This window comes from Petaurus breviceps, unplaced genomic scaffold, assembly GCF_028583685.1.
Source record: "Petaurus breviceps papuanus isolate PSGF00001 unplaced genomic scaffold, PetGlider_PUasm1.0 38, whole genome shotgun sequence".
NCBI lineage: Eukaryota > Metazoa > Chordata > Mammalia > Diprotodontia > Petauridae > Petaurus > Petaurus breviceps.
The window spans coordinates 66,209,220-66,278,818 of NW_027186304.1; the positions used below are offsets into that span (position 1 = coordinate 66,209,220).

Below are 69,599 nucleotides of genomic sequence, written 5' to 3' on the forward strand. Positions count from 1 at the left end.
TTGCTTCTTGTATCTGAGTGTCAAATTTTCTACTCAACTCTGGTTTTTTCAGCAAGAATTCTTGAAAGTCCTCTATTCCACTGAATGACCATATTTTCCACTGAAACATGATACTCAGTTTTGCTGGGTAGGTGACTCTTGGTTTTAATCCCAGCTCCTTTGACCTCCGGAATATCATATTCCAAGCCCTTCGATCCCTCAGTGTAGAAGCTGCCAGATCCTGTGTTATCCTGATTGTGTTTTCACAATATTCAAATTGTTTCTTCATGGCTGCTTGTAACATTCTATCCTTAATCTGGGAATTCCAGAACCTGGCTATAATATTCCTAGGAGTTTTCTTTTTGGGATCTTTTTCAGGAGGTGATCAGTGGATTCTTTCAACCTCTATTTTGCCCTCTGGTTCTAAAACATCAGGGCAGTTTTCTTTGAAAACTTCCTGGAGGATGATTTCTATGTTCTTACTTTGGTCGTGGCTTTCAGGTAGTCCAAAAATTTTTAAATTATCTCTCCTAGATCTATTTTCCAGGTCAGTGGTTTTTCCCAAGAGATATTTCACATTGCCTTCTATTCTTTCATTTGTTTGGATCTGTTTAACAGCATCTTGATTTCTCATAAAGTCAGTAGCTTCCGTTTGCTCCAATCTAATTTTGAAGCAATGATTCTCCTCATTAAGCTTTTGAGATTCTTTTTCCATCTAGCAAATTTGGCTTTTTTTAAGGCATTCTTCTCCTCATTGCCTTTTTGAGCCTCCTATGCCATTTGAGTCAGTCTGTTTTATAAGGTATTATTTTCCTCACTCATGCTGTTGACTCTCATTTCATAATTTTCTTGCATTGTTCTCATTTCTCTTCCCAATTTTTCCTCCACTTCTCTTATCTGCTTCTTAAGGTCCTCTATGGCCTGTAACCAGCTTGTATTTTCCTTTGAAGCTTTTGGTGCAGGAGTTCTGACTTCACTGTTTTCCTCCTGTTCCATGCTTTGATCCTTTTCCTGCTCATTTTGCCACTCAATTACTTGACTTTTGGGCTTTTTGCCACAGTAGGACTCTGCCACCAGACAGGGGAGCTTTCATACCAAACGCTGGCCTTTTCTCAGTTGCCAGAGGTATATGCCCTCTCTGAGGTCTCCACATGCTCTGGCAAGCTGGACACATACCCCAGGACCTCCACCCTAGACTGCAATCCATATCCAAGCAGCTTAAAGCAAGAGTGATTATCCCTCAGACTGGTGCTTGGTTCCCCTACACTCTGCAGGCCAGGAACTGAAGCCACGTGGCACTGGCAGGCTGTGCCAGGGTCTCAGCGGCTTCTCGCCCCGGGGGTAAAAGCCACGCACTCCCACTTACTTTGGTCCCAAAGTCCAGACTGTACTGACCTCTCAATTTGTCCTTTGCATCTGTGTGTTGATAAATCTGGAAACGGCCACAGCTGCTGCTGATCTGGAGTCCCTCTGGCCTGTGGCTGGTCAGGCCTGCTCTGGGGCTAAAGCCTCGGTGTGGGGCTGGGCTCGGATCCCAGAGCGCTTTGCTGGCCAATTCTTGCCAGCCTGCCGGGCTGTCCTCAGTGGGAGGTTAGCTTCTCTGTGGGTTTTCTGGGTTTTGCAGCTCCAAAGTTTGTTTAGAGTCCCCTTTTTACATGGATTGGGGAAGGTGGAAGATGGGAACTGGAGCCTGGGGAGGTCCTGCTTCTACTCTGCCATCTTGGCTTCTGGAGTAAAGATTTTGTTAAAATGAGTTTTGCAATTCTATTCCAAATTAAAATTTATTAATTATTTTCTACTCTGTACATTCATTCACAATCTATCAGGTGAGGTAACTACTATAAGAATTATTATTCCATCTTAACAGTTGAAACCAAGGTCCAGGGAGAATAAAATAACACCAAATAATTACCTATGCCCACATGGTAAATGTCAGAAGCAGAATTTGAACTCATAGAGTTTTCATTTTCTATTATTTTTACTATGCCACCTCGCATCCACATATTAGGTAGATCTCCCTATGAAGTATTTAAATAAAATTGTATACAAAAGTTTCACAGTGCATATGCATTCATATTCACACATATATGTTATATATGTATACACACACACATATATATGTACATTCATACATATGAAATCTAGGGCAGCTAGGTGGTACAGTGAAGTCAGGAAGACCTGAGTTCAAATTTGACCTCTAACACTGTGTGACCTTGTGCAAGTCACTTAACCCTGTTTGCCTAAGTTTCCTCATCTTTAAAATAAGTTAGAGAAGGAAATGGCAAACCAATCCAGGATCTTTGCTAAGAAAATCCCAAATGGGGTCATGAAAAGTAGGACATGACTAAAAATGACTGAACATATTATGTAAAGATATAATTTTATATAAGATTCATTACTTTGTTGATGTTTATTTTTGTATCAACTCTGTTTCCTAATACATCCTCCTTATAACAAATATTTTTAAAAGGATAAAAACAAATTTAGCAAAATAAACCAATAAATCAATTGAACCTGACTATATATGTATATATACACATATATTATATACCATATAGTACAGTTATAAAATGTTATAGAATACAGTTATAGAAATGTGTCTGTATATATGTACATATGTATATATACAGACACATTTCTATAACTGTATTCCCATGTATCATCAAAGAAGAAAGAGGAACATTTTTTCATCTCTTTTCTGAGACCAAGTTTGGTCTTTTAAATTTTACAGTCTTTAATTATATCTTCTTTGTTCTTTCCATTTACACTGTGGCTGTCAGTGGGTACATTGTTTTCCTGGTTCTACTTCCTTTAATCTATATCAGTTCATATAAATAAGTCTCCTCATGCTTCTCTGAATTCTTCATATATATTCTTTCTTATCATATTTTACTATTCCATTACATTCAAGGTCCACAATTTGTCTCTCAATTTCCCTACAGATGGATATATGTCTTTTTTCTATTTTTTGCTACCCCTGAAGTACCATTGTGAACATTTTGGTGATTATGATATTGCTACATATATATTTATACATATTTGTGTATATAGAAATATATCTATGTTTATATGCACATTCGCTATATATAATATGTAACATTTCATATAAAATAAACGCACATATAAACATATGTGTGTATATGTGCATTGAAGAATTGCTCTTAATCTTGCACATTTGTAATAGCTCCATACATCTCTCAAATCAATGCAAATAGATCATAGATTATCAGAAAACAAAATATGCCATGAACCTGAGGGAAAACAAAGGCAGAAGAAAGACCATTATTGTTCAGACATATACAGGACCTAAGTATGTTTCCAATTAAATCCTATTTCTTATTTTTAATTAAAATGTCTGAGTCAAGAACTTGGCATACTGTAGTTGGTATTTTCTTTTGGAAATGAAATATTCTCATTTTGGTATTATATGAATACTCAGTAAGTATCAGCATTACACCTTATCTGGCTCTAATAAAGAAAAAAAATCATCATGTTTCTCCCAATATAGAACATTGTTGTTGTTGTTGTCTGAAATTGTGAAAATTATCATTTTATTAGTGTCATTCAAATAGCTATAAGGATGTGCAAATTTTACCCAAAAAATCATTTAGAAATTCATGTTAGTACTTACTTAGAGGAGAGAGAGAAACAGAAACAGAGAGACAGATACAGAGAGAGACAGAGAGAGAGACAGAGAGACAGAGAGAGAGACAGAGAGAGACAGAGAGAGAGAGAAACAGAGACAGACAGACAGACAGAGACAGAGAGAACTGTATTAAAAAGGTTGCTTGGAAACCTAATGCATCACAAAATCAAAAATATTCTCTTTCTACATTATCATAATACAAGGGCAGTGTAGTATAGTGGGTAGAGAGCTGGTTTCAGAATTAGAAGTACAAGTTCTACCCTTAACATATGTTGCCTATGCCACCATGGGCAATTCACTTTATCTCTTAATGTATCAGGCAACTATATAAGACTTGAAGCAGAATGATTGTTAATTTTCATTAATAGAGATAGTTTCTTCACACCGAATGACATCAGGACCCAGACCAAAAATCCATTAAAAAAATACATTAGTCTCTACCCAATTTCGTCTCATGTTCCATTGTATCACGTAAGTGACTCAAAGTTCTAAAAGACTTTGCTAGCAACATGCTAGCTCTGGGAGGTCCTATCAAGGACAAATAGGCCAAGCTTAACTAAGCAGAGAACCTTACCAGAAGTTGGCCATAAAATGCTAAGGTTTAATTTTTTTTTTTTGCTACAGTAATTCAGACTGTTATCTGAGTAAAGGAAGTTTGTGATCTAAATGGATTGACAGCACGCCCTATCACCATCAAAAATCTCAGATCCATGAAGTAAGCATTGACATCTGTATTTCATGGCTATAACAGTGCTAAAAACAAGCTATTCTATTCTTATGAAATGCTTTGAAAACAGAATACATAAATAATTTTCTTTCTGAGCCTATATTTTGCTTTTCTCTTTTCTCAAAACACGTAAAAGATTTAGACCGTAAACCCATTAGGTATGGATCACATCACCTCTAAATTTGTCAACCTAGAAAACTGATTGAGTACAACACAATAATTCTTGGTTATTGCCATTAGAGTGGAGACCAAAACTCAGATCATAAATGATATTTGCAGTTTGTTGGAAAGTCATTTGTCAGCATAAACAAAAAAAGGAACAACAGAAGCCAAAGTGTCCAAGGTTTATAATCATCTAAACTCTTGGGTTTTTAAAAGATTCTCTGAGAGAATCTTTGAGTATTTCTTTTTTTTTATCAGTTATATTTAAATACTCAAATCCAGAATTCAGCAAACTTTCCATTTATTTTTTTCTACAGGGAACTGTAGGTAATGTATATCCTGAGGAATAAATTGAATTAACAGTAAATGAATGAAAATATTATAACAATTAGAAATTTTGCATAAAAGAAAAATGATCAAGTGTCAGGGGCCCTTCAGCCCTGTTCTCACCAGGACCCATTGTCAACCTGTCCAAGTATACAGTCTACCACTATACCACACCACTCAAAGAATCAACTTAACAGATGCTAAGTAGCCTCATACATATGGTCAAAATCAAATTGTTTGCTTTCTCAAGGAGTGGGGAGAGTCAGAAGAGAGGAAAATAATTTAGAATTCAAAATTTAAGAAAAAAACCATGTAATTGGGAAATATTTATTGAAATAAATACTTTTTTTTTAAAATAAAGATGTGAAGAATTGGAATGTTAACAATGCTGGCTAGCAGACTTATTACCTATCATCACTTCACTGCATCTCTAGTCAAGCCAAAAACCTGAAACATAAAATCACACATATTTCCAGAGACCCAAATTATTTGCTTCTTCATTCTATTCCTGGATATTAATTATGGGTGTCTGTCTGGGTCTTTATGCCAGGTCTCACCCCTTCTGGCAGACTAGAGAAGACTAGAGAAGGTCCCTGGTCTTCTTAAGGTTGATGACCTCTTCTGGTCCCCTGAACTACTACTGCATCCCCTCCCCAAACGACTCTGTTCACGTTGTATATACTTTATGTGTGTCTCTATGTATCATGGGGATCAGAGTGCTTCTGATGCTACTCTACAGAGTGTGAAGCCTGCTTCCAAGAGAATTGTGATAAAGGAAAATAGAAATGTCTTACAGAGACAGTGGAGGGTGTGAAGAAAGTCTGTGGCTGTCTCTGGTTCTGGCCATGTGGTTAGAATAATCCTTTCCAGGTGGTTGCATAGTTGGAACTGAGAATGTCTTCAAAGGGAACTAACTGACCAGACCCTTCTGCTTCTCTAGGGTCCTCCAAGAAAGGGCAGAGACTGATGAATGTCTTTGTAATATTTCTCCAGTTAATCAAAGAACCTCCCATCTACTAATGGCCATTTGGGATTGTGGGCGGGTGGGCAGGCAGCCTTCCTGAGACAGAAGATTGGTTTTCTTTTTCCTTGGATTTGCTCAGTGATTGAACATGTCCTGTTAATATGGGTCCAGAACAGAGAAGTTTCCCCTAGTAGAAAAGGGAGAGGCTAAAACCCTTGAGCACCAAGAACTGGTTTCCAAGCACCAAGGAAAATAAATCTGATTTCTCACCAAGAACAAAGATACACCAAAAGAGATCAGACAAAGAACATGACTAGGATTATGATTGGCCTTTTGAAGGCATTCATAATTCCAAATGTACAGCCATTTCTAACCTACAGTCAGAAGAACAGGATGTCTAAGAAAGCTCTAAAGCCCTCCACAGTATTTCCATTACATGACATTACAGCTCTCCTGGAAACGAATGCCTGTTGCTTTTTTTTTTTGCTTTTTTTTTCCACATGTGGAGTAATATGAAAGGCACTTAGCACATGTGCTAGCCTCCATTATGTATGTGTTCAGATTGTCTCTCCCATTAGAAGGTAAGTTCCTTGAGGGAGTTCAGGATCATTTCACTTTGATCACAGTATTTCCAATACCCAACACATTGCCTGGCCTTTTGAAAGAGCTTAATAAGCGCTTGTAGATTGATTGGTGGATTATAGCCAAGTTTTTTGGTGTTTCTCTGTGGCTGAGCATGACATTCCTCAGGGATACATGACACAGGGTAACAAACATCAGTACACAAGGGAAATCCTCCAACAGATTCTCCAGAGGTGCCCTGAGCATCATCTGGACATTGGTCCCTTCCATTGCACTTGTACAGTTGATCTTTAAAATCCAGAGTCAGGCTTTAAATCTATTATTTTATCTTGTTGTATTTGATCCTTTGTTCTAGCCAGAGAAGAGACAACATGAAAACTTATAACATCGCTAATCTTAAAGGTGATAACCCTTATAGAGCTGCAGAAGAATTGTAACAACATGACAAGTTTGTGAAAGAGAAAAAATGTTTATTCCATTTTATGAAAAATACAAAGGTATCAAACAAATGACCCCTATCACACTGACCACATTAGTGGGAAGAATCAGAAATCAAAATTTAAGCCATACAGTTCTTACTTGTTATACCTGAGATTATCCTATCTTATTTTAAAGGACAGGCTAATTCAGTTTTGTGGGATGAAATGGAGTAAAGGGATTATGTATATACCTCTATTTTGACATTTTTTGTGTGTCAAAATGATTAGCTGTGGGTTGGACAATACAGGAGAACCTGAGGTTCAGAGTTTCCTTCTAACTCTGAGATTTGGGGCACACTATTGGTAAGATTACCCCATTCTGATGGTTAACAAACATGTTAACTGTACAAAACCTCATATGTGACTTTGCATGTTCTTCAAAATAGGCATGTCATTCAAAATTGTAGAGAATTAGATTCTTCTCTAAATTCAAGTGTGATGGAGTTTGAAAGAGAACAGCTGTGTGCCTAAGTCAAAAAGAATTTTCATCTTCCAGGATTTAACTATTTCTTAGGCAATAACCAGTCAGGGTATTCTCTTCTCTTGATGTTAGTGGGATAGGCATAGCTAGGAAAGAGAAAGATGTGCCTGGAGGCAGGAAGACTTTAGTTTAAATCCAGCCTAAGACAATACTAGCTTTATAACTTTGGGCAAATCATTGAGTCTCTGCCTCAGTTTCCTCACTGTAAAATGGGGACAATTATAGCATATATCTCCCAGGGTTTTTCAAAGGATCAAATTATATAATATTTGTAATCCATTTTATTATGAAGCCAAGAGGCAGCAATATCTTGCTATGGAAATGATGTTGATAATTTATATTTTTTACTCTGAATTAATTGGGTAAATGAGACAGAGAGACAGAGAGAATATGAAGTAGATTAGTCTATTAATATTGCTTCAAGTCATATCTGTGATCTAATATTTTTTTGTCATACTTCTCGGTTTCTTTTCTTGTTTTCTTCCAAACTCCTTCCTCTCATTTCCAATTCCTTATCAGACAAAGAATTTCACTGAACTAGGAGTGATCATTACTTCATATGACTATTCATGTGAACTTAAAAATTAGACTCCTGATTTATAAAACTTGGTTTTAAGTCCTGCACCTGACCTTCCCTGCCTCCATATTGCTTTTGAAGAATAACAGGTATGTCTCTTCATTGGACATATAGCACATTTAAGCTTTGGGATTCCTTATTCCAACTCCCATTCCCACTGATGATTTCAGTGCTCAGAATTTGTATGCATCTCCCCTTCAGACTTCTAGTGGTATCCCTGAGGAGTCAGAGGTAATTTCTGATACTACTAGCTTGAGCTCCTGCTGGTCCACACCCCAACCTAACCAAGGTTATCAGTTAAGAATCATTTTAGTCAAGTACACTTAAATAGTTTTTAGAAGAGGTTTTTTGTTTTAGTTTAGTTTTTTTCTGAGAAGGTACACAAAAATGGAAGCACAAACGTTTTTCCCAATACCTGGGACAAATTCTCCCCTGAGGATAGTGGGCTCAAACTTGAAACAGTTCAAACTTAGTAATTTGAATGAGTTCCCTTCCAAATGTGACCTTGCTAATGGATAAAAAGTCCATACTTATTCCAGACTGGGACAGGCAGATCACACAGGACCTCTCTCTTCCCTGTCTGGTTTCTGGCTCATTCTGCTGACCCTTCAAAGTACATAAGATCATAGCCATCTCCACTCTCCATCTAAAAGCAGAAACTAATACACACAAGAGAGGCAGAAGCAACAACAGGGCCAGTATCATTATCATTATTATTATTATTTTGCCTCATGTTCCCTCTGGGTGAGTGAGTTACAAGGCCCCTTCCCTACCCAGGGCCCCACAGCAACTTGCCTTCCTTCTCCAATGCCTGCCAGACTGGTATATTAGCAAGTACCCTAGCATACCCAGGATGGCCGGCTAGCATAGGTCCTTTGATCTGCGTTTAAAAGAAAGACTGCTCAAAAACAGGTTAACAATCTTACCTTTTATTACATTCACTAGTTCAAGGGAAATGTCAGTACCCTGAACGTGGAGAAAATACAAACAGAGAAATTAGCACAAAAACCAACAGACAGGGCTCCAGCTGTCTGAGTAAAGCATAATAAGAATAATATCCATAAAATATTTCCCTCACAGATCTGGGGTGTGTTCTTGGAAATACACATAGTATCAGTGGGAACAGTGAGCGCAAACTTAAAATACAATGGTAGAGAGGTAAACACATGGAGAATATATGGCTGAAGAAACTCCCGCCTCCAGCGCTGAAGGACTCAGATGTCTTGCCTCTTCTTGAAATAGCCTCAGGCCACTCCCACTGGGCACAGTATTTTCACAGGTCAGGTAATTCAGCTGTGTTTCCTGGGCCTAGTCCTCTTTACACCTTTACAGCTGACAGCCAGAGCTTGTTGTCTTGATTCTTCTCCTTTCTGGAGGTACCATCACTTAGGATATCACCTGCTGGACAAGTAACTTTTTCTAGGAAAAATAGTTGCCAATGAAGGGAGTTAGGGACAGAAGAGGAATTCTGGCCCTGTAACGCTAGCACCATTCTTTATAGAAGTAGACCAAATAATAATGATAATACATCCCCTCTCAAAAGCTGGGTTCTTCCATAACTGCTTCTCCTCTAGATTGCTATAGGTTACCCTTCAAGTTGCTTTTCTTGCTTCTACTGTCTCTCTTGAGAGTGTGTCTAAATTTTTAAAGTCCAGTGGGGTGTAGTAACTATCCTCAAGCAGCCAAAAGCTCGATGTTCTCTAATTCTATCAAGGGGGTAATAGATGGAAGACAGATATTTGTAGTTGATTTTACACTGTAACATCATGTTGTTTCTGTTACCTGCTCCTTGATTTTATCAACTAGGATGGCGTAATAGTGGTGGAAATCAACCAATTAGTGGTTTTTGACCAATTCCCCTGCTATAGAAGGATGGACTTTTGATAGTGTCTGAGAAATTCTGAGAAATTTTGACCATTTAACTTTTCTACTCTGAAATAAAATTCATCTACACAAATCACCTCTCCATCTTGGAAGACACTTTATACTGGGTTACTTCTAATGATTCTAAAGATGATAACTTGTTTTTCCATACTATAGACCATTGGTATATGTTAACTCTGTTCTTTCAGCTTGTTTTTTCTGTGTCATATTCATGTGGGAATTTTAAAAGTATCATGCAGTTCGTGTTACTGATTTATGCAATCATTTACCTTTCCCTATTGTCTCAGAAATATCACTACTACTAATTGCAACCAATCATTCTACCATCTGTCTAAATTCCATTTTGTGCCTAACTCATCTAGAACTTTTCTCCAGCAATTGTGTCATTTCACTTATGTATCTTCAGCATCTCCCTTCCATTTATTCTTTTTTATTGTCTGCCAGAAAGCTCTAGTCTTCCAAGTCCTGAAAAAACCTTCCAATTACCTTTCTACCATATCCATTGGCTTCTCTTTCCCATTATTGCAGAAGTTCATTACTCTAAATCTGGGCCCTTATTGCCATCCTCCTGGACTATTGTATTAGCCTACTCATGAATCTTCTTGCTTCCATATTCTTCTTTCCTCCAAATCATCCTTTATGCTATGGCCAAAATCAACTCCTTTGTAAGGAAACCTTGTTATTTCTGAGCTCTTGCTTAAAACTCTTTGGCATTTCCTTATTTCCCACTCCAAAGTTTTCTAAAGTGACTCCATTGCCTGGCATTCAAAGCTTTTCACAGTTTAGCATCTCTCGAACTTTCTAGTCTTATTTCATATTGTACCTTTTTGCGGTCTATATTCCTGTCAAATTTGTCTACTCATCATCCCTTATGTGACCCAAGGTTTCCCTTCTTTATTCCTTTTGTGAATGCTATTCTGCTAGAAGTGTGAGAAAAGTCATTGCCTCCCCACTGTCTTTCATCTGTTGAATTTCAATTTATCATAACAATCTTAGAGAACACCCCAATGCTACTTCCTCAAGGAAGCCTTTTCTCCTCCCTTTCACCTCCAGTTAGATTACCTTCCTCTTAAACTTTATGTAGCTTTTTACATCTTCTTAGTATCCTTTCCTGACTCATCATTAGCTTTTCCCTAATTATGGATGAAATGCAAGATTTTGTCCTGGTTACTCTTATCTCCTCTTTCTATATCCTCTTTTGGTCATACAGTTCCAGCTGTCTTAATTTTCCTCTGTCTGCAAATGACTCTCAATCTATAAATAGACCCCAAATCTTTCCCTTCCTTCCTTCCTTCCTTCCTTCCTTCCTTCCTTCCTTCCTTTCTTTCTTTCTTTCTTTCTTTCTTTCTTTCTTTCTTTCTTTCTTTCTTTCTTTCTTTCTTTCTTTCTTTCTTTCTTTCTTTCTTTCTTTCTTTCTTTCTTTCTCCCTTCCTTCCTTTTTACTCTAATACATCACCAGTTGCCTGTTGGAGTCTCTATCCCATGCTCAAATCTTCCCCCTGAAACCTATCTTTTTTTCAAAGTTCCCTGTTTCTTTTAAATATAATCCCAGTCACCCCAGTTTGAAACCTTAGGGTCATCTTTGAATATTCATTCTCTCTCATCTCCTACGTTCAATCAGTTGCCAAGTCTTGTCAATCAGCCTCTACAATGCTACTCACACCTATCCCCTTCTCACTATTCACAAGGCCACAGTCTTAGTTCAAACTCTGAACACCTCTCTTCTATATTGCTTCAGTGGGAGAACTTTGTTTCCTGGGGTAGAAATGATGGGAAGCTTGTGAGTGACATATCCATTTTATCTTAGAGTTTGTGAAAGAAAGGAAGCCAGTCATAAACCCTGGTTTCTGGGAAAACAGATTTTAATAGTTAGCATCCCAGAAAGGATGCCCCCAAGAAAGAAAAGTTGGCATCATAAAGAGAAAAATTTCCAATACAGAGGTAATAAGGGAGCTGCCTAAACAGAACTTGCCAAATAACTGAGATTTTTAAAAGATATACAAAACAAGGACAGGAAATGGAAATGAATTCAAAAGTGTGGATTAGACTTGTCCAGTTTGACCTCAAAGTGGAAAAAGTAGAACTAGTGGATAGAAACTTCAAAAAGACATTTTGGGGGCAAGCAGGTGGCGCAGTGAGTAAGAGCTCCGGACCCAGCGTAGGGAGACCTGGGATCGGTTCTGGCCTCAGATACTCAGCACCCACACAAAAATAATAACTGGCTGTGTAATCTCTAGAAAGTTACTTAACCCCAATTGCTTATTAAAAAAAAGACATTTTGGTTTGATGAAAGGAAACAACTCCCTAACAACTGCAGCTGTGCAAAGTACAATAGACTGGTATAGAGAAAAAGTAAAGATTTCTGCTTCATTGGAGGTCTTAATTAGAGAATCCTAACTGGTCCCTCTCTACATCCAATCTCTCACTTTTTCAGCCCTTCATCCATACAGGTGTCAAGATAATCTGAAGGCACAAGTGCTATACCCTTCTCAAAGTCCTTCATTTACATGCCTTCTACCATTGCCTATGGGTACAGCTTCTTCAGTCTAGATTTTAAGGAGTTTAATACTTTCCTCTACATTTTAAGACTTAATTCCTATTACTTCCCTTCATAGACACTATGTTCCAGCTGAACTGGACAACTAGCCTCTTCCCAAACTCGGCATTCCAGCTTGTACCTCTATTCATTTACCCAAGTCATTCCCCATGTCTGTATTCACTCCTCATCCCAAATTTGCAGGATCTCGGTCTTCTTTTAAGACAGTGAATATGTTGTTCCTTTTAGGAAGTCTTCCTTGATGATCCAAGTGATTAGCACCCTTGCCCCTCTTGATGGTCTTTCTTGTATTTTACTATTTATAGGTTGTATCTCTTTGGTGAAATATAAGCTCACTGAAGGCAAGACCATTTTAATTTTTATCTTTGCATTCCCAACATTTAGAATAATACTTTTCACATAATAATCAATACATTCTTCTGTAGTTGAACCTCAGGTATTTGTCACATATTATCATGTGTTATAGTTTTATGTGTATGAGTTCCATAATGCTTCTTGTATGAAGGTGGAGGTGGCATCTTCTTTAAACATTGTATCTCCCTCACAGTTCAGTGCTCTGAACAAAATAAGGGCTTAATTGTTATTGCTTAGAGTGAACCTTTCTGAATCTTTATAGGTTTACTCTTACCAAATTCTGACCCATTTATTTTTCAAGTTCTCCTCATTACTTGTAGTAACATACATTCTCTTTCCAAGAACATGCAGCAATTCAACTCTGCAAAGGAATAAATTGAAATTGAAATAGTTGTACTCAGAGAGATGGCATTTCCAAGTCACCATCTGATATTTGTATTGCATTTGTGCATACCCAGGCTTGCTAGGATTGTTCTAATGCCAAAGAAGAGTTGGAACAAATTATTTATCACTTAATGGAATGACATGGAGTAATTGAGGTGGTGCTCTGCTCAAATTGTTTAGGTCCAATCTTTGAAGGCTTACAAGGAAGACTGAAAAAGTCAGTTTATTAATGTGAGTTAAGGTTACACTGTAGTCATCAAAAAATAAAGGCCAATTTCCACTTCTGAATTTCCCAGGGAAAGCCAAATGCACTTTGTGTCTACTTGAAACTTTCATATCAATATTCTCCCTATTGCTGAAATGTGTGGTAGCTCTATTTTCATCTGATACTTAAAGCTTAGGGATTTTTAAAAATAATCAATACTGCTACAAGTCTTTGTTCTTTACTAATCTGAACTTGCTTTTATAATTTTTTTGAACTTCAAGTTCATGCAACCTTTTCACAGTGAGTGACATTGATTAGAAATATAAAAATCTTGAGGATTCTGGCCTCTTAGAAAGAAAAGGGGGAGTCAAAACAAGTTAAGGACAGTACCCACATGGTCTATGACCACACAAATGTTGGACTGAAAGAAACTGATGATTTATTATAAGGTTTCTAAAGCAGGCTCCATTTAGTTAAGGAGGGAGATATCTCTTCAGGATTTGACATAAGAAACTAGGACAATTCTCTTCTTCCTTACTCCCCTTTCCAAATGCCCTTATTTTAAAGAATGCATCTCTTGTTTGTTTAAATTGAGCATGTTAGTCCCTTAGATATACTGGAGCATATGTTGAAAATCTTTGTTTTAGGATTATTTACTCACATGTTGAAAGAGAGAAAGCATAACATAGAGGATCGAAAAATGACCTCAGAATTCAAGTTAGGAAGATGGACTTTCCCTGAAACTTAGAGAAGCTGCCAATATGCATTGGTATAGGAAGTTCCTAACCAGGATCTCCCTATAATAATAGTTAACATTTATATAGCACTTACTATGTACCAGGCACTATGATAAGGGCCTTATAGTCTTTACCTCATTTGATCTTCACAACAACACTAAGATGTAGGTGCTATTATTTTCCCCTTTTTACAAATGAGGAAACTGAGGCAAGTAGTTAAGGGACTAGCTCGGTAAATGTCCATGACTGGATTTGAACTCAGGTCTTTCTGACTTCAGATCTGGAAATCTACCCCCTGTGCCACCTATCTGCCTATCCTGACTATCAGAGGTTCTCTGGAATGATCCAGTGGGGCAATAGTAGCCTCAGGTGTGATTGGGGGCAGGGCGGTGTTGAATAAAATTAAGGGGGCAATAGAAACAAGGAAAGAAGAGAAGTTTTGAAAAACGATACATATAAGTTTCATCTCTTGTATACCAGAGTAAAAGACATAGTAATTACATTATTATACAAATAAACACACAAAATATGAGTTATAAACAATTAGTGGTCAAGTTCACCAACAGGTCTTCACCTATTGGCAGGTGAATATATTGGGAAATCCAGCATGCATCAGAAGGAATATATGTATGATAATGACTTGTTTGCATAATCAAAATTTCAACACAGGAAAACCCCCCACAAATTTACAATAAATTATTCAATTTAAGATTCATCATTAAAAAATATTATAGATATATTTTGAAATGATACAAACTTTTTAAAAAAACTGTTAAAGGGTTAAAGAAAATAGATTTCCAAGGCAGTGATGAATAATTTTATTTTTTGAAAAGGGGGCAGCAAGCTAAAAAAGTTTAGGAACCTCTGGACTAAGTGGTGATTTTCTCCTCCTTAGAGAGCTTTAGGCAGAGTCTGGACAACCAGTAGTTTGGGTTGCTAAAAGTGGAAATTCCCCTGGCCTAAGGGTGGACTAGAGGACCATTTTATTTAGGTCCACTCCAACTCTCAAATTATGTGATTCTATGAAATCAAAATCCACTTTAAAAAAAAAAGAATCATCAATCTAGAAAATTGTTCCAATCTACATTTCATTATTCAGTTCGTTATTCAGATGAGTTTATATTCTGCTATGGGGGCATAGGCTGTGACTTATATGTAATCAAAACTAAGGACTACTTGACCAGCCCGCAGGGAGAATTTAGTATACCATGGAATAGTGGAAAGAACACTGACCCTGGGTCAAAGAACTCTGGTTTAAATGTCAACTCTGGCATTTACTATCTGTTGGACCTTGATCGATTCAATGAACCTTGGTGAATCTCAGTTTCCCCATCTGAAAAGCAGACACAGACTATATTTACTCTTAGGTCCCTTCCAACTTTAATTCTATAATGCTATAATCCTATGATTAGGACCCATCTTTATTTCATAGGCACGGAAAATGTAGCTTGTAATTCGTCCATTCCTTCTCTTTTGCAATTCTTAACCATGGCTTTCCATAAAGTTTCCAGAGTGGATCCACTGAGGGATCTTAATGACTTCAAAGAGCTCACATTGTATTGGGAATACAACATACACACAGACAGAGAGACATCAAATATATGTTTTCAAGCAGCAGAGAGAAATAATAACTGGGGCCAGGGGCAGCCTCATATAAGAGGTAACACTTGAGCAATGAGTTGCTGTTGTGTTTGTCTTTCATTCATAAAAGAGGACCATAACATCAGGGAAATGATGACATGACTTGCACTTGACTTTGATTTGAGTGAGGGAGGGCTGTGCAAGATCACCAGCCTCACTCTCTCCTCCAGAGCCATCTGGGTCCAGTGGCCAGATATTCTTCAGGATAAATGGAGATGGCCCAGGATGCAATGGGGGAGCCTGGCCCTTTTAGGTTAAGTCCTTTACAGGTTTTCACTTTGTGAAGCAACACATTCTAATGGTCGAAAGCTGTCCAGTTAACTTGGGGTTTACTGGCTAGAATTCTCTCCTTTCTTTCTTTTTCTTTTTCTTTCTTTTTCCTTCTTTCTTTCTTTCTTTCTTTCTTTCTTTCTTTCTTTCTTTCTTTCTTTCTTTCTTTCTTTCTTTCCTTCCTTCCTTCTCTCTTTCTCTCTCTCTTTCTCCCTCCCTCCCTTTCTTCCTTCCTTTCTTTCTTTCTTTCTTTCTTTCTTTCTTTCTTTCTTTCTTTCTTTCTTTCTTTCTTTCTTTCTTTCTTTCTTTCTTTCTTTCTCTCATACATTGGACAATAGGTCTTTGCCCAAGCACCACTTAATGAACTAATTTTTGGGTGCTCCTGACTTAGAGTGAATATAAATATTAACTGTATCTCTTTTCACAGCAACCCTGAGGTCTTCACCTCCCATTTTGATTTTTTTTTAATTAAAGGGTCCATCTCTTGACTGTCTTCTTAAGGAAGCCTATTCACTGAATGGGTGCTTTGCAGGAAGCTACAGATGGAGGTGAGGAGAGAGCATTCTGATGTAAAGAATGGCCTTTGACAAGGTGAAGAGGCAAGAGAAGAGGTGTCATATATAGAGAACAGAGAGTAGGCCAATTTGATTAAAATGGAGTGTGTGAAAGGAAATAAGAAGAAACAAGAATGGATAGGAGCTAGCTGATTGTGGGGCACATTAAGTGCTAGGCTGAGTAGTTTGAATTTGTATTCTAGAGGCAACAGGGAGCCACTGGAGATTTTGGAGCATAAAAGTGACAATTGTCAGATCTGTTTTATGAAGATCAGTTTAATAGTTATGTAGATAATAGTTATGTAGATATACAATTATGTAGGATTGGAGAGAAAAGAGATGGAAAGCAAGAAAACTATTGCAGTAATCCAAATGAAAGGTGATGAGGGTCTGAATCAGAGTGCTGACTGTGTTAGTGGAGAGAAAGGGATGTGTGTGAGAGATCTTGGAGATGTAGGACCAATTGAACTTAGAAACTGATTACATATAGAGGGAAGAGAGTGAAGACTCAGGGATGATTCTAAGGTTATGAACCTTGGTGACTAGAAAGATGAACAAAAACATAGGAATTTAGAGGAGACAGAGCTTGGGGATACAGGGATGTGGAGCAAGTTGTTTCGTACATGCTGCATTTAAAATAGCTGCAAAACATCAAGGTCAAAAAGTCAATGTGATACAGTAATTCAAGAGATTTAGGGTACAGATCTAGATTTGAAAGTAATTGTCATAGAGATGATAATTGACCCCAAGAAAACTGATGAAAGCATTGAGAGAGTACGTAGATAGAAAAGAATGTTCAAGATTCCCACAGTTAGAAAGTTAAAAGGAGATTGTGAAGGAATGGTCAGACAGATAGGAAGAGAACAAAAAGTGAGCAGTATCAAAAGTTAAGAAAAGGAAGAATATCTAACAGGGATGGGGACCCTGCAGCCTTGAGGCTGCATGTGGACTTCTAGGTCCTCAAGGGTGGCCCTCTGACTGAATACAAACTTCACAGAGCAAATTCTTTTATTACTAGAATTTCTAGAAGGAGCTGGTTGATAGTGTCATTAGTATTGTATACTACACTAAATTTTGGAGTATCTGAAGCAATTCTTTAATGATGCCTAAAAATGCTGCAACTTGCCATATACCCAATGCAAAATGATTATAATATTATAATAAGAAAAATAAAATTTTAAAGACACTTTGAGATCTATGAGCACAGACTTTATTATGTCTTATACAAATTTCTTATTTCACCCCGTGCTCTGCACAGGGCTATGAACATAGCGGGCACTTAAGAAATACCTATTAAACTTGCTTGAAGGTAAATGTTATACAGTTAAATTGTATCACATAGAATCATAAACCATATATGAATGGTGTTTAGATTATCTGCATGACCAATCATTTCAATTAGTGTGGATAATTGAATTACTACATAACGATACTTTGAGTTTTTCTCACCCCTAATATAATGTTCATTCTAACTCGGGAGGACTGATCTTTCCATTTTATCAGCAATGCTATTTCTAACTTGAATGGATACTTATAGCTTAATTGGGGATAAATATAAGGGGTATTGTATTTCAGAGAAATTTTACTTTAAGAAGGACATAGACTATTTTACACAATACAATTTCTATGTGAATGCTGCCTGGTCTATCTACTAGGCACATGTTTCCTGAACAAGTGAATATATGTATCTGATGAGGTAAATTTCTTCTGCAGGAACTTTTCCTAAGTATGGTTGATACTTTTAGAAACCAATCCAGCCAGAGTCATTTTTTCTCACAGAAATGGAACTAGTGACTGAATTATTTATTATTTATTTGCGATGATTTGTAGATACATTTACTGTCAGAGTAAAATATGAAATTGACATCCCAAATGGTGTTACTCAAAATTTAACTTTGTTTTTATACCATTAGGCATATTTTCCTATATATTAACAAAGAATCTATTTGAATTGTGTATGTCCTATTTTTTTTACCTTATTGTTTAGGTTTTTAAAGAAGAAAAAAAAATATCTCCATATGATTGACCTAAAAGACTTCATTTATCTCAGAAAAACAAATGCAAGAGTGTGTCAAGGCCTACAATCATCCTCTTCTAGCTACAAATGCCCACATCTAGAGTAGTCACTGCATTCCTACTCCTTCCCTTGTGGACCTCTTTCATAAAGCAGTCTTCTTCTTGTTGTCATTCAGTCATGTCCAACTTTTCATAACCCCATCAACCACAGCACAGCAGTCCCTCTATCCTCCACTATCTCTTGAAGTCTAAGTTCAAGTTCATTGTCTCCATAACACCTCATATCCACCTAATTTTTTGCCATCCCCTTTTCCTTCTGCCTTCAATTTTTTCCAACATCCAAGTTCTTTTCCATTGAGTCCTGGTTTCTTGTTATGTGGCCGAAGTATTTAAGCTGTGAAGAGCCTAAATTAATCTCTTATTGTATTGATATTATTTTGACTGATTTGATCTCCTTTGTGTTCAAGGGACTCTCAAATCTTCTCCAGCACCGCAATTCAAAAGTGCAGATTCTGTGGTGCTCAGCTTTTCTCATAGTCCAGCTCTCACAGCCATACATTGCTACTGGAAATAAAAAAAAGCTACAGCTTTGATTATATGGAACTTTGTTGGCAAGGTGATGTCTCTCCTTTTTAGTATGCTATTTAGATTTGCTATAGCTCTCTTCCCAAGGAGCAAGTGTCTTTTAATTTCATGACTGTAGTCATCATTTGCAGTGATCTTTGAGCCCAAGAATATAAAATCTGACATTGCTTCCATTTCTTCTCGCTCTATTTGCCAGGAAGTTATGGTACCACTTGCCAAGATCTTAGCTGTCTTTCTTTTTAACTTAAGTTTTAAGCTAGCTTTTACACTCTCATCAAGAGATTTCTTAATTTCTCTTCATTTTCTGCCATTAGAGTGGCATCATTTACATATTTGAGGTTTTTGGAATTTCTTAATTCCAACTTTTGATTCATCCAGCCTGACATTTCACTTGATGTACTCTATGTTTAACTTAAATAAATAAGGTGACAATATACCATTTTGTCATACTTCTTTTCCAGTCTTAAACTAATCAATTGTTCTGTGTTCTGTTCTATCTGTTTCTTCTAAGCCCATATACAGGCTCCTCAGGAGACAAGTAAGATGGTCTGGTCCTTGGGGTAGTTCCAGGAAGGCCAGGGTTTTAGTAAAGTAAGATAAGCAAGAGCTTCCCCACAGCTATATTCCTGTGCATTGTCGGTTTTGTTGTTCAATCATGTCTGACTCTTCATGATGCCACTTGGGGTTTTTTAGCAAAGATACTGGAGTGGTTTGCTGTTTCCTTTTCCAGCTCATTTTACAGATGAAGATATTGAAGCTAGCAAGGTTAAATGACTTGCCCAGGGTCACAACTGTTAAGTATCTGAGACCAAACTTGAACTCAGGTCTTCCTGACTCTAGGCTTTAGTGCTCTATTCCTTGTGCTATCATATCTTGATATATTTCAGAGTTCAGTTCTGAAAAGAAATTTCAATACACATCACCTACAAATTTCCTTCAGATATGTCTCTTGACCCTGCAATAACTCACCATAGCAGGCAATATCCTCACCTCACCTCTCCAAACACCTCTCCAAACTCCAAACATGAGGGAATTGAGGGGCAGCAAGTGCTGTTGGGGTTTGAGTGAACCACATCTTGTGACTCAACTATGGAGCTAGCTCAGTTCCCTTTCTATTTAGTTATGGGTCTAGTCCAATCTCTGTCCTGTAACAAAGCTTTATTCAATTATGGAAATTATGAGAAAACCATTACACTGTTTGAACCTAGCCCTGCATGGCTTATGAAGTTGGACCACCTCTATTTGCTGCTTAGACCCAGGTTATGCTGACCCGAAACCTGGTCAGACCCACAGACTGAAACAAAAAGTTTTCTCACAATTGTACATCTCAAACACCCATATGACTGTAGCAGCAAGCACCCCAGCGTCCCCAGAGTGTCTGCCAACACAGGTTCTTGGATCTGCTTTGGTAAAGGAAAGCAACTCAAAATGGGTTAACAAGCTTACTTTAATCAGTCAAACATGTATCATTTACCTAGTTCAGGGGAAAGAGGTCAGCACCCCGAACTTCAGAATATACAGACAGAATATCAAGACAGAAACAGATCAAGTAGACAGATTTCCAAACTGTCCAACCATTACATCCATACCAAACAACATCTGGGTTTCAAAGCCGAGGGGGGGCTCTCAACAATGGCTTCCCAGAATCCATATCAAATCACAGAACACTTCTCAAAGTGAGCCCCAAAACAAAGCTACACATCAGGGCTTATATAGCCTTCTCCTGGCTCAGAGAATGTAACAACCTTATTGACTCACTGGCCAATCAAGAAGTATCTCCTGAAAAACAAGCCTCCCACCCCAGGCTCCAGGTGCATGTTAGCCTAGGGGCAGGGAACATCTTCAAATTTACATTCCCATTACAGTGACTTAGCTGAAAAATGGCCCTGTAGTGATTGATCAGTAATTATCTCTGTGTCCCTTTGATTGTACACAGACACTTGGGGGGCTTGGAGCACCTTTTTTTTGCAACTCAGGAAACTGCCCTTGTTTGCTGTCCCGCTCCCATCTTGGAAAGTCCCCAGTCTTTCCTCCAGTTGGAAATCAGATTCACTAATTTTGTATCCTGGTTAATTGTTTTCTTTAAACTGATTAGTCTTAGTTCATTAATTGTTTTCAATGTATAAAAATCTGTCTTTCCCTATATTCAGGATCCAGTGACAAAGATGAGGAAGGCTACTAGTCTCAATTTGTTGGGGGAATTGACATGCATTGCTAAATAAATTGATAGGGTTAGAAGCTCAAACCTTTATTTCCCCAGTCACTTCATCTTTCACTGGCCACACATATATATGTATATATTTTTGTTCCCAGTCTATGATTTAGTCAATGTAGAGAACTTCCCAGCAAGGTAACCCCTTCTACTAATGCATATCAGTGTCTTCCCTGCAGCTTATTGTCATAGTGAGCTGTCTGGGGATATTAAGAGGCTAAAAGACTTGTCCAGGGGCATGCATCCATTGTGGGATTTGAACCCAACTTTTCTGACATCAAGTTTCAGACTTTTAGTCAACTACTAAAGGCTAATGTCATTGTAAGAGTGGATATAATGGAATCTTGTTTTGCAACCACAAAAGTCATTAGAAGACAATCAATAGCTGTGAGGAAGCTCTCGCTTATCTTACTTTACTAAAACCTTGGCCTTCCTGGAACTACTAAATCAATGGCCAGAGGGAACTAGAAAGGTGCGGGTGTGGCACACAGCTCGGACCTTAGAAAAGGACAGGTCCCAGTCAGGTCTCAAGTATCCTCACCACCAGGCCTCTGTCATCTACATATAATCTACATATATTAAGGGAACGTAGAATATATAGAAGGAAACAAAGTGAGGAATATGAGGAGTTTTACTGACCTTTGAGAAATTTGATTATATATATATATATATATATATATATATATATATATATGGAATATAGAATACACATAGAGAGGGAAATGAAGTAAGGAATTTCAGGAATTTAACTCACCCCAAGTCTACCAGGAAGGACAGAATTTGTAGACTCTCACTCCTGCTTTTATATAAGTGGAGGTGTGTCCCTAGTGAGCACCATACCTGCTTACTTGGTGAAAGCTAAAAAAATACCTTCCTGTGCACACTGTGTCTAAGTTTTTTCCATGAGATGGGGTCTGTTGTTTTAAGGGATACATCATGTGGATCTTCCTAAGGATCCCCCCAGAAAGGGAAGCAGTGAGCAGTGGAAGGTTGTCTCAGGCTAACTCCCTGACCCTACCTGCAAGTCCTGTGATCCCCATAGCCACACTGAGGGGGTATCTCACATGGAACTTCTTGAGGAGCCCCAGGGAAGTGGTGGGCAGCAGAAGCTTTGGGCTCCCTCCCTGACCCTACCTGGGAGGTCCTGTGAATCCAAAAAGTGTGTTTCTCATGTCATCAACCTCTTGAATGTTACTTAACCCTCAATTAGTGCTTCTTCAATGCTGACAGATTAAGTAAATCCAACAGGCCCAGGTCTTTGAGATCTTTGAGATCCCTCACAGACCCTAAGAGCACCCAAATGGAAGTGGGAACAAAGGCAGTGACTCTAATGAAAGTCAGGCTTCAGAGCCCAGGTGATCTGATGAATCCCTCAGTGAGTTCTGCCTGAGTCAGCAAGAAATAGCCTCAGGAAATTGTTTGCATTTCAGTTATTTTTCTGTATTCAGCAATGAATGAAGTGCTGAGTTTAAATGCCATGACTCTGGGGAGTAATACGAGTGGGCCACAAAATATACCAGTTTTTTTGGATATTTTTTCCAGTGTTGCTGGATTCCAGGGCACCTACGAGTATAACATTCCCTAAGGTTGTTATTCACACTTCCTTTTCAGTATAGCATGACTCTGTGAAAAAGTGCCCCTGAATTAGAAATTGAGAGAACTCTCTTCTATTCTTGGCCTTACTATGTGACCTTGAGCTAGGCTTTAACCTCTGTGGTTGTCAATTTGCTTCTGTATCAGATGGGGATAGTAGTTCATGCTTTTCTCAAAGACATCTTAAGAAGCCTTTCAAGAACATCTCTGAAGTTCATCAAATTTCTCAGACAGATATTGTTGACATAGGTGATGATGAGGTACAGGCTCTGGGAACCCCCTTGAACTCTGATTGAATCTTCCCATCTGGCCTGTGGCGCCATAAGCCTTTCTGGACCCAAACCTAGGTTACTAGCCTAGCCCTCCTTTGTCCAGCTAGCTCCCACCCTTGATCCTCCCAAACCCTCCCTTGTCTAGGCTCCAGGTAGCTTCCAGCTACCTCCTACCCTTAATCTCTCATCACTGGAGTCTGACCTCATTTGACTCCTCCTGAAGATCCCCCCAAAACTCTTCCCCTAGACCACCCCTAAAATCCTCCCACAACCTTTCTGTACATAAGACCCCATCTTGCCTCCATGAGGTGTGAGAACTCCGGAGAATGATCTAGGGCAGACTCATTCTGTGTCAGATTATTCTGGCCACTTGTCCAGTACAAGTGTCACAGATACTGAGGCTCCTTAAGAGTCTACCCATTATGGCAAATCTTTAATGAACTTTGCTGTATTTTGGCTTACAGAAGACTTGAGTCGAATTCAGGACCCGCCATGCTGATATTGTGGGGTCTCAAGCACCCCTAACCCTATACCTCAACCTTTTATGGTGATCTCATCATGTGAGACCCTCTTCTCTTTACAGCCTGCAATGACTTTGCTATGCTCAGTCCCCACAAGCACAACCATCTGTCCATTTTGACATGTGGATGAATTGTTTCCCCAGGTAACCCTAGAAAAGCTATGGTAGATGGGGACATGATCTGAGTACAGACTGGAAGGTAGGTCAGGTTACCCCTCCATAGGTAACAAAGGCAGATTCTATTTGCCAAAGGACCTGCTCTGTGGCATTCTTTGGTTTCTAGGAGAGCTGCTGCCAGGTTTGCAATTAGAAGAAAATATAAAAACAAACAAAAAGAAACTTTCTGTGAGTGTCCTACAAATACCTGATTGAATGTACTGCTTTCTTAATGTATTAGACACATGACTGAATTCCCATCAGCCTGAGCTAGATAAGAATGTATGTAAATTCCTTGAGGGCAGGGATTATACTATCTTTGCAACACTTCTATAGCATCCTGGGCCATCTCCAGTTGTCCTGATGAATATCTGGCCACTGGACCCAGATGACTCTGGAGGAGAAAGTGAGACTGGTGACCTTGCACAGCCCTTCCTCACTCAAATGAAAGTCAACCGCAAGTCATGACATCATTTCCCTGATGTCACGGTCCTCTTTGAGAATGAAAGACAAATACAACCTATGCTTTAGTAGCCTGTTTTTCTTCTGACTTAACACCACTGATTTGGACACCATGTTGGAGAGGCATGGGAGGGAGTCCGTTATTGCTTTGTAGAGCAAATGCCAGAAAATTCTACTCTCTATGACAAGTACACATTTGTTTTCTGAAGTCTCACATAGTTTCAGCGAAGGTTCAAAATCACTGGTAGCCAATGGCACCCAAGGGTCACAATGTGCAAAATGTGCCTATGTCATCTAAATGCCTTTTCCTGGCTCTGGGTTCTTGCCTCTCTGTTTCTAAGAAAGGAAATCCAAAAGTAGGGGTCTTGTGCATCACTGCTAATCATCATGGTACTGGGAAAATGTGCTACAAGTGGAGTCTGAGTTTAGAGCCTAGCTCTTGCCACTTGATAACTGGATGACTTTGGGAAAGTCACATCCTCTCCCGGCCTTAGTTCTCCACATGTAAAAAGCAGAGCAGGTGACCTCCAAGGCCCCTTCAAACTCTAAAGATATATTCTTAGGTCTACAGTGTCTCTCTTTTTATTTTTTTCATTACATTAATACATATTTATGGAACAAAACAAGCATTTCCATAACAAAGCACAGAAAAAAAGACGATTGTACATGAAACTGTATATCTACTATACACAAACTGCTATTCCTTTCAAAAATACAACAAAATTATCCTGTAAATTTTTTTCTTTCTTTTTTTTCTACCCTTTCCCCTTTTGCCCCAGATACACCTCTTCTTTCTGAGAAATCCAAGTTGTATTCTTCTATTAGAAGCTAGGTGGCACAGTGAGACTTGAGTTAGGAAAACCTTGGTCTTCAGACACTAGGTAACAGTGTGACCCTGGGCAAGTCCCTTATCCTCAGTTTACCTCAGTTTCCTTATCTGTAAAATGGAGATAATAATAACACTTACCTCCCAGGGTTGTGGTGAGGGTCAAATGAAATAATCATTGTAAAGTGATGAGTGCAGTGCCTGGAACAAAGTAGTAAGTACTATTTTAAAAAGTTATTACTGTCACCATTAATTATCATCAGTATTATTATTATTCTACTTTAAGCTAGAGGCAGTGTTGGTTGGTGAGCTGGCCCCAGAGTCAAGAAGATCTAGCATAGGTAGTCCCACTTTTGGTGTATCCTGTCTATGCGACCCCGGGCAAGTCACTCAACACCTCAGTGTTCCAGACAACTATGAATACATTGCCCAATAGTAGTGGTACTGATCTGTTCTAGTGGAAATAGTTTCCTCCTTTGGAGTTCCCTGCCTTCACGATGAAACCACAGATCTGGACCACAAACAAAACATCATTAAAGAGTCAAAAACAACACATTCAACTTCTATGCTGTATTCTAGAGTTCTAAATGAAAATCCCCAAAAGTCCACCCTCTGTCCTGCTGGTAAATCTCTACTTAGAAAAAAGCTGAGAGGGGTGGCTTTCCCATCAGTTCACGTAAATTGTTTAAGAGGCCATCAAGATAGAGGACTCATTGAATTCTGTCAAAGAGAGCTATGGATTAATCTTCTTTCAAAGTTTTCTTTTTTGTGTAAATGAAATATGGCATGGGAAATGACATAGACTCTAAGCACAGAGAACCTTTAAATGGATTGTTAATATTTGGGTATCAGGAAATGTAAGCAATTCCCATGTGCTAGCTATTAACAGGGCCTGTTGGTAAGCTAAGTATAGTACCTGGGGATTTGCCAATTAAAAGACAGCTCTGCTAGGTTTTATTGATCTTTCCATCCAGTGACGGATGCAGCTCTGTGTATGTGTGTGTTTGTGTGTGTGGTATGTGTGTGTGTGTACCTTCTTTCAGGACTGAGGCTTATGAACATGCTGCTTGTTTACACTTTGGACTAATAGGCCCAGCTGGGAACCCAGAGGACAGGAGATAGATAGTCTTCAATGTCAAAATTCACTTTGCTAGCCATGTTTAGAGAAGTGTGATACCCCAGCAAGCAAAACCAAACAGATTCTTCACAGGGATGTTTCACATGAAGCTCTGGTGGATTATAAAAAAAGGTGATGTGAGCCAGTTCAGCATCTGAGACAGGAAAATCATGGCGCTATTGCAAAGCAAGTCAATGTAACCTTTTGGGTAGTATATAGCATAAATGTAGGTGAAAAAATAAAAACTACTCTTGGAATGTTTCAGAATTAAATAGCTCCATTTAGGAAAGACTTCAAGCATGATTTCTTAACCTAGAATCTGTGTTCTTGCTTTTAAAGGGATAGATGGATGGATGGATGGATAGATGGATGACAGATTGATAGACAGATAGATAGATACATACATACATAGGTAGGTTGGTTGGTTGTCATTTGCTCTTCAAGAGGAACAAAATGACAGCATTGGGTGATGTTTTGGGATGTGCCTAAATTGGATTTAAGTGAGGCAGAGTTACATGAAGTCACTGGCCTCACTCTTTCTTCCAGAGTCATTGAAGTCCAGACTTCTGTCTGAAGTCCAAGACAAAAATCAAGGCAACTGGTGATGGCTCAGGATGCAGTGGATGACTTTGGCATCTTGGATGTCTAACCAAGCTCTAAGCACTCCAAAGCACCTGCTTCAGTTGCCTTCATAGCCATCGGAACAAATTATTCTCATCTGCTCATTCCACCAGGGTAAATCTTGACATGCTTGGGGTAGACACCCACTTAACTCACATATGGGCTTGAGACCCTTTGGTTCCCCTCAACCTGGTTTAGCCCTTCTTCTGAAACCATTTACTGGGATGTGACGGCTGCACATACTACAATTTCCTGGAGCTGTAGCTGAGAGTTAAATGTGGCAGGTGGAGACCAAAACAACCACGAAAAGCAGCCTTCACACCAGAGGCACTAGTTTTCGCTGAATACTCTAGGAATACCTTATGACCCATAACTAGATAAGAGAGATTTATATCCCCAAGTACTACTATTACTTTATAGTAGGTACATTACAATAGCTAGCATATGAGAGTTGCTGATGTTTCCTGATACCCAAGTTTTATTTCATATATATATATATATACACACATATATATGTATGCACCCACACATATTGTACATACAATTGTTTTTCAATATAATTGCTTTCCTTTGTAATGATATATATTTCATTTTATGCATAAAAAACATTATTTTGAGGAGTTCATATGCTTCACCAAACTGCCCAAAGCAGTCCTTCACACACACACACACACACACACATTGAGAACTGGAACTTGGAGGAAAAGCTATGCTGTTCTACAGTGGCAATGTTTCATAATGGATAAAGAGCTGATCTTGGATCCAGAAAGAACAAAGTTCAAAGCCTGCCTCTGACATATATTGACTGTGTGAGCTTGGGAAAATCCCTTAACATCTCAGTGTTTCAAATAACACTCTAAGACTGTAAGTTATAGAGCAAATACTTATTATGCACTGGTTGAGGGGGGTTTCCTCACTAGAAACTGTTGATACTAATGGAATAAGTCCAAAATAAAAATAAATGGAGCTCTTTTTTCTGAACTTCCAATCTTTTCATGTCATAGGGGTTATCCTGGCTTCTTGAAGGTCAGGCCTGCAGAACATAAGCTGTGATAGTTTACAAAACAAAGAAGGTTTTGTGCACTGGACCAGGGAAAAGCTCTGTATCTACAGTTGAGGATCAACTAGGATAAGTTTAAAGAGACTTATCACTGTCAAAAGGTGATGAATTTTGGTCATGGAAATGCATGAAGAATATAGAGAGGACCTTTGATCATCATCAGTGGAGGAACTACCCACAACAAAATCAGGGAGCCTTGAAGTGTCTAATGTAACCCTCGTATCAGAGATTCCTTGGTGATACGTGATCCAGAGACATTTTGTAGGAGCTCCTTACCCACAACCCTCTAGGTCACTAAGACTAATTCCCACTTAGAAGCACACCATTCACAATATTAGCTGAGAACATTTTTATTAAAATAAGGAAACAGGATCAATGCAACACAAAAACATATTTTTTAAAAAGAGAAACAACATAAAAATGATAGTTTGAACAACCATCAGTTCCAAAAGTGTATATAAAAGCCAGAGGCACTTGTCCCCAAAGTGAAGACTCCTCTGGTGGGTGGCCTTCTCCTGTTGGATTGTAAACTCTGTGCTAACAGTGTGACCCCTGGGCAAGTTGCTTCACTTCAATACTAGCACCTACCTCCCAGGGTTGTTGTGAGGCTCCAATGAGAAAATTTTGCAAAGAGTTTAGCACAGTACCTGGCACACATTAGTCACTGAATAAAGACTAATTTCTTTCCTTTCACTTTCTCTCTCCCTTCCAACTTTCCTTTCTTCCTTCCACTCTTCCCTCCTTCCTTTCTTTTTTCCTCTTCCTTCCCTCCCTCTCTCTTTCCTTCGTTGCTTCTTTCCTTCCTTCTTTCCTCCTTTATTCCTTCCTCCCTCCATTCCTCTCTCTTTCCAACCTTCCCTCTCTCCCTCCTTTCCTCCATTCTTTCCTCCCTTCCTTTTTACCCCTCCTTTCCTTCTTCCCACCTCCTTTAGACTGTGAGCTCCCTGAGGACAAGGATCACATTTTCACCTTTCTTTTGTATCCTTAGTGTTCAGCACAGTGCCAGTTACACATTAAGTATTTCATAAATGCTTGTTGACTGACTATCTTGAGGGCAGTAAATGTTTCTTTTTTAATTTTTTATCCCCATTGTTTAGCATGGTGCTTAGCAAATAAGAGGGCAATGTGTGTGTGTGTGTGTGTGTGTGTGTGTATGTGTGTGTGTTGGGGCAAATATGATCAGGGAGTTCTCTAATTAATTTAATGAGCTTGCCTGGAAGTGAGCCTCTGGAACCTTTGATTTTCCCATGGAAGATGAATCTGTGTCCAGTGGTAGCTTATTAAGAGGATAAATGACAACTTTTAATTAAACTTCCATGACTAGGGCTGGCCAAAAAGCAATTGGTTGGGTTGGTGCCATTTCTTGGCACCTACTTGGGCATGACTTTTAATGATTGGGGATGAGTCCAAGATGGATGTTTTAGTTTAGATTCATGGAATGATGGACTCCTTTGGGAGGAAGCACCCTTTGTGCTAACCTATAAAGGGAGATGGACAAATGTTTTGATTTCTTGTTAGCTTTGCCTTCCTGATTTTCTTCTGGAGAAAATAGGAGAGAAACTCTCCCCAACTCCTAGATCCATCTATGATGAGGTAAAAGCATATAGAAACTTTCTGCATTCATCCACATGGCATTAAAAGACTTCCTGGCTGACTGCTGTCTCTCTCTTTTACCCACTCATGAGCACAGCACAGAGATCAGAGACATGAGAGTGAACTTTTCCAGCTCAAGAGATAGCAGTAACTAGGTCAAGGATAGATCATTGTCTAAAAGGATATGAAAGTTATAGGTGCTAAACAATTTGGCTCTAGAGGCAAGTTCATGGTCTTCCTGAACCCATATTTCCTAGTCAGATTGGGTAGGAAATTTTCTGGGAACATAATCCCATAATCCATCTCTCTGGTCAAAGAAGGGACATTTCTTGAGTCTTGTCAGCTTTGATAACTGCCTCATGAGGAATCTAAAGTTTGAAAGTTAAGAGACCCAGCCTTCTATCCACAGAAGAGGGATTTTCTGAGCAGAGAACTTCTTGGAAAGAAAAGATGTTCTCTACATCCATAGACTCAGTGAAGGCCATGGCATGAAGAAACAAAAGTTATTGACCTTGCTCCTTACTATTATAGTGATTATGCAGTCCATGCTTGATGGGAATGAGGTTATCTATCCCATAGTTCCAAATTTTGTTTTCCTTTCAGTGGAACTCAGACTACAAAATGTCAATATATGTCTGGAGGAGACTGTGTAGGAAGGACTGTGTGGGAAAAAGGTCATTGGGATATCAGTGTATTGTCCCAGTGGCAATACTAATTTCAGTTCCCATTCAAATAGAGTCCAAAACATTGAGTAACATTGAGTTGGATGGACTTTATGATGCTTGTAGAAAGCATAGAATTTAGTGGAATAGGGACTAGATCTCTCATTGCATTGGTAGAAGATGAGGAAATTCACTCTATTAGTGTAGGTCTGTACCTTATCTGCAACTTACAACCTTAGAGAAATACCTAGAGAGGTCAAGTAAATTGCCCAGGATTATAAGGCTAGTATGCTTCAGAGGTAGGACTTTAACCTGGGTCTTCTTTGCTCTAAGATCAGATCTGTCTCAACTATACTATACTTCCTATCAGGATTCACTAAAAAGAGAAGAAAATTGTATCAATTTCTAATAAGCTATTGAAAGTTTACTTATGTATCTTCTGTATTTCTTATATGTTCTTGCATTTTATACAATTTTTGTGTGGTGAAATAGACTGTCCTAAGCCTGACATCACTGTTACCATAAGTGCTTTTATAGGATCTGTTACTTATTTTTTGAAAATGTAGACATTACCTACAAAGCAGTTATAATTTAAGATTTCCCAGAGTTAAATTGTAGCTGGTAGCATAATAAGACAAATAAAAACTTACTTTTTAAGGTGGTCTCTCAAGATATGACCTGTGTAAGCCCAGAATTTTAAGAGTGTTGGATCCTACATTATATGCCCTAGTGCTGTTTTGACCCACTGTTCCTTACTGTTTTATTAGGGAGATGAATATGTATGTTGTGATTGAATAGTTATGTAGAGACAGCTGGTAGTGCAGTGGATAGAATTCTGGGCTGGGAGTAAGGAAGGCTTGAGTTCAAATCTGTTTTCAGACACTTGCTAGTTATGTGACATTTGGCAAGTCATGTAACTTTTGGTAAGTCATGTAACCTTTGTTTTTCTCAGTTTCCTCAACTATAACATGGGGGTGAGAATAACACCTCCCAGGAGCTGTTATAAGGATCAAATTAGAAAATATTTCTAAAGCATTTAGTATAGTATATAGTATGTAGTAGATGACATATCAAAACTAGCTATTGTAATCATAATTATGATAATTAATATTATTTTGGACAGCTAGGTGGTACAGTAGATAGAGTCTCGAGCCTGGAATCAGGAAGACTTAACTTCCTGAATTCAAATTAGGCTTCAGACACTTGCTGTGTGACCCTATACAACTTAACTCTGTTTGCCTCATTTTCCTCATCTGTAAAACAAGCTAGAAAAAAATGGCAAACCATTCTAGTATTTATGCCAAGAAAACCCCAAATGGCATCACAAAGGGTTGGACACAACTGAAAATGACTGAAAAATAACAACAGCAACATTATTATTTTCCTCAACTACAAATTGGGGGTAATCATTAAAACTACTTTACAGGATTGTTGTGAGAATCAAATGAGGTATATGTAAAAAACGAAACAAACACTCAGCATAGTACCTGGAACATAGTAGGCACTATATAAATGCTTACTCCTTTATTCCCTTCCCTGGCAGGAGATTTCATTTTCTTCCACCCCTTCCTTCTGCCCCTCATGGCTAAGGCATATAAGCAACAGGTGCCTATTTTCTCAAGGCAGGTAAAAACAATTATCTATAGACCTCCAATATTTTGGCACCCACTTGCTGATACAAAGTGAGGGTAAGAAACTGGTTTCTTCCCTCCTTTCCCAGTTATTCTTTCCCTCTTAGACTTCTTTAGTTTCTTCCAGATACTAGCACCACTTATCCCTCCACTCTCAGGGTGGATAGAATAGTGTTTTCTTCTGTTACTCAGATGGAAAAAGGAAGAAGTAAATATCCTGGCATCTACTCCTTGAATTATAGATGTAGCCAAAAACTACTCTTCCCCAGCTGACAAATTTGGATAAGCTACTTGCTTTAGAAGGCTACATTTGCTTAGTGAGCTTCTTAACCAATTACCCATTTTATTAAAATTGGAATTTGTAGAAGCTAATGTATATTTAAAAATAATTTTTTCTAAAGTCCAGTGTCAGCCCTGGTTTATCTATAATCTTGCCTCTCGTCGTTTCTCAGAGATAAACAGATATAACACAGTGCCATTTTTTTCTACCTAAGGGCTATTGAAAGATGACTCCCTCTTTGCCCTGGATCCTAACAATCCAGCTGTGCCCTGACAGAGGTGATTCTATCCAGAAGACTGCATACATTCCACAACTGGAATAGGACTTTGGGACTCCAGCTGCCAGTTGCTATGGGATGAGAATTCTGATTGGGGCTGACAGAGAGCCACTACTAGCTGCTGATTCATAAACAGTGCTGCATTAAAATAGCCAGTTCTGTCTTACTGCCTCTGCTGAACATCTTACATGCATGCATCTGCCAAGGTCATTTTCTTAATGAAAAAAATATGTGTGCTTTTCTGAACTCGGCTCATCTCAGAACCTTGAGGAAGGGTCACCCTAAATATTTATCCTCCTCCAACTCAGTTCCCACCGGGGATCAGCAGCAGTTCACATTAAATGATTTAGGAGAGGATATCCTTATGTGACACGGTGATAAGCAGCTTTAAGAAATTCAGGATAAAGATTACCATCATCTTGTTATTTAAAGGATCCATTGGTTTGGGAACAGGAATCTTGGCCTTGAGAGCGCAATAGCAACCACAGGGCTTGCATTTCTCTAGTTTGGGTAGAAATGATCTAAGAGAGAAAGAAGCTGAGAAGTGTCACTGACTTTAGCTCCAAGCCACAGAACAAACCCACAGGCATTGGAACTGGATTTGTTTTCATGGAAACTCTTCAAGATTTACAAACAATCTCAAACTGAAGCTGCATACAAATAAATTATTTATGTTTCAGCTACTCCTCCTCATTGTCAATCTTTTTTTTGAGGGTGTGTGTGTGTTTGAATAATGATAAAGGAGGAAAGGCATTAAGTATATCGATTCCAATATTTCCCATTGCCTTTTGTACCCAGGAACCAAACATCAGGAAAGTACATTAGCTTAAATGGGCAGAAAATCCAGAGGGAATGTAAACACACCTTGGAAAGCAGCAAGTTCATGATGGTCCAAAAAGGGCATATCCCCAGCCGGTGGGTGAAGGGCTAGAAAAGCTGTGGAATTTGGCCTCCTGGTTTGAGGAAAAGACCTTTTCCATGTTGAAGACTGTGAAACTCCTGATGCTGGTTAATGAACAAGTCAAGCCCATGCTGAGAGGTCTATGAGAACATGATTGGATTTCACTTTTCCTGCTCTCCTGCCTTGATAGTACAGTGGCCTGTGGATCTGGGTAATAAATCACAATTCTTATTATTATTCCCTGTTAGAATGGTCATGCTCTCAGCCTTCTCTACCACCATTCAGACAATTTAGCCTTTCAAAAAATCTCTCTTTATAAAACTAAAGTGCAATCTCCACTATAGTGATTTACATATTGTTTGATTTGTTTGGGAGTACATTCAGAGTTTTCTGACTTTCATCAGCTGAAATGAAAAGGTCTTCACCACAGATGTAGTACAGTCTGCAAAGTATCATAATTAATACAAAACTGTTTTTCAGTGTTCAATACAACTGGTAATTTTTTTTACCATCTCTCTTCAACCATCAACCTGTACCATCTCACCAAAAACAAAGGTGGCCATGATTATATCTGTAGGAGCACCCTTTTATTGGTGGATAATCATTTTGATAGCTCAACTTAAAGTGAAGACTAGTTTCAGTTCATAGCTCTTTATGAATATGCATGCTAGGTAATTATTCAATTTGTGCGGAACAGTTAACATTTTACAAACCCCATCAGTTTGTCAGAGCTTGTTTACTGAGGAAGATTAAAATGAAATCTTTCTTCTCATAAGCAAAGGCTGAAGCATCCAGTGATATCTCTCCAAATGAGGAAGGTTTCTAATATAACTTTTCCCCCACATGCAAGGAAAACTCTGTCTTCCCACTTTTTGTTCCTCTGCAGGAGAAAATAAATAAAATTTTGATGGAAACCAATAGAAAACAGTACCTTGGATGCACCATTAAACTTTACATCTTAAATCCATAGAAATAGACCATACAGATGCTTGATGCTGTAGTCTTAGAAGGTCATTAGCTTTTTGTAGAGGATACAGTATAATCACTGTTTTTTGTTTTTTCCCTTGACTCACATCACTCCATAAAGGAATATTTTCTAGAGTAAGAGAAAGGAACAATGGCAATTGATCCTAAAAATCTGATTATAATCATGTAAGAAAAGGTAAATAAGAATGAATGAACAAAGAATCCTAAGGAAGACTTAACTCAAAGGAAATAAAAGTGTGATGCATTGAATATAATTAATCTTTATGTAATTAGTTTCTAAGAAAAATTGATTGCTTCTATTTCTTTTTAATCTGATCTGTGATATCATTGATTAGGGGATTCCCAGAGGGGAAATTCAGTACTGGTCAATATTTGCTTTGCAACTTCTGTTCTTAGAAGGTTGCCTGAGGCACAGAGAGGGGAAGAGACATACAGTCTAACATAGAAAATATGTGTCTAAGATAAGATCTGAGTTCAGGTCTTCCCAATTGCAAAGTTTCCTCTCTATGCATTATTTTATGCTTCTGTATTTAATTTAAAAATATTGGAATAGATAAGGTCAAAACGTGTACATGATTTAGACATAAAGGGTGATACCATAAGCACATTAGGAGAGCAACAGATAGTTTACCAGTTAGGTCTATGGAGAAGAGAAAAATTTATGAACAAACAAGAGGTAGAGAACATTATGAAATGCAAAATGGATATTTTTTATTGCATTAAATTAAAAGGGTTTGTGAAACAAAACCAATGCAACCAACATTAGAAGGAAAGCAGAAAACTGGGAAACAATTTTTACAGCAAATGTTTCTGATAAAGAACTCATTTCTAAAATATATAAAGAACTGAGTCAAATTTATAAGAATACAAGTCATCCCTCAATTGACAAATGGTCTAAGGATAGGAACAGGAAGTTTTCAGGTGAAGAAATTAAAGTTATCTATAGCCAGATTAAAAAAAAAAAAGCTCTAAATCTCTATTGATTAGAGAAATGCAAATCAAAACAACTCTGAGGGACCACTCACACCTATCAGGTTGGCAAACATGACAAAACAGGAAAATGATAAATATTGGAGAAGATGGGGGAAAATTGTGACACCAATGCATTGTTGATGGAGTTGTGAACTGATCCAACTGCTCTGGAGAGTAATTTGGAACCTGCCCAAAGGGCAACCAAACTTTGATCCAGGGTTACTACTACTAGTTCTGTACCCAAAGAGTTCATAAAAAAGGGGAAAAAGGACCTATATGTACAAAAATATTTATAGAAGCTCTTTTAGTGGTAGTAAAGAATTGGAAATTGAGGGAATGCCCATCAGTTGGGGAATGGCTGAACAAGATGTAGTATATGAATGTAATGGAATACTATTGTGCTATAAGAAATGATGAGCAGGCAGATTACAGAAATACCTAGAAAGACTTATATGAACTGATGCTATGCTGAGTGAAGTGAGCAGAATCAGAAGAAAGTTGTACACAGTAACAGCAACATTGTGTGAAGATCAATTATGATAGGCTTAGCTCTTCTCAGCAATACAATGATCTGAGACAATTCCAAAAGATTCATGATAAAAATGCTATCCACATCCAGAAAAAGAACTATGGAGTCTGAATGCATATTGAACATATTTTTTCATTTTCTTTGGCATTTTTTTCATGTTTTTTTTTCCTTTTGCTCTGTTTCTTCTTTCACAACATATCTAATGTGAAAACAAGTTTAACATGATTGTACATGTATACCCTATATCAGATTACTTGCCATTATTTGCCATCTTGGGAAGGGAGAAGAGGAAGGAGAAAAATTTGGAACTCAAAATCTTATAAAATTATTGTTGAAAACTAGTTTTATATGTAATTGAAAAAAATAAAATACTATTTGTATTTAAAAATATTGGAAAAAAATATTGTAACTGTTGAACGATAAAGGAAAATAAAATGTGCAAGTGTTAATCATGGGTCCATGATTCCCTAATCATTTCCTAAGTACTTTTCAAATCTATGTTATCACTTGTTCTCAGGTCATAAAACCAGTATTCCCATTAAAATTCTATTTTGTAAAATATGGCATTTTAAGCTTAGCAAAAATCTCAGTTCCTTCTATTTAATCCTCCCCACTCCCCTTTTTCTATCCTGCATCATAGCACATCATAATTGAAGACAGGTTACAGGCTAGATGCCTAAGTGTGGCCATACAGCAGGGACCATTATTTCCCACTTAGCAAGATAAAGCAACTACCTGGGAGGAAGCTAATTCAGCTGATTTGCTTTGTTTTTTAGTTATCTAATCAGTTACTTAATCAAACAGACACAGCTTACCTACTATGTGTAATAAAAGAGTATATGTAGTGTTAAAAAAAAAGAAAGAAAACATTCTCAAGCCTACTTGTTTTACAGCACATGGATTTTATTAGTTATTAGTTAACTAATTTTACTTAAGGCAAAGCAGCCTGGCTCTTAGGAGGCTAGAACTATTTTCTTAATTTGTATATTTATTTTTTGCCTTTGTATCCTCAGTACATCATAGTTTTGTACACATAGTAGGTGAATAATAATTGCTAGTCAAATTGAATGACTTAAAATACACAACTGGCATTTGTAATGATAATGAGATTTGAAGATCTTCCATGCCCCTTGAACTTGTTGTAGCAAAAAGGGGTGGGGCAGGAAGGAGCCAGAGCAGAGGAGGGACTGGGCTAGAGCCAGTGTGGTGACTGGAAGTGGCAGCAGTCCTAACTTCTTCTGGGAGCCAGCCAGAACTTCTGCTGAGGACTTTTGCTGAGGACTGCCAGGAATGGGAACTGTGGGGGGCCTGAGCTGCTGGGAGTGAGCTGCGTGGAGGCTGATCAGTTACTGTGAGTGAGGAGAGGAGGATCTTTGCTTGAGGAAGCCTATTTTGTTTTGAAGGCTTGAGAATGTGGGTGTTTACTGCATTAACTATGTGTGCCAACTAGGTGGCTACTGTAATGGCTTTGACTTTCTGGTTTGGGAACTCAGCTTTCTGGTATGTGAATAGATGTTCTGACTATTTCCCCCATGTAGAGAGCCTGTTACATTTTGTGATTAATAACTATACCAGAATATTTATAGTCACTGTAGGCATTGTGAATATTGCATTGTTGTTACAGAATTAAATCTTTATAGATGAATGGTTTCCCTAGAAAGCTTTTTGTATTATCTTTAAAGTTGTGTCTAATAAAAGAAATAATGTGTTTGAAGGACTTTATAGATAATTTTCAGTCATTTCAGTTGTGTCAAGTTCTTCACGACCCTTTTTGGGGTTTTCTTAGTAAAGTTACCAGAGCATTTTGCCATTTTACAGATAATGAAACTGAAGTAAACAGGATTAAGTGACTTGCCCAGGGTCACACAGCTAGTTAGTGTCTGAGGCCAGGTTTGAACTCAGGAAGGTGAGTCTTCCTGCCTCCAGGCCTGGCCCTCTATCCACCTAGCTGTTCCCTTATAAATATTAAAGAATAATGTAAATTCTACATATTACAATTTTGATATTAAAGCCAAGGATCTTTTTAATGGAAATATCTGTTACTGTGTGATTCTTTGATGTTTCTTAAACTCCATTTTGTTTCCTGGGTCAGTCTTAGAACTCTGACTTGTGAAAACCTTTAAACTGGACTTGCTGACCCCTCCTCCTTCCACCCTACACTTTGGCTTTCTCTGACTGTGTATCCAAGAAGAGATCACCCCCACCTAGTTTCTTTGCATATAGCCATAATCACCTGAGATGCCCAAAATTAGAGCATTGGACCCAATTTTCCTACACTGGGAGACAGATTCCCACCAACATGCTGATGGAAGAGGAAACATCTCTGAAGAGTCCTTGAAAAAGCTCCATTCAAATCCCTAGCCAGCAGAGTAATCACTGCCAGTCTCTGGACTGGATGGTTGTTTCCAACCCTCATCTGATGCTTAGATATCAGCTCTTTCATCCTACTGGTATTACCTAACTTCTTGAGTAGGAATCCCTTTATCCCCAAGACTTCTCCTAGTATTACTCCCCTTCTCTCAGTTTCTCTACTTCTTCCTATAAGTTTTGCTGATTGTGCCACTGACCTCTGGACCTTTCTCACACCCACCACCAGCCCCTGGGAGTGGTGTCAATGTGCCTCCTGTAATGACTCTAGGACTCATCCTTTCTCATCAGAATCCAACTGAAACTCTTAGATGAGTAATAAAGCAGGCCCGGATCACAAAGACCCCACCCCCTTTAGCACACACCTATTTCTTGTTAGTTGTACCTCCACAGACAGGATGGAATAGGCAGGCTTTGTTTTCTCCAAAGAAAGTAAAAAGCTGGGACACTTTACCTTGTGCTTCAGCAGTATGGAAAACCTCTCCCTTTAGGTGTATAAGTCACTAGGACCAGGATCTTTGCCAACTATATACCTTTGTGGGCAAGACCTCCTGCCTTCACTGAAGAGCGCCAGAGCTGAGAGTTTGAAATCCATACACCAGAGACACAGAACTCCTCTATTGCAACCCCAGTCCCTAGTTCTTTAAGTCCCTGACCAGGACTGGGACTAGGACACAACTTCACCAATAATGCATTAGTGTCCCAGTTTTCCCCCATACCCTCCAACATTTATCATTTTCCTTTTCTGTCATATTAGCCAATCTGATAAGTATGTGGTACCACAGAGTAGTTTTAATTTGAATTTCTCTAATCAATAGTGATTTAGAGCATTTCTATATAAATATAGATTGCTTTGATTTCTTTGACAACTGTCTGTTCATGTCCTTTGACCATTTATCAGTTGTAGATGACTTGCATTCTTATAACTTAGACTCAGTTCTCTACATATTTGAGAAATAAGGTCTTTATCTGAGATATTTGTAATAAAAGTTTTTCCCCAGTTTTCTGATTTCCATCTAATTTTGATTGCATTGGTTTTGTTTGTGCAAAAGCTTTATAATTTAATATAATAAAAATGATCTATTTTACATTTTGTAATGCTTTCTGTCTCCTGTTTGGTCCTAAATTCTTACTGTATCCATAAATCTGATAGGCAAACTATCCCATGCTCCCTTAATTTACTTACGGCATCACCTCTTTATGTTTAAATCACATAATCATTTTTGACCGTATGTTGGTATTTGGTGTGAGATATTCATCTATATCTATTTTCTATCCCCCTCCAGAGAAAAAATTGATGGCATCTGAATTCAGACTGGTCTATGATTTTTCTCTTTCTTCCTTTCTTTCCTTCTTTCTTTCCTTCAAGTTTTCTTTCACAAATTACAAATACAGAAATATATTTTACATTATTGAACATATGTAAACTATATCATATTGCTTCCAGTCTCAGTGGGAGGCAAAGGGAGGGGGAGAGGGCTATAATTTGGAACTCAAAACTTAAAAAAAATATTAAATATTATGTTTACATATAACTAGGAAAAAATTAAATATTATTTTAAAAAATGAAATCCTTTTGCTGGAGTCCTCAAGATATTTACCTGAGGTATGTTGTAGGTTTTCTTTTGTCTTCTTTCTAAAGCTTTGCATCTGTGCCCAGCCTGTCCTTGGCTGTTGATCTAGACACTACCATCAGCAAGTCTGGGGATGTTACTAAGATGGTGATGAAAAGATGGGAAATCCTCCAAACCCCCAAAGTTCATGAGATCTTCCTCCATTCAAAGGTCATGCAGAAGACCCAGACCAAAGTGAAAACCAAGGGCTTGGCTCTTCTCCTCCAATTCACTTCTCAAGACTTGCTTTATATTTCACTGAATAATTGAGGCCATTCACTGAGATCTCCCTCTTCTTCCCTTGTAGGAAATAGATAAGGAAAGGATAGATGTCTTTACACCAATCTCATTTCACCTGAAGAGGTGGCCCTTCTCCTTGACAAGACAAAACCCTATAAGCATTAAAATGATCCCATCCCACTGTCTTCTCTAATAGATTGTCCTTTGATCTTCCCTTCCCTTTCACTAATCTTCAATCTCTCCCCCTCTATTTGTTGATTCCCAGCTGCCTACAAACATGCCCAAGTCCCCCCTTCATCAAAAACCTATTCCATGACACAGTCACCACTTTTCATGATTACACTTCTTGAAAAGGCTGTCCATAATCAGTGTCCACTTCCTTTCCTCTTTAAAATTTTTTTTTATCTTATTCTGAACCAAAGAAATAAAACAAGCATTTCCATAACATAGTAGAATAGGGGAAAAAAAGATGATTATGCATGACCCTACAAATCTATTTTGTACAACTTGCTATTCTTTTAAAATATACAGTAAAGTTATTATTCTCTTCTTAATTCTCTGAAGTCTGTGTTCAGACCTCATCATTAAATTAAAACCACTCTCTTCCAAGTCAGCAATTATCTTTTAAGTGGCAAATCTAATGTAATGGCCTTTTCTCAATCTTCACCCTTCTCTGTCTCTTTATAGTCTTTGATACTTTCTATCACATGCCTCCTTTAAATTCTCTAGCTTTTCACAACATTGCTCTCTCCTGGTTCTCATCCTACATGTCTGGCTGCTCCTTCTCTTTCTTCTTTGCTGAATCTCCACCCAAATCGTGCCTGAAGAAGATGGGTATCACCCAGAGGTCTGTCCTTGGTTCTCTTCTCTTTTTCTTCTAAACAATTTCACTCGGTGATCTCGTCAGCTCTCATGGTTTTAATTATCATATCTATTCAGATGACTCTCAGATCCACTGTCCAGCTTGGACCTCTCTCCTAACCTCCAGCATTTCCACCTGCTAATTAGGCATCTCAAAATGAATGTACCACAGACATTTTAAACTCAATATGTCACAAACTGAACTCATTAATATCTTCCCCTCTTTCTAACTTTCCCCATTAGTGTCTAAGGCACCAGTGTCCTCTCGGTCATCCAGGTTCAAAACCTTTGATGCTTCTCCCTCACACTATTCCCTGTACACAATCTATTGACAAGTTGTGTTGATTCTGTTTTAGCAACATCTCTTATTTATGTCCCCTTCTCTACTCTGACACTCTCACTGCCCTGGTACAGATAGACTCACATCATGTCATACCTAAACTATTGAATTGAAATAGTCCTCTGATTAGCCTGCCCACTACAAATCTCTCCATACTCCTGTTTTTGTCCTCTATTCAGCTATCAAAGTGATTTTCTTAGAATGCAGGTTTATCATGTCATTTCCCTCCCTACCACCACTATTTTAATAAACTACAGTGACTCCATGTTACTCCCAGGATCAAATATACAATTCTTGGTTTAGCTTTTAAAGTCCTTAAAAGCTTGGTTTCTTTCTAGCTTTCCAGTCCTATTATGCCCCTTATTATACCAGTGACACTGTTCTCTCTGTTATTCCTCACACAGGACCCTCCCTCTCCTGACCCTATGCATTTTCACTATCTCCCATACATACCTAGGAATCTGATAATTGTGCATCAGTCAACTAGGCAAGGGAACTTTATGTCACAAGAAGAGTCGGGTAAGTCCTCCAAAATTCAAGGAGAGCCTGCAATATCCGAAGTCAATGAGGACAAGATACTGAGGCAACAATGCTATAAATGCGAGAAAGGTACATGAATTCTGATAAGCAGAGAATGGAGAAAAGAGCAAAAGGCAAAAATAAAAACCCTGACTGGAAATTGAATTTCTATTTAAGATCTTGCAATCAATATCTAAAGGCACCTTTTCTATGCACTGTGGCTTCGCAGAAATATGCTAATTGAAGAAAACTAGCAATATATTTGTAGACAGGGCCAGGAAAAAAGACAGCAAAGCCTACTTTGAGCACTTGATAACTGAAACCACCCCCAGGTGCAATTAAGCAGCACTGAAAATGGGCAGTGTGCCAAGGCAACTAACAAGTCCTATGGAAAAGAATGATAGAAAAATGAATACCTTGCTTACATAAGGTATTAAGAATAAAGGGAAATTGCCAATTATCTACAAAGAGTGGTGTGTTTTTATTTCTTCCAGGGCCATGTTATTTGTATATGAGTGTAGGAGGGGTTGAAATGACATATAAGAATGATTCTAGGGGTGATAAAACTGGAGTTCCCCTGAAACCTTCTAAGGGCTCCAGGGACATGATGACTCAACATTGAGGATTTTTGAAGATGTCAAACTTCCTGGTTGCTTTCACCTATATGATAACTTGTGGCTGGAAAGCTTTGGCACTCTGAGATGATGAGTGCCCTTATCAGCTAATAATCAGGAACACTAGTGACTGTGCATATTTAAAAGAGAGTGACCCTAACATCAATATTCTCTTCCCTTCCAACTATGATCATGTCAGATAATTCCCTGCAAAGTGTGGTGAAATTGAGCAAGTTATCTAGCCCTGCACATCTATCTCCAGTCCACCAAAAGCACATGGTATCTAAAGCATATGTGTTGCTTAGGCAAACCTGGGTCTAGGTTTTGGGTTGCTTACTTTATGTTTGTCCTTTCCTGATTTTAGGTGAATAAATTTCTATCTTTAGATGAATGTGTTACCACCTCGTGACTCTGAGAATCCCAGAGGTCCTGATTCATTTTTGTGAGAGTTGGCTGGACCCCTTTCATCAACATCAGGTATTTTTACCTAATGAAGAAAATGGTGAAAGGAATGGAAGAATGCCTCTCTCCTTTGTAGGCTATCAGAAAGAATAAAACATCCCATGAAAGAACGAAGGAAATGTTTAAAAGGGAGCACAGAGGGGAAAAAAGAATTTAGAGCATCAAGGTTTGGAGTATAGATTTTAAGCAATGTTAGAATGGAGAATACAAGAATGTATAGAAAAGAATAGAAATCAAATAGGAAAAAATGTCATTGAAGATTTACAGTTAGTTAATAATTACTATGCTTTTACTAATAAAGAGTGGAACTGCTCCATGTGAGGATGAAGCAACTTTGTGTACTTCAAGGAATGATAATGTGCATTCACATATGCCAATAGAAGATTGGTCATAAAGCACTCATCAGTGGAAGCATAGACACCTTGTGGTGGTTGGTGACTTCCTGCTAAAGGATACTGAGGCAGCTATACAGCATGTCAATATGATATATAAACCTGAAATGAAGAATAGAGAGATAAATCACGTGATCTGGTTAAGTCAGATATTCTAAAAAGCACTGATACATGAAATAGAGGACAGCGAATTGATAGAAAATAGAATAAATTTGTGGGCATTTCTGTCACTATTCTCATCATGAAGAACTCAGTTTGGATTCTCATATCTGATATGCTATGTGAGGAATTAAAAATGGAAATGAAAAACAATAAAGGCCAGAGAAACAACCAAGCCATAGCAAACACATGTAGAATTTCATCCTAAAGGTGACACAATTTTAAAAGCATTTTGGAACTAATTTTCAAAACATCCCTAAGATATCATATAATTGGGAGAAAAAAATCATGGATGTTAAAAAAAATTTTAAATATGTAATTTAGAGGAATAACAGAATCTGTTAGCTATAAGAAATTCTATATACAATCTAGTCCAGTCTATCTCTGTGAAAGAATTTTCTTCACAATATCCTTAGCATGGCATCATCCAGACTTGCCTGAAGACCTCTTATGTGAAGGAACACTCTACCTTGGAAATCTGTTCAATTACTATATGACAGTCTATGAAATGGTTCTGGCCCACTACTAGCCAGACAACCCTCTTCTGGCTGTCTCTAAATTGTCAAAGTCCTTTTTTTGAGGGAGGAAGGCAGGGCAATTGGGGTTAAGTGACTTGCCCAATGTTACACAGCTAGTAATTATGTCAAGTTTCTGAGGCTAGCTTTGAACTCAGGCCCTCCTGACTCCAGGGCTGTTGCTCTATTCACTGTGACACCTAGCTGCCCCCAATGTCCTTCTTAAAATGTGATGCCCAGATGTGAACATAATAGTCAATATGTGGTCTAGACAGAGCTGAGCACAGAAGGACTCTCCCCTTCTATATTTTGAACACTATGCCTCTCTTAATGGTGTCTAATATCATATTGTCTTTTTTGATTACTAGTTTGCACTATTGGGTCACATTGATCTTGTAGGTCACCAAAAATCCTACATAGTTTTTGTAACCATCAACCCATATAACTACTTTTAAAATTTTTCTAAAATAATTTTGAGAATGATATAGTCATAAATTTCCATAGGAAGCAAAATGGATAAATATATGAAAAAGCAGAATTTTGCAGAAGGTTTTTTCTACAGCAGACACACAAGTTTTATTTACCCTGTTGTCGCAACATGGAAGATTTCATTGCAATTATTTTTTGTTGAGAACAAAAATGAGTTTGACTTGGTAGATAGAAATTGAAAGGCTCTTGGTCACTAAGATATCTCATGTGCATATGCTAATTAATACCATACAAGATTCCTCGATGAATATAACTACAGAAATAATTCTGTCCAGTGATATTTTGTCTATCAAAATCGAGCAAAATGTAGCATAAATCAGAGATATATACTCAATAACCACTTATCAAGTACCTACTGTGCATCAAGCACTTTGCTAGACAGTGAAGGTGCAAAAAATAAAGAACTGATGCTTACTTGAAAAGAGTTTATATTCTAATGTGGAAGACCAAGAAGGGGGAGAGACAGACAGACAAAAATAAACAGAGAAAATAAATACAAAAAAAATTAATACAAATGAATAAAAACAAAAAAATGCAAGGTAGTTTGGGAGAGAACACATTAGCAGTATGGGGAATTGAAAAAGGTTTTGTGGAAAAGGAAGTAATTGAGCATCATCCTGAAAGAAAAAAATTTTGTGACTTGGAGGTGAGGAAGAAGTAGATTCTAGGCCTAGAAGAAGGCCAGTGCAAAGGCAGAGACAGAACAGGAATTGTCATATAAAACAAACAAAGAAAAGTCAAGTTTGGTTGGTTCACAAGAGTTTGGAAAGAAGAAATGTCAATATAGAACAATGTCAAAATAATAGTTGGGGCAAGATTGTAAAAGTTTTTGAAAGTTATCCTAGTGGTAATAGTGAGCTATTACTATTGATTGATTAGGGGACTGACAGGATCAGGTCTACTTAATGAAAATCACCTTCGAAGCTGTTTGTTGGACTGATAGCAGTAGGGATAAATTTGAAGGAGAGGAATCAGTTAAGAAGGTGTTATAGTAATCTGGGTGAGAGATGATGAGGGCCTGAACTAAGATGGTAGCTTTGTAGTACATGGAACAGAGTCATACATGAGAGTTGTTGTGGAGGCAGAAATAGAAAAAAAAAATTGTCAACTGATTGAATATGTGAGGTAAGAGAGAATGAGGAGTTTAAGATAATGCTGAGGTTATACATCTGGAAGGCTGGGTGGAATGTGTTGCCTTTGACAGAAATAGGAAAGTTTGGAGCAGTAGAGGATTTTTAGGGAAATATAATGAGTTCAGTTTTTGGACATGCTCAGTCTGATATGTTTCCAGGGCATCTAATTTGAAATGTCCAATAGGTGTTTTGTGATAGGGGACTAAATCTCAAGGGAGATACCAGGCCTGTATTTATAGAACCCAAAGTTATTTGAATAGAAATAATAGTTAAGCTCATGGATGCTGAAGAGTTTACCAAGAGGAGAAAGGAGGAGAGAATGGGGAATGATATCAAGGTATTTTGTGATGACACAGAGAAGAAAGAACTCATGTTTAAATGGCCTCAGTTTTCTCAATAAAGGTGAGGTCTTTACCAAGAGAAAAGGGAAAAAGGAGGTATAAGATGCTTAAGGAGGAAAAATGAGGTTTGGAGTAGCTTCTGTGGGGAGTAATATAGGGAATTACTTAGGAAGGAATTAAAGAAGGGCTTGCGGCAGTTGCGGCCTAGATGAAGATAGATAACCTGAATTTAAAATGTATTCAGCCAGTGAATACTCATCAAATGTCTTAGCCACTGTCAGAGAGGACATTCTGAACAGAATCCAAATAGAATAAGGATAGTAAAGTCTTAGAAACAGATGCTGAAGTCTGCAAAATGCTCCTGTTTGCAGTTGATATTTTATTTATTTTTTCAATGCATTAGAAAATTTCAAAGTTGTATCAAAACCACATACAATCACTTTAAAAAAATATCCGAACAATTCACAAAGAAAAATTAAATGAACGAATATGCCTTTTTCTCAGAGTATGGCAAACAGTTAGAAGTATAGTCCCTGGATTTAATTCATCAGTAGATATAGCTTAGATAGGAATGGCAAATGGATGATGAGTTAAACCCAGAACTGAATAAAAGAAAAAGAGCTGACTGGATTGTTTACAGAAAATTGTATGGTGTTTTTAATGATATCAAGCTGATCTGGACATGAATTCCATTTTTTAAATGTGATCCAAGTGATGCTGATAATTGTGGATCATAATCTCCAAAAAATCAAAATTGCAAGTGACCTAGAGTTAAATGTAGGGACGTCCTAGGAAGAAATAGGTTACAATATATGTTGAATTGCTTGCACAGGGTAAAGAACATTATAGGTATGCTACAAAATGACATGGACTGGTAATGTAGCAAAACTACAATATCCTAAATTACATCCAATTAAATACAGCTATTCCAATGGATCTGTCATCTTATTCATTCAGCCATTCCTTCACCTGTCTATATCTAGCCATCCTGTGCTAGACTTGACTATGCCCTCCTAGATATTTGTTCTCAAGGTGGGATTGAAGCTGGAGAGGAGGGTCAACATAATAGGCTGAAGATGGTTCTTGCATTGTTCCAACATCAAAGGACTACTAGCTCTTTGGTTGACTACCTGGTATTCCTCACTTTTGCAAAGGGATCAGTCTATCATCTCTTCCTCAAACAATTACTTGATGATATCCACTACTGCTATTCTTCCTCAGAGTTTCTCACTATTTCTATATTATAGCCTATTCATGCCATTATGTCATTGTGAGATGAGCCTGGGTTCTCAAAGGTTATGCCAGTGAAAGCCAGTTGCTAACAGGATCTACCATAATGGAAAGGTTTTGAGTACAATACTGGAAATGGACCAAATCTAATTTCTAAGAAAGGCATAGCACTAGCAGACTGGCCATCTGATACTGAATACACATGTACATATACACAATATAAACACACATGCATAGGCACATACACACATGGTAACTCATTAAGCAAAGAAAATTTTGCATTATTATTATGGGGGGAAAGATTCTAATAATCCAAAATTGGAATGTACTGTCTAAGAAATCAGTTTTTTTTCTCATCAGTACGGACCTTCAAGCAGTGCTTGGATAACCACCTATCTAGGATACTGGAGATGGAATTCTTACTTTAGGTCATTCTTTAATTAACTGGTCTCTGAAATCCCTTCCAACTTCAGGATCTAGGGGAAAATAAAAGAAGGTAAAACTGTGGGACAAAAGGTCTCCATGGCAAGCTTTATCAATTTATGTGTCATAGCTCATTAATACAACATAAATTAATCAACAAAAATATACTAAGTACCTACCCTATGCTGGATGCTGACAGTACAAAGCAGAAAATATGAAAACTGTCCTGAAAGAGATTATATTCTTTTGGGAAAAATATGCACACTTGCACACACACACACACAAACACACACACACACACATCTTTGGTCTTGGTGACATTTTGAACAATAGTAGCTTAAAACTGCACTAAGACTTTTGGAACATTCTTTATATAGTCATATGTATATAAACACACAAATATATACATAAATGTACATGTATACATACATCCATATGTATGTATACACACATGCACACACACACATATATATATACACACACAAAATAATTTTGAGGTAAATTGAAGGGACACTATGGGCAGTGAAGGAGGTGGTGATCAAGAAAGACTTCATGTATGTGGAAGGTACCTGTTTTGCTGCTGTTCAATCATTTGGTCATGTCTGATTCTTCATTACCCCATGGACCACAGCACATCAGCCACTTCTACCATCCACAATCTCACAAAGTCTTCCCAAGTTCATGTTTGTTGTTTCCATGATACTATATCTATCTCATCTTCTGGCATCCTTTTGCCTTCAATCTTTCCCAACATCAGGGTCTTTTCCCATGAGTCCTGTCTTCTCATTATGAGTCCAAAATATTTAAGCTTCAGTATTTGACCTTCCAGTGAAGAACCTGAATTAATTTCTTTATTTTTAGGTTTTTTTTAAGGGAGGGGAGGGAAATTGGGGTTAAGTGACTTGCCCAAGGTCACACGGCTAGTTTTTGTGTTAAGTTTCTGAGGCTGTATTTGAACTCAGGTCTTCCTGCCTCCAGGACCGATGCTCTATTCACTTCACCACCTAGCCATCCCTATTAATTTCTTAATAAGTATTGACTTATTTGATCTCCTTGCTGTTCAAGGGATTCTCAAAAGTCTTCTCCAGCACTACAATTCAAAAATGTCAATTCTGTGGCACTCAACTTTCATCATAGTCCACCTCTCATACATTACTACTGGAAGAACCATAGCTTTGACTATGAACCTTTGTCAGCAAGATGATGTTTTTAGTATGCTGTCCAGATTTGCCAGAACTCTTCATTTCATAGCCACAGTCACTATCCCCAGTGATCTTTGAACCCAAGAATATAAAATCTTAAAAGACGCACCTTAAGCCCAATTTTAAAAGAAATAAACAAATAAAGAATTTTAAGAGGTTGAGGTTAGAAAGGGGTACATTCCAATCATGGTGGACAGTCAGTCTAAGGGCAGAGAAAGGAAATGGAGCAGTCATAAGTGAGGACAACAAGAAATCCAGTTTGACAGAAACAGAGTGTGGGATGGAAGGATTTATGATAAGGTTAGAAAAGTTTGTTGGGTACAGGTTATTCAGAGCTTTTAAAACTACACAGAGACATATATTTGATCCTTGAAGCATTAGGGAGCTGTTGGACTTTGAGTATGTGAATTACATGGTTTGACTTGTAGTTTAGGAAAAATTGTTTTCGTAGCAGTGGAAATAGAGGTAAACATTATTTGAAGTGGAATTATGACAAGGTAACTGCAGCAGTCCAGGTGACAGAAAAAGAAGGCCTGAACCACAGTTATGACCACACATGTATAATTTAATAATGATGATTATGATGATGAGGATAATATTTTCTAGTATCTATATACCATTTTAAAGTTTGTAAGATGCTTGACAAATATTTCATTTTATCTTCACAACAGCCTTTGTAGGGATGTGCTATTATCATCCCCATTTTACAGAAGAAGAACCTGAATCAGACAGAAGTTACATAACTTTCCCAGTCATACCGTTAGTAATTGTCTGAGGCAGGATTTGAATTTAGGTCTTCCTGGTTTCACTTCCAGTGTTCCTCCATCCACTGAGGCACCTAGCTGCCAGGAGAAGAAAGAAGGGGAAAGATGTGAGAGAGACACTGTGGAGGTAGAGATGGCAAGTTTTTGAAAACTCCCTAGATTTGTAGGGTGAGGGAGAATGTGGACTGAAGAAATCACTAAGGTGATGACTGATTTTCTTCTCTGGCTTTTGGCAATCTGCCTGATTGCTTAACAGGCACAGAATGAATAAATTTGTTGCCATATATTTCCATTAAATTTCTTATTCTGAATGGGGCCTGCTTCAACTATTTATCTTCATTTGTATGTTCTTCAGCCACGTGTCCCATTCCCTCTTTTCTCAAGACAATTAGAGCATCCTCAACATGGGAGCTTCTATGTCTGGACTGCTGTTCTACCTGAGGAATTTCTTGGGCCCCAGGATCTTCATTTCTCTGCTTACAGACATGTCAGTGGATTGGATTGTATGGAAACATGGTGTCTGTTACAGTTTGTACTTAAAGGTACTTTAGCAGCAGTTTTCCATACCTGACATGTCTTTGAGTGAAACCTAAAGAAAACCTAAAGAAAAATAAATTAATTAATTCAGGAAAGGAGTAGAATACATACCTTGTCCACTAGGTGGCAATATACTTGAGCCACGTGTAGGAAAGGATCAGGAATGGGTTTCAGCAAAGGCTAGTTTACTTCCACTGTTTACCAAAAAGTTCTCAACCTGAAAATTATTGGACTCTGACACATACTACTGTCCCAACATGGCATAGTTCTTGGTACCTTGGCACCAGGGCTAATTCAATATTTACCTAGGAGTATGAACATGAAATGTGGTTCTGAAAAATCAAAATGAGGGAATTCCCTATGGCCCATCATTACCCCATATATGAAATATGTCAGACCCAAGCAACCAAGACTAGAAGGGAAGCAGAAGGCTGTGAAACAATTTTTACAGCCAGTGTCTCTGATTTCTAAAACATATAAAGAACTGAGTAGAAGTTATAAGAATTCAAGTCATTGTCCAATGGATTAATGTTCAAAGGATATGAACAGGCAGCTTTCAGAGGAAGAAATTAAAGCTATCTATAGTCATTTGAAAAAATGCTTTAAATCTCTATAGATCAGAGAAATGCAAATCAAAATAATTCTAAGGTACCACATCACACGTATCAGATTGACTAACATGACAAAACAGGAAAATAATAAATGTGGGAGATGTGGGAAAATTGCAACACTGATGCATTGTTGATGGACTTGATGGATCTTAAACTGATCCAAGCATGCTAAAGAGCAATTTGGAACTATGTCCAAAGGGCTATAAAATTGTACACATCCTCTGACGTAGCAATACCACTTCTAGGTCTGCATCCCAAAGAGATCATAAAAATGGAAAAAAGGACCCACATATACAAAAATATTTATAGCAGTTCTTTTTTTGGTGGCCAAGAATTGGAAATTAAGGGAATGTCCATCAACTGGGGAATAGCTAAACAAATTGTAGTATATGAATGTAATAGAATAATATTGTGCTATAAGAAATGAGGAACAGACAGACTTTAGCAAAACCTGGAAAGACATATATGAACTGATGCTTAATGAAATGAGAAGAGCCAGTAGAACATTGTACATACTAACAGCCACTTTGTACAATGACTGACTTTTATAGACTGAGCTCTTTTCAGCAATGCAAGGAAAAGACTTAAGAAGGAAAATGCTATCCACATCCAGATAAAGAACTTTAGGGTGTGGCCAGGTGGCTCAGCGAGTAAGAGCACCGGCTCCAGTGTCGGGATGACCTGGGGATCAAATCCAGGCTCAGATCCTTAGCACCACACCCAGATATAACTGGCCGTGTAACCTTGAGCAAGTTACTTACCCCCAATTGCTTAAAAAAAACAAAAGAACTTTGGAGTCTGAATGCAGATAGAAGCATACTATTTCATCTCCTTTTCTTTTGTTGTTTTGTTTTGTTTCTTTCTTGTGGTGTCTCCCATTAGTTCTAATTCTTATTTACATCATGACTATTGTAAAAATATGTTTGATATGAATGTGTAAGTAGAGCTTATATCATATTGCATGCCTTCTTGGGGAGAGGAAAGAAAGGGATTGGGAGAAAATTTAAAACTCAGAATCTTATGGAAGTGAATGTTGAAAATGAAAAATAAATTACCTAATTATTAAAAAAAGAAATATATCAAACTCAAGAGGGAAAGAGGAGAGGATAGAGAGAACTGTGTTTAAGAGAGAGGAAACACTGGGGAAGATAGAATTGCAAGACAAAATAAACCTTCTGATCTTGAAGAGAGTGTAAAAGAATGAAAAAAATTAAAAGATTTGGAAAAATAAGAACTGTCAATCAACTGGTAAATGTCATTATCTTCTCCTCACTCGCCTCCCCCCACATAACCCATCAAGTTCATAAATCTTGCTGTTTTGACCTTCATAACATTTCTCACATCTGACCCCTTCTTTCCCTTCACACACCTACCATTATGGTTCAGGACCTATGCCCTCTTGCCTAGATTATTACAATATCCTCCTAATTGATCTCCTTGCCTCGAGTTTCTCACCATTCCAGGCCATTCTACATATTTCTGACAAAGGAATCTTCCGTAAGCACAAATCTTACTATTTGTCTTTCTTACTCAATTAACTCCAGTCATTTCCTTTTGTCTCTTGAATAAACTCTAGTTTTTAAAGCCCTATATAACATGGTTCTAACCTACCTTTCCAGTGCGACTTCAGACTGGGCTCTGTCCTAGGCTCTCTTCTTCTAAGTATCTCCATATTCTTAGCAATTTCATCAGCTCATTTGGATGCAATTACCATCTTGATGTCTATGATTCTCAAATCTACTTGTCTAGCCCTAACTTCACTGCTGACCTCCAGTATCACATTTCCAGCTGCTTGTTGGACATCTTAAACCGAATGTTCTTTAGACATCTTATAATCAACGGGTCTAAAACTGAATTTATTTCCTTTAAAATATCCTCTACTTCCTCATTTTCCTATTACAGCTGAGGTTACCATTATTTTCCCAGTAGCCCAGGCTCAAAACCTAGGTGTCATCCTTGACTACTCTCCCCCCAACACATCTAATCTGTTGCCAAGTCCTGTTGATTGTACTTTAGAAGCACCTCCCCTATATTTCCCTTTCTCTTTTCTGGCAATGTCATGACCCTGATGCAGGTCCTTATCACCTCATCCTTGGATTATTGAAAATAGCCTGCTGACTGATCTTTACGTCACAAATCTCTCCCTACCTCCAATCCATCTTCCATTCAGTAGTCAATGTGATCATCCTGCAGAATGTCTGACCAGTCACACACACACACACACCCCTTTCTAACTCCAGTCACTTCCCATCACCTCTAGGATCAAATACACTATCTGTGTGGTGTACAAAGCACTTCATAAACTGGTCCCTCCAGATCTTTTCAGTCTTCTTACACCTTACACACCCTCCCCCACCAATCTGTACCCTGTGATCCAATGACACTGACCTCCATGTTATTCCTTGAACAAGAAATTCCATCTCCTGATTCCAAGCATTTTTTTTTGCCCTATTGGAATTCTCTCCTTCTCTCTGCCTCCTGACTTCTCTGACTTCCTTCAAGTCTCAGCCAAAAACCCATCTTCTATAAAAAAAGCCTTTCTCAAACCCCTTAATTCTACTCTATTCCTTCTCTTGGTCATTTCCAATTTATCCTGTATGTAGCCACTTATTTGTACATAATTGTTTTTATGTTGTTTCTACCATTAGACTATGAGCACTCCTCGTTTACATGTGTATACATACATATATACATACATCTCCTTTTTTATATATGTATATGCACATACATAGATGTATGCACATAGACATACACACGCTTGTATAGATTGCTCTGTGTACATGTGTTATATATACATTTACATATGTAAAATGTATATATAAACAACAGATATATTCATGTAAATGACAGATAGATAATACCAGATATATGTGAGAAATTTTTGTTTGTTATTCATTCTCAAAGAGGACTATGACATTAGGGACATGATGATATGACTTCAATTTACTCCAATTTGAGGGAGGGAGGGCTGTGCAAAGCCACCAGTCTCACTTTTGCTTCATTAGCCATCAGGGTCCAGTGGCCGGATATCAGTTAGAATGACTGGAGACAGCCCAGGGTGTAATAGGAGACCTTGGTCCTTTAAGAGAGAAGGGGAAGGGGAAAAGGAAGGGAAAAGGGAATTAGAAGGGGAAGCCAAGACAAGGAAACACAAGGAAGGGCAAGGCAAGGTAAGGCAAGGAAAAATATAAAGCACTGGCCCTTATCTGACTCTGTAACCAGATTAAAAAAAACTGGGCCAATGACTTCTTATAATACAGATCTACCTCTTGCCCTAGTCCTATCTGCAGTCTTTACCACTTTCCCCCATATTTACATTCCTACTTGAATCCTTTGCCTCTTCCATAGTCCAAGAATCCCACCTTCTAGAAAGTGACTAGAAAGTCAGAACTTGCCTGGATCCCTGTTTTCTACTGCCAATCTTCCCTGCATGCCATCTGCCTTCTTGCTTGACACCATGCTCTCCTGACACCATCCACTTGTTATACCCCAATGGCACTACCTGACACTGATGGCCTACCGGTCCTGACTTCACATATTACTGCTTCCCAGATCCCCTGATATTCTCCCTATTCCTCCTTACTTCCTCTCCTACTAAACTTGACACGTATTCTTGTCTCTTATTCTATTCTAGAGTGTCTTTCTAGTATATGTGTCCTGGCCATGTTCCATCAATCCTCACCAGCTACCACATGAACCCCATTACTGATATCAGGAAATGTTCTATAAGAAATATTATATTAATGATAAATTATATTATATTGTATCATATGATTCATATATCATATTATTTCATTCAGTGTGATTAAACTTTGTATTTATGAGATTCTTTAATCATGCTAAATAAAATTTTTTCCAAAAAGAATAAAGGGGGAAAAAAGCACATTTTAGGAGAATCTTTCTCTGTTTACTTCCCCACCATACACACATACACACATGCAAGCATACTCATACACACACATGAAAATCAGGCCTTTATGGAAATGAAATTTGCCAGAGGAAGTAACTTCTGCACCCTGACTTCAACATCCCACTGTCAAATGATGCTGCAGCTTAATAGACTGAACCTCTTATTCACCATCTCAATCCCTGGAGGGAGGAAAACCTCCTACACGACTTGTAATAAAAGACCAATTCATTTAGATTTCCTGTTGTTTTCTACAATTACTTTCAATAACTTTTATAGACATTTGTAGACCACCATGAAAAAAAATTACATCATTGTTCAGGATTCAGTTTAGAAATCTGTTAGGAAATGTTTGAAAATTTTCTTTTTCATGCTTCTTCTTCAAATGCTCTGCTTCTGAATTTCTCAAGTTTGTGCCCTGAAATTAACATTTTTAATGAAAGAGGGATGTTGTTTTGAACACCTTAAAAAAATCTTCCAAAATAAAAAATAACAAATAAAAGCCAGGGTTTATTTTTTTTAATACAGTACCATGGCAATGGCAAATAAACACAACTATACAAATTTCCTTTCTTCATTTCCTTAAATACACAATCTCTGACCTCTGGTAGCAGGGAGTTTATTGTAATAAAGTAGAGGGGAAGCATTTTCTTCAAGCTTCAGGATTTGTTTTCTTTTTGTGATTTTATCCAGAGCAAGGCAAACAGAAGGTACTTAATCAATGCTTGTTTGCTAAATTGGAATTGAACGATGGTTTGTGCGTCAGGAAGTCACATTCCCTAGAACTACATTGATACTTTTTCTAATCTGATGACAAAATGGTCAAACCAATGATTGTTTAGTCTATAAACATTTGAGAAGTCAGGGATAGGGGAGGCAGCAACATATTGGGGGTTTTGGCTGACGTTTTCTTGTGTTTGATCCTAGCCTGTCTGAGTTCCTGCTAAAGGAAAGATCATTAAGAATTTGGATCTCAGCCTAGGGGTGGGAATCCTCCACTTCCATTTTTATCACAAATTACTTGAACAGGAAAGTGTAGTTCCAAAAAAGGTTGGAGGAGTGGCCCAACTATAGACCAGTCATATGGAACAGACACTTTCAACAAAAAAAACTTTTTCAAAAAACACTAACAACAACCATTGGGTATTCTAAGGGAACACTGACTTCGAAAAAAGCATTCTTGCCTGTAATTGGAACAATATTTCCTAATTACTTTGGAGAAACCAAAACATGATTATGATCAGAGTTCCCCAGAATCCCTTCTTTCAGAAAATTTTACAAATCACTGTTCCCCTCCTCCAAACACTTTGTGGAACTCCACTTTTCCGTTCAAGTTCAAGTAATTTGTACTAAAATTGAAGGCAAGAATTCCCACCCCCAATTTGAGATCCAAATTCTTCAGATCTTTCCTTCAGCAGGAGCTCAGCCAGGCTGGGATCAAATGCAAGAAAAGGTCAGCCAAAGCCCCCAAACAGAGCTGCTGGCAGCTTCAGACAAAAGTAATGATCTCCCTTCATGTTGAGTACAGGCATATGATAGGACAACCACTTCACTCTGCCATCTGGCCCCATCGATGTCCTACACCCACAGTTCCTTCTTTGCTCTGTTTCATAAGACTAGAATCTCATTTGCTAAGAAATACTAGTTACTCGAATGCAATAACAGACTTCCAAAGCTAAAAGGCCCTGCAACACATTTTCTCCATCTTTTTGATTTACAAACAAGAAAAATGAGCCCCAGAGAAGTTAGATGATTTCCCCAGCGTAACTATTCCACTTTGGGACTATTCTTCATTTAAAAAAACCTCTTTATATTGAACAAAAACATGCCTTTTAAAAACATCTATTCATTGATCTTCACCACTGTAGATCCAAAGAATAATTCCAATCCTTCTTCTTGATGCTATACCTTAAAAATGTGAAAATAAATATTATGTTAATCCTTAATCTTCTCAACATTAAAAATCCTCATTTTTGCATTCTGGACTTTTTCTATCCTTAGTTCTTCAAATTCTTCATAAGAAATATATTTTCATATCCTTCATCATCCTTGTTGCACTTTTCTGAATATAAAAGTTTGTCAGTTTCCATTTAAAATGAGGAATCCAAAACAGATCTCCAAGTATGATCTGATGAATTCAGAGTACAGCAGAGCTATTGCCACAATTAGTCTGGACAGGTATCTTACTACCTGAGGAATCCATACTTGCAATGGTGTGGGAACACTATCCACTGATATGTGGTCTTCATGAATTACCATGTCAGGAAAAAAAAAGTCATCTTGTGGCCAACCCTTTCACAATATACATACTTAAAATTAGCTTATTAATTAACTAGTTAAATTAATTAGTTTGATATTTGGATGATAATCATACCCTCTTTTTTAGGGTAGAAACTCTAGCATGGAGTGGAGATGTTTCTGAACTGTACAGTGGATAATCATACAGTTGAAATAGCCTGAAGACATGAATACCTTAATTGTGTGTCAGTACCACAACAAAATTAGAAACAAAACTTACCACGCATAAAGAAGGCATTTGTGATACTTGTCAATGGTACTGTCATCCCCAAGATACACAATAATATATTGCAGATCAAAGCAAGATGATCTTATAAGATAGCTTAACCCCTAAGCCTAGGTAAGATAACCTAAGAGACATAATGGAAAAGCTCCTTAAATCAAAAGCAAAAACAATAGGAAAACAAGAAGTCATCTAAAATCTTTAAGACAAACTCCAGAAAATATGCCTAGTGATGACATGGATAAGAACAATACCCATATCTCCAGTAATTTTGAAAAACTGATGGCTACATTTAAACTGGAATTCAGAAAAGATCTCTTTTTGAGTTATAGAAGGAATCTAAATAGCAGAAGAATTATAACTAGTCAGACTAATATTTAAAAGCTGATATTTGCCATTACCATCATGAAAAAAATATATTCTTCTAAAATATTTAATGAGAAGTATAAAAATAATAAGAGCTAGCATTTATATAGTACTTTATGTTTTGCAAAGTGCTTTACAAATATTTTCCTATTTATCCTCCTAATAGCAGAAAGAGGTAGGTGCTATTATTATCCCCATTTGACTGATTAAGAAATTGAGGCTGAGAGAGATTAAGGGACTTGCTCAGGGTCATACAACTAGTATCTAAGATTGGTTTTGAACTTAGATCTTCCCAGTTCCAGGTCTAGTATCCTATCTACTGTGCCACTTAAGGGTAAATACATTTCAGTACTTGTCCATAGCAGTATATGTTGTAACTATCACCACAAGAAGAAACAGGAGGAATATTTGTAAAAACAGACATGAAACACATAGAAGAAGGAACTTGAGAGGACTATTGAAAATGTGAGAGGAGGCATTTGAATATTATATAAATATATTTCTGGTATATACAGTAGACAACTTGAATGCCATATCACCTAAAGACAATAGAATAAAAACATACAAACAAAATACAAAAACAAAAAGAATCAAATTTTAGTCCCTCTTGCGATAGCAATTAAAAGACAAACAAAAGTTCATGATTTTTCCACTGAACATCTGAGGGTCTTCCCCTCCCACACTTCTTTTGAGAAGTCAAACTAGACCATCTTTTGCCTCAATTCTTACCTAGCCTTTGATCACTGGATGGGTGTTGCCTCAGACAAACTGAGACCTGGGAAAGACTTTAACTTAAAAAGACCAGGGTCTCCCACTGCATCTGGGGCCATCAACAGTCATCCTGACCTATGCCAATGACTCTGAATGAGAGAGTGAGGTTGATGACTTTGCACAGTTCTGCCTCACTTAAATTCAATTCACTTGCAGGTCAAGACATCAACTTCCTAGAGAGAAATGGAACCATTACATACAGCAGCAGCAGTAGAAGGAGCGAGTGAGCTGTGTGGCCAAAGCGTGTGACTTCATAGAGGATCAGACAGCAGAGTTCAAGGAGGCCTTCCAGCTGTTTGAACAGGGGATGGAAAGATCTTATACAGCCAGCGTGGGGACGTGATGTAAGCCCTGGGATAGAAACCCACCAATGCTGAGTACTCAAGGTCTCGGGGAATTCCAAGAGATGAGATGAATGTGAAGGTGCTGAACTTTGAACACTTTCTGCCAATGCTGCAGATCGCAGCAAAGAATAAGGACCAGGGCACATGTGAAGGTTATACAGAAGGGTTTGGGGTATTTGATAAGAAAGGGAACAGCACAGTCATAGGGGCTGAAGCATGACATGTCCTCATCATCCCCGGTGAGAAGATGACAGAGGAAGAAGTGGAAGTGTTAGTGGTAGGGCATGAAGACAGCAACGGTTGTATCAACTGTGAAGAGCTAATATAGACAGTGCTGAATGGCTGAGAATGACTCACCTTTCCACAAAGAACCCCCTAATTTTCCCAGAGTGAAAATTATCCTCTTGCCTCTGAGGCAACTAACTACAACTAACTAACTACATCCTTAATTATAAATCTCACCATATGTCCTCTTTGGCCTACTTGCTCTCTGCTTTGACCAAAAAAATTTACTATCTGTTCCTAGACAAAAAAAAAGACATCACCTTCCTGATGTCATTAGTCCTCTTGGAGAACAGAAGACAAACAATAACACAACAAAAGGGAAAGGGCAAAGTAAAACAACAGGTCAAAGAGAATAAAGAGCAAAATAAACAATTTAAAATTAACAGAAAAACATTAGTACAGAGACTTGAGAATCTATGAAATTGGAAGAAAGAGAGGATACCCAAAGAAGGAAGAGACAGAAAATTTCTGGTCCACATGGTTGAAAAAATTCTAGCAAAATGAAAGTGCAAATTGGATCTAATGAAAACCTTATTGCCAATATTACAATGAACAATAATATATATATATATGTCAAATGTATATATATGTCAAACATAGTAATTGAAATTCTATCTTCTCTGTAATACTTTAAAATGGTGGGTCTCACTAGGAACCACACTAATTTGTTCCAATGCTTCACAGAAGTGTGTGTGGAATGTTAGCAAAGTATTTTGTGAATTTCCTTCAGGTCTCAAGCCTAATCCCACTTTTATTCAAAAAAAGAAGTTACATATATATTAGAAAGACCTGAAAAATATCAATGATCTCTCTAAGTATAGACCAATTATGTGTCTTAGTACTTTATACAAATCATTCATATTTGGTATTACTAAAAAAAATCTATAAATAGTTACAAGAAAACAATATATAGACTGAGAAGCAAAAAGATTGTGCTAAAAAAAAAAAACCCTGGGGTATAAAGCATAACCCATTAAAAATTTATCATTTTTCTCCTGAAAATGCGAGAATATTGATACTATTTTTGTTGATTAGCATAAAATTTTTGACTTAATTCAGTAGTTATAGGTTATTCATGTATTACAAATATTTAAAGTAGAGCCTAGTGTAGTGAGAGCACTTGAGTATCTGGTATCCCACAAGGAAACTGTTCTTGATTTACAACCTGCCAACAACAATATGCCAAGAATAACTAATGTAAAATGGGGCATCTTCTAGTTTAATTCCAATTTAGTTCTTTCCAGTCCTAAATACTTTATTAGACTCCTGAATAGACCTAAAATATGACTTTTGAGTTAAAAAGGAATATAATCTAAATATGTTATTAATCAGTTTATGGCCATGTTTGACATCAAGCTATTTGGTTTCATCAATAAACTACATTAACATTTTATAGAATTTTCTTCCAATTATCTGCCTAAGTAATTTGAACTTGATAAATATATAATTTTTAGTATATACCTAAGAATACTAGAGGTTAAAACTTTTGAGCTTGAATTCAGAAGTTAAATTGAACCAATGGGCAAAGGTGATACTTACAAATGTCATGTTTTCTACATTGAGACTTATGGGCATTTTGAAATCAAAACTCAATTAAAAACACATTTAAAGCAAGTAAAATGTAAATAATATCAATCTTAAAGTATACTTTAAACCCATGGTAGATTTTGAAATTATCTTAACTAAAACATAAAATATTAATGAAACACAGGGCCCCTTGCTCTAAGGAAGTTATGCAAAGATTATACTTACTCCTCCCAAAAAAGCAGGAAGACAATTGATCAATTTGTCAAAAACCTACAGAAATTGTTTTGAAATTAGTAGACATAATACTGAAAGAGAGTCAAACCTGACAAGTACATGTCATTGGATGGATTCAGTGTCCTTTGAAGTGTTTTTCCCCTCTGGATGGATTCCACAAAAAGACTAAAATGCAAAAAAAAAAATATATCAAAACACCTTTCTCTTAGGCAACATCTACAAAAACTCAATCAACCTTACATCAACAATGGAGCTGCAAACAAATGTCTGAGATATGTTTTTGGATTTTTGGAAATTTAGAGATTTAATAATGGCAATCCTGGACTAGAGCCTCACCACAAAAAATTACAGAAGGGTTGTCTTGAAGGACCTCATACTTAGTCATCAATGCACATTATGCAAGTTAATGGTAGAAGCTGTGATACATTATTGCAGTCTACAAATTTTAGCACTTACTGAATAATTAGCAACACATGACCTGGTAAATTGGAAATATATATCAGAAACTTGCTATCTTATGTGGTCTGACAGATGACAAGCCTCAAAGCCCCATGGGAATTTGTGGTAATCTCTCTCAAGTTAAATTAAAGGTTTCCAGAACCCTAGAAATTCTGGGAATTTTTTGTGACAAGCAGAAAAACATTTCCTGAGTAATAAGTTTCCACCAAAAACATCTGTGGGTGTAGTATAATGGTTTACATAAATGATTGTAAAGATGTAGAAATGTACTCCTTAGAAAATTATCTCCAAAAGCTTTACCTTCACTTCTCATATTTTCATCAAAGATACTCATAATATTTGAATATATTGTTCTCATAAAGATGTTATGGAGGGGCAGCTAGGTGGCGCAGTGAGTAGAGCACTGGCCCTGGAGTCAGGAGGACCTAAGTTCAAATCCAGCCTCAGACACTTAACACTTAACAGTGGTAACCTTGGGCAAGTCACTTAACCCCAATTGCCCTGCCTTTCACCCTCCAAAAAGGAAAAAAAAATGTTATGAAGATGAAAAAATAAGTCTAAAATCCAACAATGTTCTCTCAACAAGTTTTTTTTTTCTAAGTAATACCATTATGTGTGATTTTTCCCCCATTCTTTTCTTTGCCATTGTTATCCAACAACAGTATAGTAGATAAGAGGACTGGACCTGGAGTCAGGAAGATCTGAGTTCAAATATCCTCAGATACTTAGTCGTATGACTCTGGTCATGTCACTCAACCTCTTTTTGCCTTAGTTTATACTTGTGTAAAATGGAGAAAACAGTAGTACCCACTTTCTAGCATCATGGTAATGATCAAATGAGATATTTGTAAATCACTTTTTAAACCGTAAAGTGTCAAGTAAAAGCCATTATTAAATTATAATTATTATAATTATCTCACCTTCACATATACATATATATGAAACAGTTCCCCAGTCCTTTCAAAATAGTATTTTCTCTAGCATTTATTTTTACCTGTTCTGTTCCTACTACTCTAGATTTATTTATTTTTTCCTTTTGTTTTACAGTTTAATAACTGAATGTAAAACAAAGGCCTAGGTGCCACCCTCATAGGATGTTTCTTGAGGACAGAGATGAATTTTTGTTTTGTTCTTGGATCCCTAGCTCCTGGTACAGTACTGTGTCTATAAGAAGCACCAAATAAATGCTTCATGGATTAAATTGGATTCTTCTGCGAATTTAATGAAATCACTTAACTTCTTCTTCTGAATAATTGGGAAGGGGAGGATGACAATGCAGTGCCACTTATTACATTTATTTTGTGATCTTGTAGAAATTAGTAAGCGAATTATTCAGGTCTTCCCTTTCAACTTTCCAAGGACTAAAAATGTCTATTTCTTCTTCCATGGAATAAAATGACAAAAAAAGGAAATGTTAATTTTCTTTATTTCCCTTTTTAAAAGTTTATTATTATTATTATTGTAATTGTTCATAAATTATACCCACAGGAATTCATTTTCTCTTTCTTATTCCTTTACATAGAAAATAAAGAAAAGAAAAATAAAACTATTATAATAATGATGCTTATATATGTTTGACTAATGCTTGATTAGAGTCTGATCATCAAGAATATATTAAATACCTACTATGTGCCATGCATTTTACTAAGTATAGTCAAGTGAAGAAAATTCCCACAACAACCATGTCCAAAAATACAATTCTCATTCCATATCTTTAGTCCATCACTTTTTTTGGCAGGAGACAGGTAGCATACATTATTTCATTGAATTATAATTTGTCATTACATTGACCAAAGATCTTAATTCTTTCAAAACTGTTGTTTTGAAATTTAATAATACATTTTCTCTTCTGGTTCTGCTTACTTTGACTCTGCAACATTTCAAACAACTTTTCTCAAATTTCTCTGAAACCATCTGTCTTTATTTCTTACATGAGAATTCTATTACATTCATATACCATAAATTTGTTCAGCCATTCCCCAATTAATGAGTGCCCTTCTTAGTTTCCGTTTTGTTTTGTCCAGGATAAAAAGTGCTGCTATACATGTTTTTTGTACATTTGGGTCTTTCATTCTTTTTTTTAAAATCTCTTAGGGTATAGATCCAGCAGAGGTGTCAGTTAAAAGGTAGTTAGGACCATTTTAGGATTTAATAGTGATATCCTGTGGGGAGGGAAAGTTTATTTATTATGAAATCTATTCTTACAGTGTTTTGTAGCTTGACATTCAATAGTTCTTTGGACTGGGCAGGCTAGTACTTTAGATTCATAACCTGCCATCTATTGGAGTGATATAAAGCCATTTTAAAATGATTGCTGCTGAAAAAAAAATAATAGATGATCAAAAGAACTTAAAGGTTCTTAGGGAATAACTGAAAGTACTGCCTCAAAGTCAATCATTAGAGAATGAACTGCCATACATTCTATCGAGCAAAATTATGTTAGTTATATTTCCTGAACAATGATTAGAGATATCATAATACGTTGGGAAATTAAAAACCAGCATTGTACACTGAATCTCTTCTTTGTTGGAGATTCTTCCTGCTTCACAGCAAATGAAAGAAAGAAAAGACAAAAATGTGTGTATTATCTCATTTGATCCTCATGTCATGAATGTAAAACCCCTAGAGACTGAGTTTCTGGATAATTAATGATTAATTTATTAATTAGGCTAGCTAATAATCAATAAATTGATGATCAGTGGTTTCTCTCAGAAAACCAAAGATCCCCAAAGGAGACTAAAATGGAATGCCCCTCAAGTGAAAATCAACCCTGATTGGTAGACATTTAATGAGGAGGTGGGCTAGGAATCTTCAGCTCCTCCTACTGAGAATGTGGCTTAATCATGGGACTCAGCCCCCTCCAACAATCTGGACAGAGGAATCCCTCTCCACGCACAGCACTTTGCTTGGTTTCCTCCTTTATGAGATGGGTCACCCTAAACTATGATGGAAGGGTACAAGGATAGGACTCATTTTCTATCAGCAAAAACTTACCCAGACAGAATTCTACTCTACTCTAAACTTGTATTTCTACTCTAAACAGAAGTAAGGTCTCCTAGTTGGGTGGGGTCTGTCCAGGATTAATGGTTTTTTTCCCAGAGGGTTAGGTTTAATCTTAATCAGCCATGTCCTTCAGAAGTGGACATTCCACAGAAGTTGGGACTCAATAAAGAAACAGAGAAGAAAAAGTCTGGATCCTAATTTAATAATTGGTTATTAATATAATAGAAAAATAATTTATCTCAGTCACAACCTGCAATAGTTAGGTTTTACCATAAACCCTAGTTTTAAAGATGAGGGAACTGAGGCAGAGACAATTAAATTAATTATCCACGATCACACAATTTGTGAATAGTAATCCATCACTACTCACAGTAAAACAGGCAGGTCATTAGTTGCAGATGAATCATAGATAAAAGTACATAGTAGTTGACATTTACCTTTAGGACTCTAAAACTACTGTTTTGTTCTTGCCTTCTCCCCCCTTCCATTCCTGTGTTCCATGTCCAGTCTTTCTATAGTTCCCTATTAGGGCATACAATCCTGGAACTATTACACTTTTACTTTGTGCTGTTGACATTTCTTTATGCCCTCAACTCCAAACAAAAATTTATCTGTCCTGTGCTGTCAGTCTTTCCATGACAATGATTATTTGAAATTATATATATGTATATTTTGCTTTTTGGAGGGCAATTGGGGTTAAGTGCCCAAGGTCACACAGCTAGTTTTTGTGTTAAGTGTCTGAAGCCGCATTTGAACTCGAGTCCTCCTGACTCCAGGCCCAGTGCTCCACTCACTGTACCACCTAGCTGCCCCCAAAATTATATATATACATACATACATACATACATACATACATATATATACATATATATATACAGAGAGAGAGAATTCTAAATATAAACAACAATGACATCCTGAATAAAGAGTGGATAAAAGAATAAATTATAGAAATAATTAATAACTATGTGAAAGAGACTGATAGCAGTGAAACAACAGAAAACCAGTTTGGGAGTGTTGAATAAGCAGTCCTTTCATAAAAATATAAATTGACAAATTAGAAGAACAAAATTAACAAATTTATCATAGAAAATCAACAGATTACCAGACATTAAAAAAAAGCAAAGAAATAATTTTGAAAATTAGGGGAGAAATGGAAAATGGAAAACAGAATGGTAATCTGAAAAAGAAAGGTCAAAGGTGGAAAAGACTAGCAAAATCAGTAACTGTTAACTAACATGATTTTCTTTTTAGATAGAAGAAAATCAAATCACCAACATGAAGAAATGAACGAAGTGAATTCACAATAAAGAGGAAATAAAAAAGATTTATCAAATTCTAGTGTTGATGTTGTTATTCATCTTTTGTTTTTAAAAAGACCAAAGACAGGAGAGTGACAGCTTGATTTGCAGGTGAATTGGATTTAATTTAAGAGCTGCACAACGTTGTCAACCTCATTCTCTCTTCCAGAGTCATTAGCATCCAGTGGCAAGACAAAAATCAAGATGATTGGCTGGCCCAGGATGCAGTAGATAACCTTGGTCTTTTTTAATTAAGGTTCTTTTCCAGATCTCAGTCTGTGTGAGGCTATGCTCACTCATTGACTAAGGGTTAGGGAAGGATTGAGACAAATGATGTCCTCATTAACTATCACAAAAATATCAACAATTTGGGAGGGGAATACTCTCAAAGTTTCTTGCCATAACAGAAAACAATTGCTATTGACACTCATTCTAAGCCATCAATCCCATCCCCTCCTCCCCATCATTGCCTTGTCATGGCAGAGGGGTTTATGTAGTTCAACAAAACTATGAGCTGTGCCACGCAGTTACCCAAGATGGACAGGTAATAGTGGAGAGTTCTGGCAGAATGTGATCCACTGGAGAAGGAAATTGTAAACCATTCCACTATCTCTGCCAAGAAAACCCCATGGATGGTATTATAATAATATGCTACCGGGGAAGAGCAAACATGGACCAAGTGATTGGTGTAAGTTTGGAAAAGGAGTACAGCAAGGCTGGATATTGTCACTTAACTTATATGCAGAGTACATTATGAGAAATGCCAGCCTGGATGAATCGGAGGCCGGAATTGCTGGAAGAAGTTGCAACAATCTCAGATATGCAACTGATACCACTCTCATGGCAGGAAGTAAAGAGGAATTAAAAAGCCTCTTGATGAGGATGAAACAGGAAATCATAAAAGCTGGCTTGAAGTTTAACATTAAAAAAAAAACACTAAGATCTTGGCATAGTTGCCAAGTCCTATTACTTCCTGAAAAATAGAGAGGGAAGAATTGGAAGTAGTGTCAGATTTTATATTCTTGGACTCAAAGATCACTGGAGATGGCAACTTCAGTCATGAAATTGAACAGACACTTTCCCCTTGGAAGGAAAACTATGGCAAATCTGAACAGTATACTAAAAATCAGAGACATCACCTTGCTGACCAAGGTTCTTTTAGTCAAAGCTTTGGTTTTTCTAGTAGCAATGTACAGCTGTGAGAGCTGGACTATGAGGAAAGCTGAATGCCACAAAACTGACCCTTTTGAACTGTGTTGCTGAAAAAGACTTTTGAGAGTCCCTTGGACACTAAGGAGATCAAATCAGTCAACACTTAAAAGAAACTAATTCAGGTTCTTCACTGGAAGATCAAATACTGAAGCCAAAGCTTAAATACTTTGGCTGCATAATGAGAAGACAGGACTCAAAGGAAAAAGGAAAAGGGCTTGGCAAAGGATGAGATGGATTGAAATAACAACAGAAATAAACTATCCAAACCCAAATAATGAACTATAGAGGCTTGAGCTGAGGGTGATTATTGGTCATTCCATGAAAACCAAATGATTTGGTTTTAAAGGTGTAGTCAGGTAGTTCCATTTGAAACACAATGAACTGATCTACAGAAAATATACTGAAGCAGCAAGGGACAAAAAGTTATTTGTCCCAGATTTCAGAAAAAAAATCTAGTCACCAAATCCCCAAAACTATGCAAACAAAAAATATATTTGTATGGATAGAGTACCTACATGTGAGTACAAGGTGGTGTTGAGGTGCTGTATCTGTGTGGGGCTAAAAGAGAGGCAGAAGAGATGTCTCCAGCCTCGTTTTCTTCTACCATTCTCCAAGAGAGACTGTTCCTGGAAGGTGTGTTTTCAGAGTTAATTCTGGAGGTCAGAGGCTCTTGAATCCTGGGCCATCTCCAGTTGCCCTGATGAATATCAGGCCACTGAACCCAGATGGCTCTGGAGGAGAAAGTGAGGCTGGTGACCTTGCACAGCCCCCCCTCCCTCAAATCCAAGTCAGTTGCAAGTCATGCCATCATTCCCTGATGTCATGGTCCTCTTCAATAATGAAGGACAGACACAACAGGTGTTTAGTTCTCCCAAGATGGCATGACCTAAGGAGAGGTTTGCTCACTGCTCTCCTGGCCTGTGCTTTGGTCTCTGACTGACCACAAGCACTCTTCTCTGCCATGGAACTGTGAGCAGTATCCCTGTATCCCACCTATAAAATGGAAGTCATAATATCACCTTCCTTCCAGGTCTGATTCTACTGCAGCTTCCTGAGCTGCTTGAAGATGTCAAAGGCAGGGAAAGACTGGCCATAGGGGGCCTGAGCTTGATTCCCTGTTGCCATATTTGGGGAGTTAGGTGGCACAGTAGATGTTGAACTTGGAGTCAGCCTAAGACCCCCGTGTAAACAATTACATGCTAGGAAAAAAGGAGAACTTAAAGGAAATGGACGATTACCTACAAAATATAAAATACCCATGGTAATAAAAGGAGAGATCTCAATCAACCTTATCTCAGAAAGTGAAACTGAAAAGTGATTTAAAAAAACACTACAGAAGCTTAAAAACATTGTTTTAAACCTGATCCAGCTGCATTTATAGAACTGTTGTTGTCCATTTTAAAAGCAATTTCATTTATTTATTTTTACTCTTCTAGACATACTCACATTATTCCCTCTGCAAATATGTTTCTAGAACGACCAGCCCTCCTCCCCATCTAATTCCTGTGTTGGTTCTTCCTCTCACCCGTCTTCTATTAATCTTCTATTAACTTCAGTTTGTAATCACCCCTTGTTGTGAGATGCAGGGAATGGTGTCTGACCTCTGATCCTCCTTCAGTTCTCTTGTGTGACAGCGATCACAAACGGAGACCTCCAGCCTACTGTAAGTGCCCACAGCCAGCGGTGTCCCTGCCCCACTGCTTTTGCACTCACAGGGCATGCGTTGGTTCCTTCTCACCTGGCCACATCTCTGCAGCATAGTTGATTCTGGTGTTCCTTGTCAGCAGAGGTTCCCTCAATTTTCTGGACTCAGAGGCCCAACTCCTGTCACTGTTCCCAGGGCAAAAGTTCCTGTGGCTGGGGCAGAGGCAGCCTCCCAACCCAGCTAACTCCAGGCCTTGCTGGTTAACTGTTCCCTAGCCTGGAGCTCTTTACTCTTCACAGGAACCAAACCTTGTCCTGGTCACTCTATATTTGACCTGAGGAACTGTTTTATATCTTTTGTGAAGGAAAATCTTGAGAACTTAGAATTTTCTGACCTACTCCACCATCTTCTTTAAAAGAAATTTACACAAATAACTCACAAATTATTTTCACTAATTTATAAAGAAAGCACACTACTAAACTCTTCATTGACAAACACTGTCCTAACATCAAAACATGGAGGATAAGGCAAAGAATATGTACTACAGGCCATTATTAAGAATGTTGATTTAAGGGGCTGCTAGGTGGTGCAGTGAATAGAGCACTGGTCCTGGAGTCAAGAGGACCTGAGTTAAAATCTGGCCTCAGACACTTAACACTTACTAGCTGTGTGACCTTGGGCAAGTCACTTGACCTCAATTGCCCTGCCTTCCCTCCTCCAAAAAGCAAAACAAACAAACAAAAAAAGAATATTGATTTAAAACAACTAAAATGCAAGAGAAAAAAAGTATAAAACTATCCATTCCTGAACTCTCTTTATATGTATATTTATATTTTTCTATGCATACAAGCACACACAACCATATACCAAGGATGCAAGGGTGATTCAATAGTAGCAAAAAAGAAATAACTAATAAAGTAAAACTGCCACAATCCACACAGTATCAATTGATGCAGGAATAGCCTTGAAATACAAAAATAATTTATGCTTAAAACCTTAATGTTATAGAAGTGCCATTTAAATTACATGTATATACATATATATAATGTGTATATGTGTATATATACATATATGCACATATAGGAATAGTGTAGGCATTTGAAGGTAGCAATAGATAGGATTTAACATAATGAATATCACAGTGCCTTGCCCAGTAGTTGGTACTGGGCAAGTAGAGGCTGAATAAAATGAATGAATATGTAGCCCAGCCTCTGGACTTACCATCCCAACCCATATTGGCATTGATGGGTTGGGTGCTCAGAGGATACCTGCCAACTTAGACCCCACCTTATATCCCTTAGGGTAGCTATGAGTGACTGGAGATGGTTTCTCTAGCAAGATAGCTCACAAGTTCTCACTGGCATTCTGTCCCCTACCCCCAAAATACACACACACACACACACACACACACACACACACACACACACACACAC

At 37.6% G+C, this 69,599-nt stretch overlaps 1 pseudogene; it reads left to right on the forward strand.

Moving 5' to 3' along the window:
• Nucleotides 1–9,090: 9,090 nt before the first annotated feature.
• On the forward strand, nucleotides 9,091–58,849 carry LOC138170264 (myosin light polypeptide 6-like; annotated as a pseudogene).
• Nucleotides 58,850–69,599: the final 10,750 nt, after the last annotated feature.